The sequence below is a fragment of the Poecilia reticulata genome, linkage group LG11, assembly GCF_000633615.1.
Source record: "Poecilia reticulata strain Guanapo linkage group LG11, Guppy_female_1.0+MT, whole genome shotgun sequence".
Taxonomy (NCBI): Eukaryota; Metazoa; Chordata; class Actinopteri; order Cyprinodontiformes; family Poeciliidae; genus Poecilia; species Poecilia reticulata.
The window spans coordinates 13,519,497-13,588,223 of NC_024341.1; the positions used below are offsets into that span (position 1 = coordinate 13,519,497).

The window sequence follows — 68,727 nt, forward strand, 5'->3', positions numbered from 1 at the left end:
CTGGCTACATTTGTCCCTCTCCTTGCTTTCCCCTCCTTTGCTTGTTCTCTCTAAAGCAGTCTAACAAAAAACACACACACACACACACACAAAAAAGCTCCACTCTGTATTCCCCCCGCTGCGAGAGAACAGCTGTGACATTTGCAGGCTTTTAGCAAAGAATATTACCTTTTAAGTAAACACGAGTGATGTTATTGTTAAAACAGTGCGTCATTACAGGTTTGTATGGGCACTTTGTAACAGAATGATGTCTTAGTCACCAAGCCCACACTAAAATCCCACACCTGTTGTTGGAAGCCCACATATGTTAGAATTTATCATTGCTTTTTTGGGGTCTTTATAAAGCTTTGCTGCTGCAAATCCTTCAGTGACCTATGAGGATATAGTCCCAGTGAGAAAACGCATGCAGGGCACGAAACACAGACCTGTTTGTATGCCGTACGCCACGGTCAAATCTGACACACTCTGCTGAAGTCATATGTTTTAAATGGGCAGCACTGCAGCTTTGTCAAACTCCTCCGTAACCGTAACCTCCTCTGTTTGGGGTCGGAGGCCCGACGATGACAGACACCAAAGTGGTTCTTCTACAGGTAATGCCAAAATGTCACTTTTTAATACACTACAATTTCAGCTTTTATTAGAGGTTTCCCTGCTGGATTTCTTACCCCACATCAATTCAGATTCAGCATTTGCCAGCTCGCAGTCCCAAGTGCAAAACAACATTACAGTGAATAAAATCGCGTGCCATGTAGGCATGAAAACACTGTAGATTTAATGAGCAATAAAAATCTTAAATACATTTCTTGAGTTTTACATGGTCTACATTGGTACAGTGATTGTGTTGCACACTCAAGTCCCAAACTACTGTTGGTCTTGACAGCAACACATATTTTGTGACAAGTGGACAGATTCAATACACTGGAAAATTATTCAATTCATATTTCCACCACTCTTTTATGGAGGAATCTCTGGGAATTGATTGGCATATGTCAGGTGTTTTTTTTGTTTGTTTTCTGGTTAAAAAAAAATGAAAACAATTAAAAATAAAAACAACACATAAATCAGCAACACTATGCAGAATGCTCATGTTTGTTGCGCATATATGTATTCAAAACATGACATTTAGAATTGCCACATGTAGTCGTATTAAATAAATTATAAATGAAATTTTGAATTTGGCTTGTTTGTCAGACTGAGTGTATTAACTAACCTTGCCTGTCATTGGGTAAATGATGATCTGTGCCCAAGAAGTCATTTCTTGCATCACAGCACTAGCAAAAAAAAAAAAAGTACATTTGCTTGTTACTTCACTTTGAATGTTTCTCAAAAGTAAAAAGGGGGAAAAACATGCAAACTCCATGAACCTTCTGGTTGCTCTAACCACATTACACTGGCACACTGCCGACTCAACGTTTAAATGAGCAACAATAAAACGCACTGCTGTAAAACAAAATTTAGCATGGACAGTAAAAAAAAAGAGAATATTTGGGTCACACGTTCCTGTAAAAACAATTTACTTTAAATTTCGGTAGATGACTTTAACCTTTTTAACCTTTACAAAGTGCTCTAGTAGTTTATTTGTTTTTTGGGCTGAGGAATGGTGAGTCATGTATGTGAACAAATTTAACGTCTTACAAAATCTGAGTATAGTGCCTTTTCCTTTATGCAAGAAAAAAAAAACTTTGCTAAATGTCACAGTGGCATTCAGCTGGTACGGACACGCTCTTTGATGCTTGTGCAGTAAACTGAATTATATTAACCTTCACGACCCGCAGGAAAGGAGCAACTTTTTTCTTTGTGCCTTGCCAAAAACAAGTCATGCCATGTTTCACTTTGACTTTTAGATTCAATGACAGCACAGACGATTATGCAATATAAGGTAATGCAAAATTTTGCAGAACATTTACTGAGCTGAAGCTTGAACAGGAGGTAATTAGGTGGCGATGAATTTAGGGTAGGTTTAATGGAGGGATCTGTGTGGGGTGTTGATTTAGGCTGGCTGCTGAAAACAAGAGGGCAGGAATGTGGACTTTTGAACAGAGTGGCAGAAGACAAACTAGGGAAATTAAAATGTGCTTTCATCTAATAATTGACTGTGTAATCTTAGCCTGAACGGGGCCTGAGAGGTTTAGAAAAATCTCAAGGAACAAGACTGAAAATTCTGCCTGTCAATGGGCTCCAAGATTAACACAACTATCTGCCCTATCCACATGCACCACATCACTCTGCACCGCGCTCTACTCTTATCTACAGCAGTCAATTATAAATATTAATTTTGGTGGTGCAAAATGAGCCTGACCCTTGATGGGTCTCAACCCAATTTACATTTTTAAAGATGTTTACATATAATCAGTAATCTTTGAGTTTATTTGGCCCTCAGTTCCTGGTGGTGCATAACTCCTGTGTGGTTTGTTTGTTTCCGGTGTTCAGGCAGGAAAGGTTTGGAAAGGGACTGTATGAGGTACCAAGAGTTATAATTAGATGATTGAGTTGCAGTGTGGTTGTGCACACTTTTCAGATTCAGACAAATAAGGAATGCTAAGTAAAACATGACTACGGAAGCCCATTGCTGTCGCTTAAATGAAAAAACAAAACTGTGAAGTCATAATTATGAGGTTGTTAAATCCGATTAAAACTTTAATTTTGTTTCTACTATTTTAACTATGATGTTGAGGGTCAGAATTATTACTCTAAATATCCTAATCATTTGAATGTCATTATAATTGAGTTTTAACAACTTTCAAAGTTAAAATTATGCCTTTTCATACCATAATTATTGACTTAATTATGTTGATAACTTTAAAAGTCAAGATTCAGCAACTGCTTTAAAATGAATAATTATAACTTAGAATACTGAATTTGGAGGTCAAAATTATACTAAAATATTGAAACCCTGTGTTGGCATTAAAATCTATGACTTTTAAGATTAAACTTATGACTGAATCTCATTATTCTTAGTATGAAAGTCAGAATTTGGAATTAAACCTCAATGTTATTAATTAAAAAGTCAAAATTGTGAATGATTTATTTGCCAGCTCACCTGTCCGGGGTCAATCCCGCCAACTGACCGCTAAATACATCCATCAAAGAATAAAGGAGCATAGAAGCCGAATAGATATGTTCAATTTCCATCGTTGAAATGGTGAAAATTGACTTCCAGACATCACTCGTGGAAAACGATGTGGTTTATTTTCTTTACATCAGCGACATCTAGCGAACAATCCCTTCATTTGAAAGAAGGAAGTTACGTCAAGCCGTACTTCCACCAATCAGCAGTCGCGGTTCTGAATTCGAAAGTCCTCCCTCCGAAGACGACGTTAGAAAAATGGATTCCGTTGATGCTCTGTTTTCTTAATTTTTTTTCACGTATTTCGCAGTAGAGAAAGAAGCGAAGTTAAAATTCATCGTAAAATATATATCCTGGTAGGTTCAACGTGCCTTTCTTTCAGACATAAATATTATCAGGCCGCTGTTGCTAAAACTAGCCGTGTGCTTTAGTAAACGGTAACGACGATTGACTTTGGTTGTTTAGCTAACGGCGCTGTTAGTGTCTTGATTTAGATTTAAGCCCGATATATCGTTGTGGTAAACAACTGAGCACATAAATAAGGACACATATGTTGATTATATCTTCATAACTCACATAGATCTTGAACCATGGTGAGAGAGAGAGTCCAGAAGAAGTCCTTCCAACAAAGTTTGGAGGACATCAAGGAGAGGATGAAGGAGAAGAGGAACAAACAGTTGGCTAATGCTGTAGCTCCAAACAGGGGACGGTCAAGAATGATGAACAAAACCACAGGTAAGTGTTTGTTTACTCGTTAGAGCTTCCGGTCGTTTAAGAGCTCCTGTTTGTGCGCACACAGAGGCGCAGGGGGCGTTTATGACGACCAGATCTGTACAGACTAAATGGGACGAAGACCATGCAAATGCATGTAATAATGTATTAAAATATGTATCTAATGTGAACTATAATCGCACATGTGTACGTTGTAAACTAAGGTTTCAGCATCACAAATACTGTACTACATTAGCTTTAAATGCAGCATTCTCAACCCTTAATGATGAGTTGACTTCTTTGTTGTATTTCTCTGGTCCAGCTGCTACACGTGCAGAATTTAAATCCAAGTGATTCTGATTGTATTGTTTACAACTCATTACTAAATCTTTCCCATTCAAAAAGAGTGTTTCTAAAATGTTATCCCAGAGGGTAAATTTTTTTTAATATACTGGTGATAGGATACTTAGGGTTAGGTATGCATTTCTGGTTTTTCAAAAGATGCCAAATTTCTCTTTGTGGTTTTGATGCCCTGTACTGGAGGAGTGATCATATGATCCATTCTAGCATTTAATTTGAATAAGAATAATAAAACATATTTTATAGAAGCATCTGCTAAACCAAACCACAATTTCCTGTTTGTTTTTATATCTCTTATATGAACCTTCTAACCTAAATACTGCTGGAGACCAAAAGCCATACAGTCCAACATATATATGTATATATATATTTTATTGAATACATTCAATCATTTAAAAAAAATATGATATGGATGTTTGAATAATTTATTGCATGAACTGTTAAATATTTTCAAATGGATTCTTCAAATAAAACTTGGAACATCTCTATTTATTGTCTGCGTTCTATTTTATGTGAGTGTGTTTTAATATCTGTGTCATCCACTTTGAGTAAGCTTGCTGGGATTTTTTTTATGTGCTTCATAAATAAATTTTGAAGGGAAAAAAAAAATATTTTGTGTTTTTATTTTCTCTTAGCATCCAGTTCTACACACACCATCCTTAAAGGTGTGCAGCAGAATAACAAGGCGCTAGCTGTGGCCCTGCAAGCCGAGAAGGAGAAAGTGAGGCAGGCCAACGCGGTGATCCTGCAGCTGAAGCGTGAGCAGCAAGCCCTCTTCCTTCACCTGCTTCTGCTCAAGAGGAAGCGCAAGGAGCAGGAGGCGCTGGCAGCAAGTGCTTCACAGGTACACTCTCAGATAATGATGCCCATTTCCTGTTCAAGTATTTTATTTATTTTTATCCAGAGTGTTATTTAGGTGTCCAGATATCACAGTACACCTTTTATTAATCACATTATGCGTTTTCAATGTTACATTTATTTGTGTTTTTGGTCTAGGCTAAACCAACAGGGATCCAACAGGAAAACCCAAACCATCAGAATTCAGAGAGGTGAGTTGAAAATACAGAAGTGTTTTTTTTTTTCGTTAGACAGCAGCTTCTCGGTCACTGGCCAATGCTTTGGGGTGTCACTGTGCATAATTTATCCTGCATTTATTGTTGGCATTTTGCTTTGTTTTTTTATTCTCAGGAGGAAGCGCAGCAGTCAGCAGCTTGATCAGCTCACGTTGTGTGATGCTTCACCAATTTGTCCTGGTAATTTTGTTGTTGATATAGATTTCAGTTGTTTACATTTTGTACAGTGATTATTGCTTTCTGTATAATTATTTACTGTTGTGTAGATTAGGTATGCACTGATCCTCTTTTTTTTTTTTTTCACTTCTAATATTTATATGGATATCTGACATTTAGCATCAGCCGATATGAGCCGATGCAGAAAAAACAGCTGGATTGACTTAAAACGTTTCTTTTTTTAAACACAATTTAAATCTTACTGAATTATGAATTTATTTGATAACTCTGCACCTGTACAGTAAACTTAAATACACCAATAGTTTCACAAATTTGGTCAAATATGTACAAACGGTACAACTTTAATTTTTTCAGTTAGTTCAATTAGGAATAAAGCAGCCAGTGTAAAATAAACAGGATGTAAAAACAATATGAAAAAAAAAATAAAAAACTGCAGCAAAGCTGGATTCAAATGGTTTAGAAAGAGATATTAGAAATTCTAAATTTAAGTAAAGTAAATAATAAAGCATGACATCACCAGCCTGCAGTCTGCTGTATTAATTAAAGTAACTCGTATTCAACGTAACTTTTGTATTTATTTTGAAACCATTTCTCCGTAGACTCCCCTCCTTCTAAAAAGAACGGACACGTTAACTGTGACAAAGAGGTTGCTCTGCCATCCACGGTGGGTGTGAGGCGTCGGCACGGCGACAGAAGAAGCAGGAGGCGCTCTGAACGTGTGCAAGAACAGCGCCGGTTGAGCAATGCAGACCCAGTTGCTGATCTTAGGGTCGTATTACCGAGCCCTATTCACGGCGAGAGTTCAGGCCTGAATCAGAACCACCAGGGAGCAGAACCAGAGGCAGCGGATGTCAGCGACACAGAGGAGTTGCATCACTCTACACCTGAGCCAGTCCTTCCCAAAAAAACACACCTGCAGCCTGGCAGGAAACAAACCCAGCAGCAGCAGCCTCGCTCCAAACCCGAACCAGCTCCACGGAAACCCGACAGAAGCCGCAAACCCGATCGCGTCCCGCTTAAGAAGCCCTGGGAGAATCCCAAACCCAGAGCCCGCTCCAAGAGCCGGGACCGCGCGGCCACACGGGGGAAAGCAGCTCCTCCACCTCAGACCAACAAGCTCAACACGTCGCTGGGATTCAACGACACGTTTGACTTTGACTGCGAGGAAACCGTCCACATCACGCCGTTCAAGGCGAAAGCCGAGGAGAATCAGCCGGCGACACCCATTAGCGAGGAGACGCAAGCCGAAGACTCGGCGGCTGTTCCCAAACAGAGCGAAACCAGCTCATCGTCGCCGTCCTCAGAGTCGGAAGACAGCCTGTACGTCCCTCAAAAGACAAGACGGAGACAGTCCTCTCCCGCTAAAACCAAAGTCATCGCCACACGCGGAGGCCGACGCTCGCAGATTGTCAGGAAAAAGGAAAACATCCCTCCCACCCCAAAGATCTTTGGTGAGTTTTCACAGTAGAAACTTAGTGGTTTTCTCCTTGCTTCATTGGTACCACTGAAAATGTCCAATTTTCTGTTGATTAGTCTTCAGGGATGAAGAGTCGAAGTTGGAGGTGGCACATTCTGGAAAGGGTGAAGAGAGTCACCAGAGTGAGTGAAAGCTGGATTCATTTATTCATATATTTTGCTGAACGTAGCTAAAGTTTCTTGTAGTGCGGAGAAGTCTGATGAAGTATCTAATTACATCGAAATTGGTAGGTGGAAGCAGAAATGAATTAGTTTGATGACATGTTCCCTATTTAAAAGTTGTAACTTTCTATCCATCCATCTTTTCTTCTTACCTTTTTTGCTCTGTGATTTTTGCAGTTTCTGTATTTAAACCTCGACTGCTAAAAATATCTGTTATAGATTATTTGGGCTGCTTTGCATTTTTAGTGCAAAAATAAAAAAACTGGAAATCTGGAAAAATGAGATTCAAATTTAGGAATGTACTTTTTTTTTCATTTTAACTCACTGCATCATGAAAATAAGCTTTTTTTTTTTAAAAAAAGTTTTTCCTTGTTTTTATAGTTTGTGGGAGCAAACTATGGATTTCTACCAACCTGAAAGTTGTTTCTTTCAGAACTTCAGAGGGACAGAACGGAGGACGGTTTCCCTGCTGTCAGCCCTCTGATCGAGGCCGAGATGATGAGAATAGATACCGTCCTATCCAATTTTGGAGAACCGTCTTCTGAAAATTCTTCTCGTTTATCGAGCCAAACGCCAAGGCTCAAAACATGCCAGAAACGTAAGTTATAATCGACGCTTCCTCTTGGAGAGGGAAAAAAAAACTTTTTTTTTTCCTCTTTGGGTTTATTGAGCTCTGGGCTTTAATTCTTCACTTTTGTTTGCATGTGATTCAATCTGCACCAATTTACTTTTTTTTCCCCCATTTCCTTTCCATCACATCTTTCCTCACATTTCCACAGGTGGGGTTGGTGTAAGGTCAGCAGGGCGGGGCTTGAGTCTGTGTGACGTGACCAATATGTCCCCTGCAGCCTACCGCAATTTCTCCGGTGGCGGCCCACGCCGCTCCGACGCTCCCGCTCGGAAACGCCGCTGCACCATGACCGTCGACTACAAGGAGCCTTCGTTAAATGCGTAAGTCCTTTAAGAAGTTTGCTTATTATCTTACTAAAATATGTTTAAACAATGGCGTTTGTAACTTCCTCACAGAAAACTTCGGCGTGGAGATAAGTTTACAGACCTGCAGTTTCTTCGCTCTCCCATTTTCAAGCAGAAGTCTGGCAGGAGGTCTGTGCAGAAATCCAGGAAGTCTTGCAGCCAGCAGCCGTTTGAGAAGTACAATGAGTCTTTTGTTGGATGTCACTGAAGCCTTTTTTTATATTATATATATATATGTGTTCCCATAGAGGATTTTTTTTTTTTTTTGCGATAGTGTAACCGTAATCAGTTTTTCTTGTTTTAAATTCCTTTTTTCTTTTTTTCTCCATGGAGATGTAGATGATATTCTCCCAAAATGGTTGAATTACAATATTTTTTAATTCTATGATCTTGCAACATTTGTGTATTGTTAATTCTCCATTGTACTGTATGTGACAAACTTTTAAAACCTAATTTTGCCACTCAAATGGTTTGATTGGTGAAACTTTTCACAACAAATGCACAAAACACCAAATTAGCCTCACATCTGTTTTTATTTAGTCTACAAAATAGGCTAATTCTAGGTCAATAAAACCAATGGTACAAAGAGCATGAAATATATTTTTTTTACAGACATATTAAAAAAGGTTATTTTTCCCAAAGTTTGGAAAGTACAAACACCTTTTTACAAAACAGCAAAACTACATCGTATTGCACAATCTTTTCATTTGTCTCCAAAGTATAAAGTTATCAATCTCCGTCTGCAGGACAAAAATAAGATAATAAATTAAGACCTTGTCTTAAACATAATTCTTCTGAATTAAAGCACATAAATAAGAATAAACTCTAGATAATTAAAGTAGTTCTGAGTTGACAGTGTAATCCATAAGTAGAAGAAATGAAAATGGGCGAGAATTCCTGTTAATACTTGGAGGGGGAGGAAAGTGCATTTTGATAGTCGAACTGCCCTTTTGTGGGTTNGGGGGGAAATGTACTTTAGGTATAGATATTTAAAATATACATTGCGCATAAGTGCTTCAAAATGATTAAAATATGTACAAAATTTAAAGGTAATATTCCTCTTTTGGCAGGATGAACTCGTCACTGACAAACTTGAACCTTAGTGCTGTACATGCTCATAGCTGCCATTAGACAGGGAAGCTCCAGCTTGTTTTTGCTCACAGGAAACACTTTTCTTAAAGACTTCGATCCATCAAACATTTGGCTCCTTCACATGACAACCTGAGTCAACTGGGAGGAGAAAGGTAGACACCAAGAGGCTGTGTAAACAGAGAAGATAGTTAGATCCGTTAAAAAAAAAAAAAAACTCAGCTGTCAACGTTTAATCATTTTCAAAAACAAATGACGGAAGCTTTCTCAGTTTTTGGGGATGCACAGAAAAAGAAAAAAAAAAATCAAAGATGCCCTTTTTTTTTTTTTTTTTTACAATCAGAAATAGTCTCTGTTCTTGAGTGTCTACATCCCTCTGGGCAAATCTTTCAAACATAAGGAAGTGATTCAGGATGTAGGCCAGCATGCATTAAACATAAGATATGATCCTGAAACTAACTCCACAATCAATAATCCTTTTCTTGTTATTGTCTTCTGCATTACCCGCTAACCTAACCCGCGCCAGGCTTCTTGAAAGCCTCTCGTCTTTAGTCTACTTCTCGATGAGGCCCGCCTCTTTGATCTTGGTGTAGAAGAATTTCTCCAGTATGTTGGCACACTTGTAGTACTCGCTCTCCGGAGCGTTGTATTCGCGGCAGTTGGTGAAGATGCGCTGCATGTCGGCCATGAAAAGCTTCCGCGTCGTGTAGTACCGGCTCTTCAGGCGCTCGCTCATCGTCTTCAGGTCTGTGGGTTAAAAACAAAGTGAGACAGGCAACATATAACTTTAAAAAGTTAAATAGCAGCACCTTAGATCAAGGAAAAACGTGAAGAGTTTTCTTGTTTTTGTCCAGTTTTTTTTTTTTTTCCTTTGTCGCTGAAATGTGCTATACATATAAACTTGACCAGTCATTAAATCAATCCGATTTAGCAGGTATTTTTTGTAAAGATGGATTAAGATCAACTTACCACACCTGTACACCAAAGTAATTGCTTGAATAGAACCCGTCTGACAACATAAACTAGGCCAAAAATATCTCAAAAGACAATACACCACGCCCCAATCTAAAGCAATTCAAGAATAGACGATTAAGACATTGGCATCTCAGCAGTCTAGACAGAGTCACAAATCCAAATAAGGCGCCGAGACTCCAGCAAACCACAGTGAGAGACATTATCCACATGTTGAGGAAACATTAAACAGTGAACCTTCCTGACAATCAAAATTACACCTAAAGAACCTCTAATGCATCACAAGGTTTATAAGACGGTTGTGGATAGCTGGAATAGGAGTCATCTACATTAGCATTCAACAATCAGAAAATTGTGACTTTGATTGTAGATTCCTCTGTGTTGATACTGCCTTTGGTAAAGTACGTAACCCCAATTTACCAACCGGTCTGCACATTGCGAGTGTTGCTGGACGTTTGCCCAAAGCGGTTTTCTCGTCTACAACTTGAAAAGCTCAACATAAGTCGAGTTAATTTACCATTTGCCTCTGTTTAGGTCGCAGTTTATGGTTTAAATATAAGGGCTTGGGAAAATCTGTTATTTTTGGTAATTCCAAAAGCTAAAAACCACTGCTGACCCAAAAAAAAAATCCTAAAAGGCTCATCTCACATTTCCCAAAAATCTCAATGATGCCCAAAAAGCTTCTGTGGATCAGTGAGACAAAAATGTAACTTTTTGGAAGTTGTTTATCATGTTACAGGAATAGCATTTCAAAAACAAAAATAAAGCACATAAAATCTACATCTAAAACATGGTGCTTCTTCTGAACCTGGACAACTTGCTCCAACTGATGGAACCATACATTCTTCTTTCTAGCAGAAAATCTTGAAGGTGAATGTTTTGACCACCATTTTGTGGCCTTAAATGTACTTCAGTTACACAGCAGAACGATTACCTGAAGAGCACCACCTCTGAATGGCTCAATAAGCAAAGGCTTTGAATTGGCTTAGTCAAAGTCTGGAGTTTAATCTGACAGATGTTTCATTGTTTCCCTATGAGCTGTTGGCTAAAGTTACCAGATATACTGCAGATCTAAAAGACTCATTGCCAGTAGTAGTAGCAGAGCCATTTGTTTTTTTTTCCCCCCACATTGAGCCAGATTGCCTTGGAAAGCTTTCATCCATAATAAATTAAATTAGAAAACCGCTTTTTGTGTTTACAGAGGTTGTTGCTGTCTGAAAAGCAAAAACAGAGGCTTCATGTGACTAATATTTAACCTTAAACAAACCACGGCCATACACACCCATGGGGAAACGAATGACTTGGTAGTAGCCAGGTGCTTCCGTTTTCTTCACAGGCTCCATGAAAGGCCAGGCGTTCTGATGATTCTGAAACACACGCACACAGAGCAATGAGTTTTCTTTTTATATTTTTGGGATTTTATGCTGATCCTTCCTTGCTAAAATTTGAATTTTGCTCTTCCCGAGCATTTTTAGCTCACGCTTCTGGTCATAAGTAATATGTTTTGTGCTTTTGCTAGAGTTGTACACAAGCAGGATCAAATGATTTCGCTCTCCAAAACGCAAAATCCCTAAAGATTTCGATGAAATCTTTAATCGGATGAGCAGGAGGCGATACGGGTGGAGTGGTGGAGCAGAACAAAGATGTGTTCAAGTCATGTCCAGCCTTGATCGTCAAAGGGAAATGGAGAATTTAAGGAATGCAGTCGTTTCACTTACATATTCCTCCTGAGTAAAGGAAAAAGGAGGAGATAAAACGCCGTTCTTCCAATATAAATCACTCCCAACATTCCCTTTGGGGAAGAGATGTTATAGGAATAAATCATTTGTCCAGTTAACCTTATCCCAGGCTTTTTTGGAAAAGTATGGAAACCTACTGAAATTAAGCATTTTCCAGGTCTGCAAAAGTGTGGATAAGAAGCACAGATTATATTTTCTGTCAAAATTGACCACCAACATTTCTTAAAAAAAGAAAGAAAAGGTCCATCCACCGATTCAACTTTTCAATCGATCCATCCATTTTCTTACACTCTTAACCCATTGGGGTCTGGAAGGGTTGCTGGTGCCTGTCAACAGGCGAGAGGTGGGGTTTGCCCTGGACAGGTCGTCAGTCCATCGCAGGCCGAAAACGTTGGAAATTAAAGTGTGAAATGAAAGGAACCATGCTGGAGCCTTACCTTCACATGCTGCAGGATGGTTTTCAGTGTGCTGTAAAGTTGGTCAGGGTCCTTCAATTCCTTCCTACAGCAACAAAATAAAGAGTGAATAAATGATTCCAGATTATGACTTTTTCTTGCATTTCTTGTCCTAGTTTAAATATCTTGCGTTTATCTCTCTAAATTTATTTCTATTATTAAAATCTGTTAAATTATTTGAAGGACTGAAGGGTGAACTCTTGGACTCTTACCCCTTTCCTGCAGGCTTCCAGCCAGTTTCACCTGTTGATATAACCAAAAAACAATTTAAAAAATTCAATATCCTCGAAGCATTCAGAACAGATTAGTATTAGCTTGTTTTTCTATAGTGTGTGCCGTGTAGTTCTCAGTAACGTACGTATGCCGGGAATGCTCTCGATGGGAATCTGCCGGACCCCGTCCTTAAAACAGGACAGTCCCGGGTAGACCTTTCGGATCTGGGCCTGCTTCCTTTCTATCAGCTTTTTGATGATCTGACGGAGACACAGGACAGGCTGAGTTTGAGAACAGAGAGAGAGATGCAAAACTTTGATAAATAAGCACTCAGGTACCTCCTTCTGCTTCTTGATGATGACGGAGAACTCTGTGTAGGGGATGCTGGGGTTGAGTTCGCAGCCCATCAGCGTGGCTCCCTCGTAGTCCTTGATGTAGCCCACGTACTTGGCTTTGGGGACTTTAATGTCCTTTGAAAAACCCTGAGAGGGACAAAAGCAAAACGATCAGTTCTAAAACTAATTTAATGCCATTCACGTCTCTTCATCTAGATGGACCGTTACCTGTTTCTTGAAGTACCCAATTGCGTACTCGTCAGCGTAAGTGAGGAAGTTGAGTATTTCATGTTTTATGTGATATTCCTTTAGGTGGTTCATTAAATGGGTCCCATAACCCTGCAACCAACAGCCAAAGATCAGAAAACAGAGCTTTGAAAAATTATGTTTTAAGATAATTACATTTTTCTGCATATGAAAAAGCTGTGTGATACAAGCACTACACTCAACTATTTGGAATAATTGGTGTTCAACTGTGAAATGCCTCTCCATGCGGTTTACAGGAGTCATTTTTAACCCGTCCAGTTGTCAATCAAGTTCTTTCTCCTCTATTTTATAGTATCATTACATTTCGGCAGGATGTGTTACTCTTTCATATCTTTTAAGCCTACTTCATCTTTATGGACAGGTTACACAAAAGTAACATTTATTTTGCAGGTCAGGCATTGTAAATAAAATAATCTTTTGAAAACTGCATTTTGTATTTACTTAGACTAACTTTGTCTGCTGTTAAAATTTGATGATCGGTGACATTTTAAGTGAGGCCAAAATGCAACAACCAAAAAAAAAACAAAAAAAAAAACTAAACATTTGCGCACACTTTTTCACAGCACTACAGATAAACAACAGGAAATGAAATACCTAAGAGACTGTTCTCACCTTGACTTGCTCATTGGATGTGACGGCACAAAACACAATCTCCGTGAAGCCCTGCGACGGGAACATCCTGAAACAGATCCCTCCAATGACTCGGCCATCTTTTATCAAAGACAGCGTTTTATGTTTCCTGCCAGGAAAGAGCCACAGGCGACCTTCATTACCCCAATGCATTTCTGAACACGGGTAACAATAATAAACAAACACGTCAGAAATACTCACGGGTCGAAGACCAGTCGGGTTATGTACTCTTTGGGCATCCGGGGAAGCTGGTGGGAGAAGACGTTCTGAAGGCCGACGAGCCACATCAGGATCCTCTTGTTGGGCTTCTGATTGAGCGAGTTCCCGATGACGTGGAATTCGATAACTCCTCTCCGCTCTTCGAGGCGGGCGGCTTCATCGCGGGCAGAATGAGCAGACAGCAGACTCGTCTGACCAGGAGAGAGGTGTAAAAGATCCATGATCGTCCTGTTGCCATCATAAAAACATAACTCCTCAAATGTCTGAAATCACTGCTCTCTTTGATTAAAGGACTGAACCCGACTTAACATTGTTATGCGATGCCTTAACGTGGTTGACAAAGTAGGGTTAAATAAGCTGAAAATGTGACGCAAATACAGCAACCTGAGTTATTAGTGTCACAGGGAGAAAAAAATGGATCAAATAAATGTAACAAATTAGAATATAGGTTCTGATTTGGTTTGGTTGGCGGATGATAAACAGGCTACATAATTGATAAGGTTCCTAATCAGACCCACAGGATTACAGATTCTCCATCTGAATGATGGGCATGAGGTGCTTTTCCAAATATCCATCTTATGTTTCACACCAAACCCAGCTGGAATATTTGTTGCTTGAAAACCTCACTTCCTGTGTCATCACATAATGTGCTTCATTATTTTTGTAATGGTAGGACAGGAAAGGTTTTTACTTGACACATCTCACTGGGTCTGATTTCTGTTCAAAATTTAAAAATGCAACTCTTCGCTGCAGCTATACAGCATCAATTCACTCAAATTAAACATATTTTCTCATTTTCAGTGTTGGAGGAAGGATGGCTATGGCAATAATATATAATTGTTAGAAATCTTCAAGAAAACAAGTGAAAGAAAACAAGATTGCAAACAAACAAAACACCAAATAATAAAGCTGTATAAAGAAAGGATCCAAGGTGATTTTTAGTATCAGGTTGTTGTTTTTTTGCCTCCAAATCTGAAATGGCTCAGTTCATGTTTGTAAAAAAGAAAGAAAGAAAGAAAAAAAAACAGATGTGGTAGCACATGAAAGAATCAGAAACAGAAATTAATATTTGTAAAAATAATTTTGAAAGAGCACATTGTTCTACATCACAGCTTTGCCTCGTAAAACGGAAACATCTCGGATCAGTTTGTTCCTCTTTAAGTGTTACTGGGTGCAACAAGAACTGAAGAAGCTGTAAAGGAGGCAGATGCATCACCACATTTTAAGACGACACTGAACTGAAGACCCTTAAAAATTTTAATATATTTAAACGGCAGTATTTTGTCTCATGTTTAGTTTAAACAGCTTCGGAATGTTACATAATCCATGTGTTTTTTTTTTTTTTTTACCCTCTGCCTTCATTTAAAGGTTACCTCTGGAATGGTGGCAGGGTCACTGATGGTTGCCATGACTTCATTGATGAGGTCCATGGGGATGTCCCCCACCACCCTGGGTCTCTTGTTCTCTTCATGGTGAAGCGGCTCTGAGGCTTTTCGCTTTTCTCCTACTGTGAAACCAACACATACGCGGTACAAAGCGCTCTTTGAAATCATCATGTTTCTTCTGTGTCGTTTGCTTCACAGAAACGACAGACATCAACCAGAATTTAAAGATATAGCTCACTGTGAGCTTAGCTTCACCAGCCACGCTAGCATTATTTGTGTCATTTGCCTCATGTTTTGGTCGATTGATACAAGCTTGCGACGACAAACTGAACACGCAAAGTGAGCCAATTTTCAGACGTGGCAATTATTAGCTGGAAAATTGCTGTTTTATTATTTAAGGAGACAACTTGAGTAATTGCAAGTTCGTCTGTGATACCTGGGTTTGACTCCAGAACAGAGGCGGGTTTTCTGGCAGGGCTCACACTTCCACAAGTGGACTGGTCCACTGACATGGGACTGGTGCTGTAGTATATGGGCCTGGCAACTGGGGGAGCACTTATCACTGCACAGACAAAGTAAAAACATTAGCAGATTAAATACGAACAGATATAGTGTGTTGCATCGTGTCACTTTTGTCCATATATTAACATTATATCAGTAACAAATGTGTCGGTGAGGGTTTGCACTACCTGTGTGGACAGGAATCTGGCCTCCTGTTGCTCCCACCAAGAAGTCTTGGCTCCAGATAGGAGAGCTGTGGCTGTAAACTTCCTCTTCCAACATGGAAAGGAATCTGAGAGAGGAAAACACATCTAGAACATTACTATATCCAAACATGTTTCTACATACAGTGCTGAACTGCACTGCTATTTTCAAATCGCATCAGATAAAATAATTGTTTTTTTTTTTTTTTGTTTTTTTTTTGTTCTGGTTACATTTGTGTACACTTTTGGATGAAATCCTTGTCGGACCCATTTCAGGCATTACCGTATTTTTCGGACTATAGCCGCTACTTTTCCCCCACGCTTTGAACCATGCGGCTCAAAGCTCAGTGCGGCTTTTCTGTGGATTTTTCGTCAACCACCAGGGGGCGCTTTAGCAGAAAGTGAATCATTGGAAATCAAAGAAATGCTAATTTTCATTTAGCACATGCTAGCAGCAGGCACGACGGAGAAATTTCTTCAAACTCATATGATGCAGCTTTTAAGTTGAAGGCTATCGATCTGGCAGTACAGATCGTTAGTCGCTGCACATAAGCTCGGCGTGAACGAAACCATGGTTCGGTATTAGAGACGGAGGGCTGCGTCCTTAATAAATCCAGCATATTTATTGCAGCCCTCTTCTGCGTCCTTGTGAAAAAAACCCCCAGAGCGGCGGTGATACCAGCGGCTTATAGTATGGTGCGCTCTATAACTTTACAGTTTTTTTGTTTGTTTGTTTGTTTACATTTACATTCTGTCTTTAGTTGCATCTCTACACAAGACAAACAAGCCGAGTTGCCATCAGTCATTTTGTGTGATCACTTCAGACTTCAGGGCCACAGCAGGCTGAACACCATTGGATGTGCATGAATCTGTGGTCCGTCAGCATGACTGCCATTTTTCTGCGCACCCTTATACACATTTTGGACTTACTTGGGAAAGTGTGTGAGAATGAGAGTGCGTTTCTCAGGAGGAAGCTTGTCCTTCTCCTGTCTGGCCTGCTCCAGCAGCTGCTTCCTCATCACAGTGAACACGGAGCGCAGCAACGTCCGGCCGAAGATCTGCGTGGTCTCGTAGCGCGGCAAGCTGTCGCAGAACTGCGGCACGTTGCAGTAGCAGAGCCATCTGTAGAGAGCGCGCAAACACATTTTTTTTAGAACGTGGAAATCGCATTGCGCTGATGAATGCCTGGTTTAAGTCCGCTTAATATAACCTGGTGTAGTTGACTTTGTATCCAACCACGTCGTCACTGGGCACCCTTTGGCGTCTCTGAGAGGGAGTTTCCAGCTGCCAGTAGTTGATCTGATTCAGGAACATCTTGGCCAGCTCCATGATAGTTTGTCGCTCCTTTGACGGTAGGTGGCTGAATTTGTACTGGACGAAATTATTCACTCCCTTTTTTTTTTTTTTTTTTTTTTTGTGAACAATGAGAGAACAGTGATGTGACGCCATGGTGTTAATAAAAGTGCAGCGTTCTTTTCCAGTTCCAGACTTGATTTTACCTGCTCAATGCTGGGCTTTTCAAACGGCGGACTCTCTTGTGCCTCCAACATCGGCTTACCCATCTGTAGGATGGATTTTCTCAACAGCTGTAGGGAGACGGAACAATGCGTCGGTCGCTTTCTGTGCAATGCAAATGAAATGTCTTCGAAGTAAGGATGAGGTAGGCGGTTGGTTACTTTGAAGAGGGAGAAGTAGACCTGTTTGGTGTCGGCATCCTCCTCTTTGTGAACACAGGTGTAGAGATACTCCACATCCAAAACGATACCTAGTAGCCTGTTCATTTCCTCCTCTGAAACGTTTTCAAGATGAGTCACGTGATCACCTATGAGGACAAAAAAAAAAAAAAGCTATTGGCAAAGAAAACACTGAAATTGACATCATCGCTGAACAATACGGAGCTATAGATTTTTTTTTTTTTTACTACCTAACGTGTGAGAACAGCTCCGACAAGGTTCCTGCAAGTTTACTGTGTTGGATTGCTGGTCAGTCTGAGGAGGTGTCGGAGGCGGGTTCTGACTTTTCCAGCCATTACATTTACAGGCTCCTTCAGCCTGTGGGAAACATGGACTCAAATTAGTACAATCAGGAACAGATGCCAGTGCAGTGATCAGATACATTTTAATAAAAGGAAATCATCCACGTGTTAAAATGTTTTTGGTATTTTAATTCGAGCAGTGAAATTTGTAGATTGAGCGTGTGTTAAATTTTGATGATCGTGGTTTACAACTTGTTAAAATTGAGTTTCTCCCCCCCCCCCACACCCCCCAAAAAATAAAAATAAAAAAGGTATGCTACATAAGAATACCTTAGAAATCTAGGTCTTGTGAAAAGTACATCAACACATTTACATTCACTCAGTACTTGGTAGGGCCTCTTTCTGCATGAATTGGTACCTTTTGGCAATGTGAGCAAAATCCTACTGTAAAATTAAATTCCAGAGCAAGTGAGTAGAAGAAAGCATGAAGTGCTGAATTTTTTTCTTATTTGGTTGCGTTTTGGATTTGACTCCCCAAATCAACATACTGCCTGTTGAAACATCAGACTGGACCTCAGGTAACCAGGGTCCTCTTTCTCCAGACCAGGGTTCTGCAACCTTAGCCTTTACAAAACTTGCCTCAAAAATGTACAGTACTAAGATTTTTTAAAAATGTAAATGTAATTTTTAGTGCTAGGTTTTAGAGTAAGTTTTTTTTTTTTTTTTCCATCTCGACATCACATTTTTATAGCAACACAATTTTGTGTTTTTATTAGCTGTATACTCATCAAGATTACAGGAAGAAAAAAAAAAACCATTTTGAAATGCATCACCGTGTGAGACGAATCTGTGTTTGAACTTCATTACTGGAACAAACAAACTTATTCTGCATGGCTGAGGTGCATCTATTCACCAATGTAAACAGAAACTTGCCATGGCTGTAACGCCGTGTACAGGCGAGGCTTCTCACCACGGTCAGCTGGGCTGGGCTGTTCTGAGCATGCGCTCTGGAACGACAACAAACTCCGCCCACCCCAGCCAGCTGTCACCCTGTCAAAACAAAGACCCCAGTCCCTCTTTTGCGGATCGTAGCTGCATAAGCAACACAAACTCCTGTGTGTGCCTACAGATGTACTCTGTCAGGCGGCCCCCGGCTCGGTGAAGTCGGGGTGAAACCGCGCAGCAACACACGGAGGGACACCGCGTCTCTCTGCTCACAGCCAAGCGACTCCAAAAAAAAAAAAAAAGCAGAGCCAATGTTTACTAAGCTCACCCACCCCCCACCTTGACAGAGCCAGGGTAGCGCTGTAAAAACACGGAGCCTTGCAGCTACAGGGCCGCTGCCGAAGAGCCCGAATGCAACACTTAAACTTCTTTAAATAGCACTACTCGTTTCATCAACTGGTTTGTGCATGTACACATAAAAAAAAGAGAGAAAAAAAGAGGGGGGAAAAAAAAACTGATGCTCGGCAATGGCTTCCTTTGCTGCGCTTGCATTTTAGGAAACTATTGCAACCAACACAAACAAGCTCTTCGTGCGGATTAAGCAGTCAAAACTGCAGCGCTCTAAAAGTCTACCGTCTGTAAACCGTGCATACTTTGCAGGATGAATACACTCCGAGTTTTTCCAGTTTCTTCGGCCGTGGTGAGGAGCGGAGTTGCGCCTTCTTCGCGGCTATACGTGCAGATCCTCCAGCGGCGCCGGAGCCCTCCGTCCCCGCGGCTCCGGGAGCGGCCGGAACCAGGCCCGCGGCTCCGACGGCCGGCGAACCTTGTTGAATCCCCACGCTGTCGGCCATGACTGCTCACCGAAAGCCCGAAGGGACCGCAGGCCCGGGGAACACGATCGCCCTGCCGTCCGCTCTATTCCACAGGCGGAGGATCAGACATGGCGCTCATCCTTATTTTCAATTTCTCGCTGTAGGCCCATTTTCCTCCGCTAGGGGACTCGGATTGGACGGGCCAGACTGCAACTCAGAGGAGAGGACGCAAAAAAAAAAACGCAGCTAATCGTGGGGAATTTTCAAGGTCAAATCTGGTGGAGGGAAAAAAATAAACGTGGAGCCAGATCACAAGTATGTAGAGGGGGGGAGAAAAATGAACTGAATAACCGTCTCAATGCAATTACATGGCCTATTAAATTAATGAGGAAATACTTAATGATACATAGTTTTAAAATGTTGGACAAATGAAAACCTAAAAATCCCTCCCACCCCTGACTCTGCTACACATAAATAAAACCCAATACAACCAATAACCTACCAAAGACATTTAATTAGTCTTTGGTAGACTAATTAAATGTCACACATTCAGACCAATAAACACACAACACAGGTCAGGGATTAAGCTGTGAAGTTGTTTTGAACAGGTTATAAAACAGAACCATTGTAATACTATAACATTGGGATGCTGTTCTTCAGCAGGAACCAAGTTGATGGGAAAGTTGGAAGAAACCCTGTTGCACGGGCTCACCTTCCAACTGGACGACGACAAATGAAATGGTTCAGCTCAAAACACTTGTGACAGAGGTGCCTAGTCAAAGTCCTGACTAAATCACACTGGATTTAGTCAGAACCTGATACTCTCTGTTCAATCGGAATGATCTTGAGTTATTTTGCAAAGGAAATGGGAGCAAGATTTTAAATGTCTACAACTCTAACAAGGTGAAAACCAGACATTGTTTCCTTCATCTGTGCACTAATTTTGCTGTCACATAAAATACAGCAGCCCTTGTGCAGACAGAAAATGCCCGACTACAATGATAAATGATCAAATTTATTTCAGCATGTACTTTATTACATAACAGTACTGTAAAATGCTTGCATTTAAATGTGTTCTGTTGCAAAGAAGTGTTGACAGAAAAAAAAAAAAAAAAGGAAAACATACAATTTACACCCCTATTAGGTTACCTGACATCTGTTCTATCGCTCATGCATTACGGTAACAACGCTTTCTGAGATACTTGTGGATTGTCGGACCAATCTCATTTTTCCCCGATGTTTTGGGGAAATTTTCCAACCAATAGCTCTGAATGTGGAAGTTCAGCTTTACTGGGGATATAAATGAACCATACCAACAAGAAAAAACAAACAAAAGGCAACAGAAAGGTCATTTTTAACAAACAGAATCTAATATGCTTGGGTTAACATTTTAGAAGTGTAAATAAATGCAATTTTATTTTTTTTACTTTTGTTAATAACACTACATACATTAATATAGACCACCACTGATTATAATTTAACCATTTTTGTGAAAAGAAACAGCAAAACTCCAAACCCAAACTGTAGCTGTTTTCCTGCTATCTGTACAGTTTTTTTTAACCCCTAATGATTATCTAGATAACTCCCTAGCAAGCATTAGTCACTAGAAAAAAAAAATCTGGAAAAATGTAGACTACACCGCAACACCATATTTACAGTATATTATTTATATATTTATATTATGTATATATTTATAACACACTGACTGAGATTATGACAACATAAATTCATAAGCATCATTAGTGCAAGGCATGAGTAAGACCAGTAAAAAAGTTATTGACAAGAAATAGTCTAGATAACTAATGTGTGTGTGTGTGTGTGCAAATGTGTGTGTACGTGTGCGCAACAACATGTGGGGACATAGAAAAACACAAATAATGTGCTTAACATTGGTATGAATGAGGTGTAACAGACTGTGTGTCTACGATCTGCAGAGTGAGTGTGTGCTCCATTGTGCAAGTGTGTGTAATGTGCATGTGACTATAAGTCTACAGTTGAAATCAGTCACCAGCCAGCCCAGGCAAAGTTCGAATATACCGACACACCAACGTGTCTAAAGCACTTCTTAATCCACGTGTGAAATAATTAGAATTCCACTTTAAACATGAAGAGACCTCACATATTGCAGCATCCCACTCACAACCACCACCTTTGTTTTTTTTTTTGTTGTTTTGTTTTTGTTTTTTTACCCTGTGCAAACCCTGCAGCGGTCAAGCAACACTGACATAATGAAGGGAAAAAAAAGCTCTTTGCATAAACAAAATCATCCAACCCCAGTTTGATGGCTGACACGGGATTAACGAAAGGATGCGACACGCGAGATGAGCGGTTGCTGATGTGTACCTTAGAGGCCTCTTGCTGAGGGGATGGAGGGGGCTGTCAAGTGTTGCAATGGTTCTTGCAGACACTCGATGCCTTAAGGAATACTGCAAAACATGATACAACGCCACAGCGAGGCAAAAACAAAGCAGGCACAGTCCCTCAGGTAGAAAAATATACAACACAAGCTCTAATTCTAAACTAATGAAGGGAAAGCCAGTGGATTGCTGAGGGAATCAAGAGTTTAAAAGTTTCTTTTAAACTTTGAAGAAAAGGTTCTGGAGACATGAGAGGGACACAGATCTCAGGGTTCCTCTATGACTTTCTACTCAACGTCTTTCATTTTCTCAGAGCCACAAGAAATAGCTCTTTGTCTCCAACTTTTGTCACTTTGTGAAACTATAGACCAAAAGTAAAACACAGTTTGATTTTCTTCTCTTTTTTTTACCCACGTAAATACACACGTATGTGCAGTGACGGCTTAAAGAAAAAATATTCTAAATAACCAACAACAACAAAAAAAGTCTACCAAAAATGACCAAAAGCAAAAGAATGGTGGAAATAAGAGCAGTAGTTTCCAGAAAAGGGAAGTGATCCCCCCCTCCACCCCCACTTTCCTCAAAATTGAACTCCTATCAAAGATGTTGGACGGGCCGAGGTTTCTAATATCTGATCGCCGATCCATCAATCAGCCGGAAGGTGTAAAGTACAACAGAGTGGTTAGGAGGCGTCTTCAGGTACCAGCAGAACCTTAATGGAAGAGGCAGAGCCCCAAAGACATCAGTGAAATGGCTCTGACTTTGCTACCGAGATACAAAGAAATAAAGTGTGAGGGAGGATACAGGGCATCTTTTTCTGTTTCAAACAAAGGGGGACACGTTGCTGTAGTAGCTGCAGTGGCATCTGGGGCGTCGGCCACATTAGTTACTAGTTTACAGGTCAGGGAGGGAAAACCGTGTTCTTCATTTTAGGTAGAGCAGCACGGAGCCTTGGCTGGCTGAGCAGCTTCTGTCAGGTCCACTCCCCGGGTCCGACCGCTGTTAGCTCCTGGAGCTTGAGGCTCATTTTTTGGCAATTTCTTTGCTGAAGATAAGAAAACAAAGAAGAAAAAGAAAAAAAAAACAAATGCCATTTTTTTAGGAACAGAAAGCTCAAGCAATAGATATTTTTATATTTTAACTAACGTAACGTTAGATGTAACATTACAGGTAAATATTTCAAGAAGCACTTACCAATAGCCATAAATATCTCATTCACATTCATAGATGTCTTGGCTGATGTCTCCATGAAAAGTAGGCTGTTGTCGTCTGCGTATGATTGAGCATCCTGTAAAAAAAAGAAAATAGCATGAATATTCAACACAGCTTGACACTTTACCATAAAAGACAAGAAGAGAATAAGAATAAGCTGCTAGACCCGCGGTATCCAAACTTTTTGCCAAAATGATCAAGTTGAAAGTACTGGCAGTCTACAAATATTTCAGCCATATAGTTGGATGTTTGTGGTTCTATTAACTCCAAAATGAAACCTGGTAAATAAATGAGAAACAATTTGTCATGGACCTAATATTTCTTTTATTTTACAAAGATTTTAGTTGTCTGAGCTAAAAGATAAAATGGGTGCCATCTGCATCAAACGCCTATGACTGTCGACCACATTTGAACTGTTCATAAATTGTGGTCCGAATTTCGTGGGCCACACAAAAATCTTTCAGTCGCCTTCAAATGGCCCACAGGCCAGATTTTAGACACCCTGGTGTTAGGAAAATGGAAGGCAGAAAGAAAGTATTTATGCTGCAACCACAAACTTTAAGTTAATTAAGTCATGTGACACATAGCACTCATTATATCGCTAATTTATCATTACTGCAGAATCATTGCACCCAACATACATACTGATGATCATCAAAATACTTTACAAATAAAAATCTAAAACATGTGGAGTGCATTTCTTCCACGACTCAATACCTGGTACAGCTACTGCCCATCGACTCTGACCAGTTTTCCTATCTACTCTAAAGAAACCATTCCTATAGCAGTATGTTGCCACTTTTCCAGCGATTTAAAGTTATGTAACTAATAGTTAGAATGTCCTCCATCTAAAACCATCTGCTTCTACTAGGTTGTCTTCCAGAATTGGCCTGTATTTAACTTCATACACATTCCCATCAACCCTGACCTGGTTAATCTTGTTTTGTTCCATCAGATAAATTCATATTTTAATCCCTAAGTGTGCGGCTGTGAAGTGACAAAAACACAAGAATGATTGCAGTACTTCTTGCAAAGCAATCAGAATATTTGCAATGTTTCTCTTCGGAAGCAAACAAGTATGACATGATAGGTGAGTCTATTAAAAAAGAAACAAAAACCAAGTGACTAATTGCAGGATTGTTAAGCGAGTAACAACGTGACCTGAAAATCCACAGCTCTCTTGGAGGCCAGGTCGGCTTTATTTCCTGACAGAGCGATGACTATATTAGGACTAGCTTGTCTCTGTAGCTCCTTCACCCAGTTCTTTGCCCGCGCAAAGGACTCCTGCAAAACACACACCATGTGCCATGAGTTAATACTCTCGCTTTACATCATCCTGCAATCACATGCAAGCAACCTGGTTTCATCTTGCCCTCCTGAACACATGCAAGTGTCACCAGTGCAACTTTCAAAAACCGAGAGCTTGCACAGACGCACCTCGTTTGTGATGTCGTAGACCACGATGGCGGCTTGTGCTCCTCTGTAATACATGGGCGCCAAACTGTGGTACCGCTCCTGACCTGCGGTGTCCCAGATTTCAAACTTCACCGTCGTGTCATCTAGACACACTGTCTGGGTGAGAAAAGCCGCTGAGGGGACAGAATGAGGTGAGAGGCTGAGTTGGGGGACATCCAAACTTAAAAGAACTGATCGCATGTAAGATAAGTCTCCAGAATGACAAAACCTCAGGATAATTCATCTGCGTGAATTATTCATATATATATCAGCACAGGCCTTGATTACTTACCTCCTATTGTGCTTTCTTGGAATTCGTGGAACTGGCCCTTGACAAAGCGAAGCACTAAGCTGGACTTCCCAACGGCTGATTCCCCCAACAGCACCAGCTTGAACTGACAGATCTTGTTTCCTGCGTTGGGTCCATTAGGTCTTGTAGCTCCTCCTCTGCTGGCCATGGCCTAATCAGATCCTCTGCTATCCTGTGGGCCAAACTTTACGACCTGGGCGTCCGCTGCAGGAAACGGGGAAACTGTTTACCGTTTACCGCACAGTGATGGTCGTGTTAAACTTCAGAACATTAAGTATAAGTACATCCACATTAAGTACATGTCAAACAGAGCTAGATAATAGAAAATCCTTACAAAAGAAGAGAAAAGTGTGCCTCTTCACTGACAGACGACCAACCCCAATTCAGTGATTAAAAAAAAAAGTATATACAAGTAGCAAAAAAAACATGCATTAGTTATTATGCATATTGACAAATCTTAGGTGTCAGGAAGTTAAATATTTAGAGAAAGATTTTTTTTTAAAGTTACAATAAACTGATGCGGTTTTATTGCTTAAATGTAAGAAAAAAAGTCACTAAATTGACAGAAAACCTTGTTCAAAGCTGGACTGGGGTCAAACTTGATGTTAAAGTTTTTCAGCTAAGTTTGAACTGAATGCAAAAAACATTTGTAATAATTACATTCCGGCTAAATTTCACTAATTGGCATCTGCATATCCTCCTCCGTCAAACGTCTTCTGGAACAAAGCAAAATAAAAAAAAATAAAATAAAAAATAAGCACAGATATAGGCGCCTCTCCAGAAAAAAAAACTGACAAGCACAAACAAACATCTGTTTGGACCAAAACAGCAGATTAATATGAATAATTTCCGTGATATGCCTTCAAGCTGTGCGTCTCTTTTTCTCAAACATGTTTTACCAGTTTATGTGTCATTATTGACTCATACACTAATGAACTGAACTGAAAGCTGCAACAAGAAAAAAAAAAGACTTGACGATTGTCACGGGCTGAAATCACTGTCAAAGAAGTAAGGAGGAAACCAACACAAACAGACTAAGAAAGAAACAAAAATCCTGTAATGAAACACAGCCGTGTTTTATTGCAGGACAGACAGAGAAGGAGATCCGTCCCAGCCACAATATTTAAGCCCGTTTTCTCTGTGAGAGCCACTGTTTAGATGCATACCATGCATTACTGACTAACTTATTTAGGAATAAATCCTAACTGTGAAACACATGGCCGTTGTTAAGGAAGTAAATCTTGTCTGAGCGACATGCGGAGCAGTTTATAAACTCCTTTAAATACAAACTTGGACCTTTGGCAGGCCATCCCCTTCACATTGACAGGTACTGTTAAAAAGTCAGCTAAATGCAGACTGACGTTGCTCTTAGAGAAGTGTTTGACCCAGATTGCTTCGACCTTTTGTAAACGCAAACGTAGAAATATTCTTTGTGTCCATCCATTTTTAAAAATATTTATATCCATGTAAGCTTTTCTGACCATTAATAAAATCAACAGAAATGATACAAGATTATTTATCAACTTACGAAACTCTTAAAATTTGTTACACTTAAAAATGGCATTTTTATATTCAACTGACAGCAGAAAAAAATAATAAACTAGGTAAATTAGGACTGCCATTTTACTGACCCTAAATATCAAATACTTTGTTTAAGCGGCCATCATATAAAGTCCGTTTCCAGCCAATAACCTGTGAGTTAGTGAAAGGAGTGAACTACAACGTATTTTTTATTACAATATAGAGGCAATGGCCAATTTTCTATGTCTCGTTTTAGTAAAGCTTTGACCAATTTTTGTAGTTAAGGGCATTAATGTAAGAAAGATCTAAGATCAGTATTTAAAGTGTGTTTTCAAGTATTTCTTAGTGATCGGTCATTATGTATGCGAGGAGCCTGGGATAAAAACAGTTGCTAAACAGATTTTTACTACTATCCTACAAGAAATACAAAAACATTTAGTCGACATCTTAAACTGGCTTTATATTAGCAATTTGTGTAAAACAAGTGACTTTGCATATTCACAAGAAAATGTGACATGTCTGTTCACCCTTCCTGTTATCTGTTTAGTCTAACTTTCTCTTGCTACAATGAACAAACTGCACACATTTCAATGAAATTAGTTTCCTTTTAAATAGCTCCTCAGATCTCTATGCTTCTTCTGACACCTCAGTAATAAAGAATATTGAAAATATTGAGTCTTCTTTCCACAATAACAACTTCCACATGGAGTGTTGTTGTTCTAGTTGATGCAACTAAAAGATATATTGGCATGTTTTGTCAATTTTAAAAGACAACTGGAATGGAGGTCGCACTTAAAAAGTCAAAATTGCCAACGAATAGGCAGGTGATTTTCATAGACAAATTATCGAAAGCAATGTAAGCTTCCTTTTCAAAGGGCAATTTTAAGGAGGAATGTCTAAAAACACAAGCATTAGAAAACATGAACACACATGGAAGAAAAGCAAGAAGACAGTCCCTGTCTGTTTATCCAGACAAGGACTGTCAACAAACGATGCACGACTGCTGTGCTCACACGCTGGGCGCACTTAACAGTCAATCGTTGACTGTAAACAGACTGGCTCATGCCAACTGTGGCCCTGAGTCTGTTTTGATATTGGATAGCGACTCCTTTCCCAAATGTAGCTGGATAGCTTGCACATTGCTAACATACTGCCACTGAATGCTAACTTGACAACAAATTTAACCACTGGCGACTGTAATAATATCCGACAAAAATGTACAAGAGTAAAAAAAAATAAAGCAATAATATAATAAAATCATGTAAAATGGATGCTAATTGCTAAACGGGAGTTGCCAAACCCTTAGCAGTAGCATGCTAGCATTGTTAGCATTCCACCCACCCTTTAAGCTGGTAACTAAACGAGCGGTTTTGTCCTAAAACTACCTAAAGCAGTCGTTTACAAAGCTACCACACCACCACACACTACGGACAACAACACTCAGTTGAACCCGACTAAGACCTATAAGTCTGTATGATCCGTGGCTATCAAACATCACAGACTTTAGCCGGAGTCAGCTAACGGAGACCCAACAGAGCAAACGTTAGCGCTAATCACACTCAACCAGCTGCTAACACCAACATGTCCGCTACCTGAGAGCCAGACGATGGGGGGAACTTTTACTCCCACCACTTTGGTGTGTACCACACACGGAATCCGGGGCACTGCGGTGAGATTGGTATGGGGAGCCGAGAAAACAATTTCAACAATCCCGTCACGTCTCCTCCTTTCTTTCTTCTGGCAACTTCCCCTTAGAACCAAAACACACAACGAGCTCTTCCGCTCTGCGCCACGTCACACAGTACGTCGGCCCGGCGACACCAACGATACAGCTCATACTGTCAGAGACCTACTGAGAAGAAGTTAGATCTTAAAACAATATTACAATAATAGAAATGTAGGCTTGCCACAGTTTTTTGACACTTAAGCTGCTTTTTTTTTTAATTTAGAAGTAATTATTGTTCTCTCACAGTAACGAAATGCAAAGTGTCACAGCAGTGAGTTGAGCGTTCATTCTCACACTAAAGTAAAAAATAAAGAAAAAAGAATAAGCAGAAAATATGCATACATAAATATACATAAAGAACAACAACGGGTCATTAGCTGTTTTTCTGACAGTATAGTATTATTGTCTAAAGAATCAACATTAACATGGTTAAATTAACAAAATTTGCACAACTGAAAGGATGAGCTAGAATTGCGCATTTACATTAAAGACTAAGCTGAACAAAGAACGACATTTTAATAGAAAGAAAAGGAAAGTCATTTTTCTTTTCCAAAATAAAATGTAGTGAGTTTGCAATGTGTTTTAAGGGTCAATTCATCAACCATGTTTAATGGATATATTTTAAAATGTTATAAAAATAAGCTGAAGGCTGAAGTACATGAAATATCCAGCAGGTGGCGGTTTAGCTACACCTTTTGTTTTTGACAAGGAGAAGAAGACACCCATCTTCGCCGTAGCTTCCGTAGGGCCATTATACCACGTTTTATTAGTCACTGGCTTAGCATTTTTTAAAAATCTTTTTGACTGTAATGTGATATTTTTCACAAGACCTTCATCACATTAAGTGCAGCGGCATTCGTACATTTCATGACAGCTTGCTGAACTAGCTGAATAGCAGCGGCGACAGTCATGGAGGAGGAGACACCAGAGGAGCTACTGATTAAGCGGCACCGTAAAGAGAAGAAAGACCTTCAGGGTATCAACACTTGCTGTCATTCTTCTGTGTCAGCGGTGTGACAATGTGCTGTGACTTAGTTTGCATCATCAAAGTTTTTTTTTATGTGACTGCAACTGTATAAGACAAGGCTGTGGTTGTAGTACAGTTTGTTTATAATTTTAGACCAACTTCAAATATCCCAAATAGTAGAAGAAAAAAAAAAAACAGGGCAGAAACCTTTAGTTTGTCCCTTTTTTCCAGTAAAAACTCAATTTGTGTCATAGCAATCGACATGTGGATTCAGTTTTTGTTTAACCACTCCTATAAATAATTGTATTGCTCTAGCTTTTCAGCTTGGTAAAACTTTTATGTTGTAAAGAGTAATATAAAGTTGACATAATTTGTTTTTAAGTGCAAACTCTTTGACAAGAAAGCTGCATTAATGCACTTTATTTTCAGCAAAGATCCAGGGTATGAAAAACTCTGTCCCGAAAAATGACAAGAAGAGGAGGAAGCAGCTGACGGAGGAAATAGCAAAGCTGGAGTCGGATCTCAGTCAGCAGCATGAGGAGGAACTCAAGCAGATGAAGTCTAATGCTGGAACAAAGGTAACTTCTTTACTCACAGCAACTGACTCATCAAAAGCCGTTAATGTGTTCTGAATATTGAAGCATGTTTCAGACAGGACTTTTTATCTCTCCTTATCAAAACAATTAATACATTACCTTTTACAATACATGACATATTATTTAAACATGATGCAAAAGAAACAGTTATTCAGATAATAGTAGCACAGTGACTCATTACCAACCTCGGTAAAATCTCCCCTTCTTCACCTTAACCAGGTGGAGGAAGTGGTGAACCGTGTGGAGGCCATAAAGCTGGAAGGCGGAGAACAAGAAGAGGCAAAACAACCACGAGTAACTAAAGCACAGAAGAGAAGGGTGAGAAGCATTTTAGAATGCTTTCAAGTATTACTGTGTTATAACCGATAACACTGGTATACATGGACGTACACACGTTCTATAAATTGGTCTGCAATGTACTTAACGTGCAGTTATCTTTTAGTTTAAATAAAATTAAGAGTTTAGTTTAAATACTTATCTATTGCTTCCATTTGAGCTATTGCTGGTGTTAAATCGGTTATTTTTGCTTGACCATTTCTCTCCAGGACAAGAAGGCTGCACAGGAGAAGGAGAGAGAGAGCAGGATAGCGGAGGCGGAGGTGCAGAACCTGCAGGGCGTGAGGCACCAGGAGGGTTTAAAGCTAGCTGAGAAACTTGCCCAGCGACAGCTTCAGATCAAGGAGATTTCATCTGACGGACACTGCATGTACCGGGCCATTGAAGACCAGCTAGCACAGCGATTAAAGGTGGCTTATGTAAATGGAATATTGAAATTATTTGACTATCTAATCAGACATGCACTAAGCAAAAAAAAAAAAAAAAAATTGATGATGTTCTTTTTGTAGTTTCCCCATTTGAAATGCCCATTTGGATCATTTTTTTTATAAACCATTCATACTTGTTTCAATGCAAAAGCCCATTGCCATAATTCTTCTGTTTTTCTCTCAGCCTGGGATAAAGATGAGTGTGAAGGAGCTCCGATCCCGCACTGCTGAGCACATGAGGAACCATGCCGACGACTTTCTGCCTTTCCTCACTAACTCCAACACTGGGGACATGTTCACAACAGGTACCTGACGTCCCTCTAACTCTACTACACGAAGACACCGACGGAGGTGCAGATTAAAGCACGAAATAAATGTTTACTTTTTTGTGTTCGTTTCCAGACGAGTTTGAGAAATACTGCAGCGATGCGGAGCACACAGCAGCTTGGGGCGGCCAGCTGGAAGTGAGTTACTCTGCAGCTTTTTTTTTTTAGGAAAACATGGGCATTTAGAGCAGTTAATTTGTTTTTCTGCATTGCAGTCATTTCGTATTACTCTTGTTCACAGCTCCGAGCTTTGACTCAGGTGCTAAATCTGCCAATAGAAGTGATCCAGGCCGACTCCCCGTCAATCAGGATTGGAGAGGAATATGATGGTGAAGTCATCACTCTTGTGTAAGATTATTACTTCGTAATCGCAGTTTACACAGAAGGGGAACAAGTTAAATAGGAGATACCAGTGTGGTTAGAAATGCTTAACATCTGCATCAGTGTGACTAGATTTGCATCCGTTGTAGGAAAGCATTCATTGCAGGTTTTCTGCATTTAAATGTAGCTTTTTTATGCAAATTTTGTGTCTCTCATGACTTTGATGCACAGCAGCTCTGAGACCATTTTCATTCTGTAGTGATATTCCAATAATATCTGCCTTAGCTGTTGTTAATGCATGATTGAACAGCATGTAAATATGAACAACTGAAAGCATAATGGCCATCTCATAGTGTGTAAAGGAGTGCACATAAAGCTACTCGGTCACAGAACATATTTTGTTGTTGTTTACAGATATATGCGTCATGCCTATGGTCTAGGAGAGCACTACAATGGTGTGGAGCGGTTAAAGGAATCAACCGGTGCTGAAGACAACTGAGAGTCCCACATCTGTGACAGAAATAAATGTCTTTATTTAACAGAGAACGAAACAAACGCTTCATGAACTGAAGTCTGTTTTATTACATGTGTAATAAAAACAGACTTTTTTGTCAGAGCGCCACTTCTGAGATGGTTATGAAAACAGACGGCTGCTTTTTTTGTTTCCCTGGATGGAGATTATTTTCTTTCAGAGTTTAAATGGAAGAGAAAGGGTCAAGATATCAAAATTCATAATTTCAGTGATACGGTACTGAATCATTGTCCTCTTATATTAAACACTTTTGAGCCTCATTGATTTTCTGTAAGTTTCCTTGGTTTTATTACAAGCATTTTTTTTGTTTAGACAAATATAGGTGGGCAAAGCGTGAGCAGTCTTTGCAGTAGGCTACTGCTTTATCCAGTCTCAACCAAGTCCGCTAATAATCATAGTTACGATTTATTTGTCAATAGCTGGCATCTGTGAATTTTTTTTTTTTGCAAATCGTATTGCAACACTTGCATTTCACAGAAATTTGATTTATTAAGATTCCTGACATAAGCAGGCTAATACTCCCAAGTAAATCCCATTAATATGCGCATGATTCAGAGAAATCAAACGTTTCCTCTGCCCCACAGAGTTTTTATAAAAGCACAAAGGGGGACAAGAAGATGTACAGCAAAATAAATGTACATGATTATAATAAAAAAAATGTAAGAACATGCAGTTGGTGCATTGGTGTCAGGATTGCACAGAGTCTAATAAACTATGTAAAAACTATGAAAAGGTGTGAATTTGGTTTATAATTAAGACAGAATAAACAAAAAAATAGTGTGTGACATGTTAATAAAAAAAAGCTAAACTTTTCAACATGACTTTTTTTGCGCTCAATCTCACTTTTGGATGTCCTTATGGTTCCCAATACAGAACCGTATTACCACACCACCGTATTACGGTAAAATTACATAATTTTACCGGTAAAAAAAAAAAAAAAAAAAAAAAAAATATATATAAATATATATATTTATATTTTTTTTTTTTTTCATTTTTTTGGCTTGATAGAAACTTTATGCTATAAAACGGTTCTGACACAAATAACATTCACATTACAATACAAGTTCTGTATGAAAATTGAGTTATTTGACTGTTCTGTTTTATAACATTGACAATGGAAGATAAGATTCCAAATTAACAGTTGAAATTTCCATGACTCATATTTGCTGTGGTATATATTCTGACTCTGGACTTCATTGCTCACTCCTTGAGACAGCTCTCTAAATTTAAAAAGTTCTCATTCTTTTTGGCAGAAACCACCTTTACATATAGGTGAGTGAATTTAAATACTATTCATGTAAAATATAAGTAGCTTATTTTTGCGTTTGTGAAAATAATTTATGAATTGTATTCTTTGTTCTTTAGGAGAAAAAAACATGTTGCTCTTTATTTCACTATGTCTTCTCTGCTGGGGGCAATTCAACGGAGTGGTGAGTCTAAAATCTGATGGTCCAAAAAGTTTATCACAAATTTATATTTAAGAATTATAGGAAATATTTAATGTCTTTTGTTTTATTTCACGACCTAAAATATGCTATTCAAGTTACTATGTTTTGGGGCAGAATTATTCTCATTTTTTATTGTGTGCCTGTGTCAATTTCATCTTAATACTTTATTTTTGATGAATCAGAATTATTCTGCATTTAATTTTTCAACCTATGAATATCATATGTAGGAGCTTTGTAAGGAGTTTTATGTGGAATGTGCATGTTCTCTATGTGCACAATCTGCCCAGGGAGTAGAAATTTTATGGTGTATGTTTGCTTACCAGGTGCAAATATAATTTTTGAATCAATATTGGTGATTGTGAAAAAAAGAGCAACATGATGCAATATGTCTCAAAAGTTATTTCCCCTTTTCTTCTTTTGCAGAGGTGTGAAATACAGCTAGAAATGTATGAAAATTCGATTGATGACATGTTCAGCAATTGTAAAGAAAAGATGACGGAAATGTTCTTTGGCAAGTTCTCTGATGAACTGACAAAGGAAGGATATGGAACTCATTGGGACAATGAAGAAAGCAAAATAAAAATGGATGACCATATTCTGAAAAAGGCAGAACTGCAAGCAATCCGTGTCTACACAGAACATGAAAACGGAGTGTATAACGAGTTCAATGTTGCTGTCAGGACAGGTAAAAACATGTATGGTACTTCATTTAAGTTCCACATATTATATTTCCTGCTTGTATCTGCTGTACAAAAATTTAAAAAAGCTGACAAAATGACTTGCTATACTACTTACAGACGATACAAAGGTGAAGTTAAATTTAACTCGGATACAGGCATAATAAGATTTGGTAGCTTTGCATCCAGCTCTCTGTCACCTGACCAGAAAGACTATGGTAATAAGGCCTGCCTTGAAATCATAACTTGCCATGGTGCTGCAATAGAAGAGTATTCAGCTTATCCTAAAGAGAAAGAAGTGCTTATACCACCTTATGAGATGTTTAAGATTATAAAAGGACAAGATGTCGAAAAACTAAAGGATTGTGAAGCTAGGTTTGTCTTGAAGAGTGTTGGCACTAAGAGCAATCTGGATTGCTTATTAGTTAAAAAGTGACTTATGCTCAATGCTTGAGAGTACCAATGTTTTGGTTATATATGTTTTGTAAAACATTACCATTAACATTGGCTTATATGTTTCCATGCTGTTATGACATCATTTAATTTTATCAACAGTTTCAAGTGTTGTATGAATTGGCTTCCATTAACTCAATAAACTACTGAAGCAATGAAAAAGCTTTTTTTTCCTTTTGTGAATTGTTTCTGCAGTACAAACAACACGTCAACCATGAAAATGCAATAATTTATTTTCAAATCTTTGTTAATAAAACCTAAAACTATAACCTCTGAGACTGGTTCAGGGGCTGCCTTTGTCTAGAAAACATTTAGCAGACAACTATTGAGGTTAAAACTTGAGCTTAGCTCTTTGGTTTACATCCAGTGGCAGCTATAAACTGTAATTAAAAGGTTGATGTAGTGCCTGCTTTACTAAACAAGACGTTAATGAAGAAACCAACATTTTACTAGGTTCAGAGAGCAGTAATTGAATAACCCACAAGCGAGTGGTAGTGAGTTAAACAGCTGACACTTTATTGTCAACAGCAATATATCTAAAAACAGCGAAGTCCTTCTCTGAAAAGAGGATTTAGTCTTATAACTCTGTAAAAGGATGAGTAGTGACATGCTAATAGTATGCTAATAGTGACATGCTAATATGAAAAACACTTCAGCACTCAAACTCACGCTTATCCAGAAGTTGTCAATAAATAAAAAACAAAGGTTGAGCAGAGTCAATCAAATGACACACAAGTCATTTGATTGACTTGTGTGGAAGTCAATCAAATGACTTCCACACAATACTTGATGCTTCTTGTACGACCGCTGAAGTGAACAGAGAATGGCCATACGGAGCCACACGGGTTCTAGCCTGGTCCATTTTAATCTCACTTCACTGCTCTGTCTGGGCTTTCTCCCATTGACTTGGATTTCTTTGGTAGAATTTCTACTCAACAAACAGAAGGAGAAGTTGTGGACGATGATGTCAATTTTATGTGCTATTTTATAATCACACAGAAATAGCTGCCATTTTTACCATTTTTAAAACCTTCGACACAATCACCCATTCAGCAAGCAATGGTTTCTCAATAGTGGAGGGTCTAACCCCACTGTGCGAAGTAAAGAGTAGAACAAGATGCAAATTTTTACTAGGCTATGCAGGAGCCGCCCGGGCTGAACTGAGGCACAACCGGTTAATGACACTCTAGCAGAAGTTGCTTCGTTTAAGTGGAAGTCAGAGTATTGACTGGAACATTCTTTTCTTCTTAGTCAGGGCAAAGGACTCCGTTGTTACCTTATAACTCTGTTGCTTTTCCTATCAAGTCACATCCTGATCGTTAACGTACCTGGTTTGACATTAGGTTAACACTCTTTAGGAGGGTAAAGTTCAGTTTATCTTACAACAGAACTGCGCTTCAAACGTATTGCTTCATTTTTGAGAATCCATAAGGTGAGTAAAGGTGAAGCCCATGATTAATTCTCTAATGCTTTTTATGAAATTGCAAATGATGGGTGTGCTGTGGTGGTGCAGGGGCAAAGCACAACCCATGTATTGGGGCCTTAGTCCTCATGCCGGTGGTCGCAGGCTTGATTCCCGGCCTGGCAACATTTGCCGCATGTCTTCCACCTCTCTCATAACCCTCTTTCCTTTCAAATAAAGGCCACTAGAGCCAACAAAACCTTTAAAAAAAAGAAACTGCAAATGATAACTAACATTTCTTGAGTCATCTTTACAAAATTAAAGAACCGGGAGGGCGAGCAATACAGTTTGGTTTCCTCAGAGGTCATTCAGATTAGCAACTAATACTGGTCTCTGCTGATTCTAGCTTTTGGATCCTGGTGGTTCCCAATACAGAACTGGATTACAGAAACATAAAGCAAAACAAAATTACACCAAATTAGGCAAATGTGGTAAAATGTAAACAAAAACGTTTAGTACAACCTTTTTTTTTTTTTTTTTTTTTTTTTTTAGTTTTCTTGACAAGTTGATCAGAACTTCTCACTGATCTGGTTTCATTAAAGCTGGAAAGTCAGGGTCAACCAGCTCAATGCAGGATCTCTGGCAGAGCAGAATGAGCTAAATCTATTTCCTGGCAACTACAGCAGGGATTAACATGCACGATATTTGGCTTGTCACAGTGCCATAGCTTATTGTTGTACATTTGTCATTGCAAGGTTGGTTGCAATGAAACCCCTCTACTGGTAACTGTCTGGGATTTGGTTTGCAGACATTGCTTTTACAAAAACCTTCCCCCACCACAAGATTTCATCTTTAATATTTTACTGGAGGCACGTGGCAGTTTAAAGGTCATGTCTCCCTATTGATGTCTGATGCGCATGTGTGTTTTCTAAAAAGTCTCAGCTATCATTCTGGATTTTACTGTTCTTTGTGATATCCACAGCTGAACAACATTCCCTTCCAGAACAACATTTTTATTCTCTTATTGCAACTTTGAGCTCTGAAAACTGACATACATTACAATATTCAAACAGAATATCTTGCTAAAAATCTACTCCAAGCAGGAGAATTGTATCTTTATTGACTTGAGAAAATACTGTGCTATACAAGTTCAGTATGAAAACTGAGTTATCTGACTGTTCTGTTTGGTAACATTAACGGTAATAAATATGATTCCAAAGGAACAGTTCAATATTCCACGTCTCACATGTTATGTGGTGTGTGTATTCTGACACTTTGAGACAGCTCTCTCAATTTAAAGTCATTCCTTTTCTTTTTTTATTCTTTTTTTTTGCAGATATAATCATCACACAGGTGAGTGAGTTTAAATACTATTCATATAAACTTTATGTTATTTCTGCATTTGTGAAAGTAATTTAGGAACTTTTCAGGTGGAAAATAAGGAAACATGGTGATCTTTGCTTCACTTTGCCTCCTTTGGTGGGTCCAATTCAACGGAGTGGTGAGTCTAAAATCTGCCTGTCTAAAATTGTATCACAAATTCATAATAAAAAATGATCATAGGAAATAGTTTCTGTCTTTTGTCTTATTTGATAACCTAAAATATGTTACACCAGGTAATATGCTTTGGGCAGAATTATTTTTCCTCTTTCAACACATTTATGCCATTTCTGTCTATATATGAAGATGACTGTGCAGTATTTTGTAACCATATCATTGCGAAAGTAACTTTCACATGAAGTGTTGTATCTATTATTGTGCTTCCCCGTGTTTGTCGTAAAGAAGTTATCTCTTTACAGTTTCTTCACCCCTTCTTTTCCTTTCTTTCTTTTGCAGAGGTCTGTTATAATACCATTAGAATTTCATGAGGAATCAATTGATGACATGTACTCTAAGTGCAAAGACGAGATGGCGAAAATGCTCTTTGACAAGTACTCAAAAGAACTGACAAAGGAAGGATATGGAACTCACTGGGACAATGAAAAAAGCAAGATAAAAAAAGATAATATTCTGACCCAACAGGAACTGCAAGCAATCCGTGTCTACACAGAACATGAAAACGGAGTGTATAACGAGTTCAGTGTTGCTGTCAGGACAGGTAAAAACATGTATGGTACTTCATTTAAGTTCCACATTTTGTATTACCTACTTGCGTCAGCTTTGCAGAAATTAAAAATAGCAGACAAAAACAAGTGCCATACTGCTTACAGACGAAACTCGGTTCCATTTAAACAAATGGCATATAAAATGCGATTTGGTAGCTTCGCATCCAGCTCTCTGACACACAACCAGACCACGTATGGTACCGAGACGTGCTTTAAAATCAAAACTTGCTATGGTGCTGTAATAGAAGAATATTCAGCTCATCCTGAAGAGAAAGAAGTGCTTATACCACCTTATGAGATATTCAAGATTATTAAAAGTAAAGATGTTGCAGAACTGCAGGATTGTAAAACTGTATTTGTCTTGACAAGTGATGGCACTAAGAGCAATCTGGATCATAGGTTAATAAGGTAATCTATGGTTGATTTATTTTATTGACTGACTAATTGGTAACTTACCATTTTCTTAAAAATCTGAGTTTTCTCTTTTATCATAACATAAAGGCTTAGATTTTTCGGAAAATGCTGAATTAAAAAAAATAATAATGAAGTTTAACATTAACATTAACTTGTCAAGTGTTTTATTTTTTGAAAAAGAACAGAACTGCATAAAGTTCATTTTGCATCCAACACCAGACTCTCTTTGGATCCTTTCTCTTTCCCATTATAGTATAGCGCCGCCATCTTTATTCCTGTAACAATCAGCTCAGCTCAAGGATGACCAGCAGGCAGCAGCGCCCTCTTCTGGGCAAACTACAACACTAGAAAAAATGTCTAAGAATCAGAAGCATAATTTACTGATGACCAAGGCATCAAATATTAGAAAATATAAATATGACTATTGGTCATGTAAAATTTACAACACAGGTGGAAAATTCAAAGTATTTTTAATGTGACTTAAATATAAATTAAATAAAATTTATTTAATAATTTTTTAAGGCAACACTATTAGGTAATCAGTTGGAACTATATTTAATCTAATAAATCATTAATCAAAAATGTGTTGTAAACCAATTAATTGTTTGTATCCCTAATCTGGATTGCAAATTAGTTAAGTGACTTACCCTATCATCCGGGAGGGACTCAGAGTAGAGCCGCTGCTCCTCCACATCGAGAGGAGCCAGTTGAGGTGGCTCGGGCATCTGGTCAGGATGCCTCCTGGATGCCTCCCTGGTGAGGTGTTCCGGGGACGTCCCACTGGGAGGAGGCCTCGGGGAAGACCCAGAACACACTGGAGGGACTATGTCTCTCGGCTGGCCTGGGTCTTCCCCAAGGCTGGCCTGGGAACGCCTTGGGATTCCCCCGGAGGAGCTGGAAGAAGTGGCTGGGGAGAGGCAAGTCTGGGCCTCCCTTCTGAAGCTGCTGCCCCCGCGACCCGACCYCGGATAAGCGGAAGAAAATGGATGGATGGATGGATGGACTTACCCTAACTGCTTGGGAATACCTTTTTTGACCACATGTATGTGAGATTTATATATTATTTATAGACTCTACGACATAAGGAGCATAGTTGACATATAAAACCTGTAAAAAAGTGACCAGTTTGGTTTATTGAGGTGTGACCAATAGAGGTCGCACTTGCCCAAAGCAAGAACTTGAACAAGCTTGTTGATTTTTGTCGCCATGGGAACTCAACAGAAGGAGGCCAACTAGAGGTGGGATCAGGAAAATGGCCCATGGTGTAGCTCTTAGAGGAACCGTGATCAAAGCTTCGTGTGGCAAAGGATACTTTTTAAATCTGAATTCAAACAGGTTGAAGAGTGTTCCTGAGTATGTTTCCCGATTCCCAAACCTCTCAGTCCTTCTGTTGTCCCACAACTCCATCTCTGACCTCCCAACCCAACTCCAGTCTCTACGTCACGTGAGTCTTCTCTCATTTCCTGTAATCTGCCTAACAAATCACAAAGATTGCTCAGTCTACTATTTTGGCTTCGTCTTCAAGCTAACAGAGCTGAATTTGGGAAATAATGTCCTGAGGGAGTTTCCTGTAGTCCTCAAACACCTGGATTCACTGAGAAAACTCGACTTGTACAGAAACAAAATTGATGTGGTGTCACCTGATGCAATTGGTAGGCAGGTCTGGACTGTTTGGGGTTGGTAACTCAGACCCTGAATCAACTCAATGACTGCATCATCATGTTTTGAAGGTAACTTAGGAAACCTTGTTGTCCTCAATCTCGACCACAACAACATTCAAAGGTTACCACCAGAAATTGGCAGGTAAATGCATGTACCCACTTTGTCTAAAATTGCTCTTTTTATTTTTTTCTTTACTCGCAATGTTCTCCATGATTTTTCTTTTTAGATTTTCAAAACTTTTTGCTTAATTTCTTTTCTTGCAGTAGAATCACCTCACAGTAAAAAAAAATGTGGAAAAATTTAACCTTTGACCTGCATATAGTTAGCACTTTGACTCTCCTGCTGTTATTACATTACATACTCCCACGTTACGTAAAGTGAGTTTGCTCCACTTTTGCCCGTGGAGCAAATCTTATGCTTCTTCTACAATATTTTTAAGAGTTTATCTCACCCAGAGAGACCAATCTCTGTTGGTTGTAGCTCTGGAGAATCACTTCTGGGATGATTTTGGACCAACATTGTTGGTGTGAAAATCTTAGTTTTCTGACTGAAGCCGCCAGGTTTTTTTTTGTTATAAATCTGTAATTTTTACTCCTTTATCATGCTCTTCCTCGTATGCAAAATAAACCTGGGTCATCATCCTTGTTTGTCATACTCCCAGTTGTTTTAGGCTCCCTAAACGAGGGTCATTTAATTATAGGTTACATGGTTAAGACTTAGGTGAGTAGCACATCTTTATTACCTAAATAGCACATTTTCTCTTTTCTTTCATATTTTTGAGAGAGCCTGCGAGGAACGGGGCTTGCGTCGGTACACCATCTATTTTTTAAACGCAAATTGTGCTCATTGTAAAACTTTTGTACCTAATGTACACAATTGAAAATATTTTTGAGATTATTATTTATACTTATTGCATTAAACTAGTTTGAGGCACTAAACACATTTACCAGCATCAGAGTAGGTAGATGTTCAAATGAGAAATATTACATTTCTTTGTCAGAGATTCTGAAAATGTGTTTATTTGCAGGCTGAGAAAGCTTCAGCACTTCAGCATGCTTGACAACAAGCTGGAGGAGCTTCCTGGTGAAGTTGGTTGTCTTAAAGCGCTGTCTGAGCTCAACCTTAACTATAACAATCTCTCAAGCCTACCCGAGCAGCTGTACTTTTGCAGAAGCCTCTTAAAGCTGTACGCAGCCAGAAACAGGCTGACCAACCTGCCAGAGGTGGGTATGTACTAATTGGTTTGTTAAAGCAGGCATAATTCATGGCAGCTTGTGAGATGCAACAGCTGGAACCACCAAATTTAAGTCTGACTGTTTCAAAAAAAAATAAATAAATAAAATACATGGTGACTAAAACCTTATATCCATCTGGCTTTTCCTGCAGGGAATAACAGCTCTTGTTAAACTCCAAGTTCTGGATGTGGCTGGGAACAGGCTGTCCATGTTTCCCATAGAGGTACGCTGGACAGCAAAATCCAAAATATTATGGCTTTCTTTTTGAAAAGGAAATCAGTGACATCGCATAATGCGTATATTGGAAATGTTTAGTTCCACCTGATGCACCTGACGGAGCTGTACTGTGACGGGAACTGGCTGATTAAACATAAACCGGTGCCATTACTGCCGAAGCCTCAGATGCTGTCACTGAAGGTCTTCATAGAATCGTCATGTTTGCAACTCAAACTCTTGTTGTTGTGTAACTGTAACCCAGATGTGTCTCTATAGGAACTGGCCGCCAGGCTTGTTTTGTTAGAAGTCAGAAAGGAGATCTCTCTGATCAAACCGAGTCTTCCTCACTACCCAGAGCTGAACGACCTGTTGTCCAGCAGCAAGTGTTGTACGGAGTGCCATGGGCCCTTCCTCAGTACATGGGTGGAGTGCGTGCATTTTGTCTCTCTGAAGAAGGTCAGAACGCCACTTTCTAAACACGTAGATATCTTCTGTGTTTGTGATGAAAACTGCTACAGTGGTGGGTTATTCTAATTTTTAATCTACGCGCTTCGACACTCAAATGTAAAACTTGACCGGGAGGATGGAGTACTTTAGACAAACAACTGATTTTGAATTCTTTTAATTAGTTATTGATTAAAATGATCAGATTGCACACAACTTGGAGCACAAATGATAAACTTGTGCAAAGGGAGCATCAGTTTGCGAATAAGTCAATGATGACCAGCTTCAGCTCTGAAGTTGTTTGTGGTTTTGTGTTTTCACATTCATCTTCAGTTTTCTGCTAACTTTTCAACACCAAATGATATAATTTAACTTTTTTTTTATGTGAACAATTAATGGATTTGCTTTTACTGTGATTTGTCTTCATCATTCTCTTCCAGTGTGGATAAGAAGATTCCTCGATTTTCTCTTTAATGTGTACAAAATCTATGCTGAGTTGAAAAGAAAAATACTTAGCTTAGTTTGTGACATTTTTTAGCCTAATGAATGTTTCTTTTTTCTCTGAAAGCATTAGAATTCATACCTCATGCAAGATACAATTTGAGAAACATTAAGATTTGAATAAAATTAGAGCTTCACTGATCAGACTTTTCTTAAAAACACACAAAAAAAGTACATGAAGGAACATCCTGTTGGTCGATGCGTTTATGGTAGGAGCTCTATTGAGTTTTATCAGCGGAAAAAAAACAAAATAATTTTTTTTTGTATCATAAGTGCATCAGTGATCAGAGCCTATCAAGAGGAAATTGGATCAATTTAACCTCTGATTGTTTGGTCATCCTTCTTTCTAATCAACATATTTTATTCTTGTATTGTATTTGAATAAACAGGTAATTGCCCGTGTCTTAAAAATGTAACTTTGGATCTTTTTTATTTACATTTACATATTGCAATTAATAATAGCTTTGTAAAATGACTTGCCTTTATCTTTTTAAAATTGTGATACTCACATTAATCTATCATTTCATAAGGGCTTTCAAGGGCTCAAGTACTTTCAGGAACACTGGAAGTGTAAAACTATCCTAACATGTTCAACATTGACTTTCTCTTTTGTGAAAACACTGTGCATATGTACATGTTTAGAAGAAAAAGAGAAAGAAAAAAGTAATTTTTTATTTTCCCCTTTTATATATATATATATATATATATATATTTATCTTTCAAATGTCTTTATTGACAACAAAATTGAAAATGTTCAAGCCGATTCTGAAATGGCGAAAACATTCAGCGGCTAAGGAACCCTTTCTCTGTGTCGTTTGTCTGCTGTAGGAGATGAACCTGAGGAGTCGGCTCACTATTCCAGTCCGGGCTCTCCTGTGTTCATACAACTGCTTCAGAGCAGAAGGACCCTGCTACTATGGCGTTGAGATGAAATAAATGCAGGACTACTGAAGGATGCTCGACTCTGTTGCCACAGAGTCAAGTGGCCACTAGGTGGCAGCAGAATAACGTGGTATTTTTAACTGCTCACTGTAAGATGCGAGTTCAAGCAAAAAAGTTTTTCCTGTCTCATCGATAGTTTTCATACGACTCAGTGAGGGAAACGTCAGGCTCGAAGCTTAAAGGATGCAGGAGGTAATTAGTTTTGAAAAAACATCTTTTAATTATCTTTGATGGATATATGCTGCTAATGTTCTGTACGTAGGTCGACTTTGAGAAGGTGTGCATGCAAATGACCTCTTATCTGTTTACGAAGGTCAAGGAATGTGTGAAGCTGTTTAATATTTTATATAACGACAATATAATATCTTCACCCTTACCTTGTCTGAATGTAGTTATCTAATTTCTACCTCCATCTCCTCCTGGCGGCATCTGTTCCAACAGGAGAAAGCTAGAGAAAGAGAGATAGAGAGAAGGATGGAGAGAACTTCATTGCAAGCAAATTAATTTCTCATCCACGCCTCCAGAGCCTAGCAGCTTGTTCACTTGCTGCCGCGGCGGCCGCTGCTGCTGCTGCTGCCGCTGCTGCTGCTGCTGAGCGTGTGTCTGCTGAGTCGGAGCCTCATACATAATGCATCAGGTTTAATTGCAAACCCAGAAACTAATGACTTTGGACTGGTTAACAGCAGGGGAGCCATACATCTCGAGCAAACTGAATGAAAAATCAGCTCAGAGGAGAGAAAAAAAAGGAGCCTAGCCCTTAATTGATGAATAATTGAAGCGGCGAGCTACAGGGCATAATTGTGACATTTTGTTTCAATCAATTTCCAAGTGGTGTGGGCGAAAGTGCACTTAAAGCGAAAAGGCAGTGACAGTGAATGTGAAAGAAAAGGAGAGATAGATAGAGAAAGAGAATGGATGGTGATGGAAATGAACGCGTCTTCAGTCACTGAAATGACATTTGGTGGAGCAAAAGATGGGAACAAATGACTTCCCTCCTTGTCTACCTCTTAATTCTGCTCCAACTCATTGTATGCTCACTTTTTTTTCTGTCTGCCACTGGATGTATTTTTTTTTATTTTTTTAAAAAAAGAATTAAAGCCACAAAGATACTGAGGTTTTAGTTGGTAATTTCCAACATCTTTCTTATTCTTTAGATGATCCATTAACTCTCTAGCTGATTTCAACAGTGTGTTGATGCAGTCCTTCTCAGCTTCTGCTCCACTTTCTATGAGCTACTTCTTAAAATTTCTGGTATCAAGCTCATACTTGATCTTTACTGCACAAAACATGTAAAAGCTTCACTACTGACAAGAGGCTTAATGCGAAATTGCCATTCAGTATCATTTTTAGCAGTGAGCATGGCTGGTTATTCCATCCTGTTGTCCAGGTGAAGGGCAAACGTTACGTTTCTTCTTGCAGGCAACATATGCTGGGTCCTCCAGCGCCAACATGGTGACCTCAGGAGTAGCCGCTAGTCTGGTGTCAAGCCTTATGCATGCAGTCAAAGACACACTTCATCAAACTGCAGAAGAGTAACGAGTGAGCGTAATGTTACGTTTAGAACGACTCTTATTAGGATTCGACGACAAATTTTCACAATAACCTTGAGGTGGAAGGAAAAAAAGGCTGTATAGTTTTCTTTTTTCTTACAAATGGAAAATCTGGAAAGTGGTGCGCATTTATTTTCAAGTGTCAATACTTTACTAACCACTTAGTCCATTACGCCTCTATGGATTTGTTTCTATTATATTGCTCCAGGACTTGCGTATGGGCCACACCTCTGCGCACATGCACTGACATGCTCTGTTTTTCTCTTCTGTTTTTGTGTGTGCGTGTGTGTGTGTTCATGTTCGTGTGCTTCCTAAAACCACACCGGGTGATTGACGTCTATGTAAATAGGAAGGTTGCACCCTCAAAGGAGACGCCATACGGATGGGAGCTCCACACCGACGAAAGGCCCCTACAAAAACGCCGCTTGTAAATTCCTGACATGCCCAACATATGTTAATGAGCCTCTCTCCAACTCTGATATAATTACTGTGAGGGGCATGTTGCCTTTGGTGAAAATGTCTGTCTCGTGTGCCATGGCTGCCTTGTGGGGAAGAGAAAAAGTAAAGAATGATAAAGCGGTGAATACATAAATTCTCATTTGCCGTGGTTAGAGGTAGAAGAGAGTGAGGTTGGCAAATTCACTCAGCATGATGTATTTATGCGAAGGCAGCTTGGGTTCATTATAATCCTCTTTTGTTCAAGTGCTTTCTGCGGTCTTGTATTGTTTTTGAGGAGATGTTTAGTTTGCCTTGTCAGTTAAAGCACTTATACAACAACAAAGCAAGAGTTACCCGAGGCCTGCTGAGCACAGAGCGTATCCTGCATGGCACTGCAACGATCAGGTTTTATATTTGAACTTTCTAAAAATTGGTTGACTTCTTTAAATTTTATTGCCTGTTTTGTGTTGAATCTTTAGTACCGCGCTTGTCATGTTATCCCTTCATCGTTTTTTTCTTTTTTACTACAGTTTGGTATTTTTGTACCCCTTAAAAATCAGCCGTGGTTTTACATGCAGCGGTGGTTTTTGATATTGGCAACTTGGGCAGTTGTTCAGGGCGGGCTCCAGTGAGGGGATATACAGGTCCTTCTAAAAAAATGTGCATATTGTGATAAAGTTCATTATTTTCCATAATGTAATGATAAAAATTAAACTGTCATATATTTTAGATTCATTGCACACCAACTGAAATATTTCAGGTTTTTTATTGTTTTAATACTGATGATTTTGGCATACAGCTCATGAAAACCCAAAATTCCTGTCTCAAAAAATTTGCCTATTTCAGTCGACCGATAAAAGAAAAGTGTTTTAATACCAAAAAAGTCAACATTCAAATAATTATGTTCAGTTATGCACTCAATACTTGGTCAGGAATCTTTTTCAGCCTTCAATGCGGCATGGCATGGAGACAATCAGCCTGTGGCTCTGCTGAGGTGTTATGGAGCCCAGGATGCTTTGATGGCCTTAAGCTCATCCAGAGTGTTGGGTCTGTCTCTCAACTTTCTCTTCACAATATCCCACAGATTCTCTTTGGGGTTCAGGTCAGGAAAGTTAGCAGGCCAATTGAGCACAGTAACACCATGGTCAGTAAACCAGTGGTTTTGGCTCTGTGAGCAGGTGGCAGGTTGTGCTGAAAAATGAAATCTTCATCTCCATAAAGCTTTTCAGCCGATGGAAGCATGAAGGGCTCCAAAATCTCCTGATAGCTGCTGCATTGACCCTGCCCTTGATAAAACCCAGTGGACCAACACCAGCAGCTGACATGGCTCCCCAGACCATCACTGACTGTGGGTACTTGACACTGGACTTCTGGCATTTTGGCATTTCCTTCTCCTCAGTCTTCCTCCAGATTCTGGCACCTTGATTTCCGAATGACATGCAAAATTTGCTTTCATCTGAAAAAAGTACTTTGGACCACTGAGCAACAGTCCAGTGCTGCTTCTCTGTAGCCCAGGTCAGGCGCTTCTGCTGCTGTTTCTGGTTCAAAAGTGGCTTAACCTCGGGAATGCAGCACCTGTAGCCCATTTCCTGCACACGCCTGTGGATGGTGGTTCTGGATGTTTCTACTCAAGACTCAGTCCACCGCTTCCCCCAAGGTCTGGAATCAGCCCTTCTCCACCATCTTCCTCAGGGTTCTGTCACCTCTTCTCGTTGTGCAGCGTTTTCTGCCACACTTTTTCCTTCCCACAAACTTACCACTGAGGTGCCTTGATACAGCACTCTGGGAACAGCCTATTCGTTCAGAAATTTCTTTCTGTGTCTTACCCTCTTGCTTTAGGGTGTCAGTGATGGCCTTCTGGACAGCAGTCAGGTCAGCAGTCTTACCCATGATTGCGATTTTGAGTAATAAACCAGGCTGGGAGTTTTTTAAAAGCCTCAGGAATCTTTTGCAGGTGTTTAAAGTTACTTTGTTGATTCAGATGATGAGGTTAACTGCTCGTTCAGAGAACGTTTTCATGATATGCTAATTTTTTGAGACAGGGATTTTGGGTTTTCATGAGCTGTATGCCAAAATCATCAGTATTAAAATATTACAAACCTGAAATATTTCAGTTGGTGTGCAATGAATCTAAACTATATGACAGTTTAATTTTTATCATTAAAATAATGAACTTTATCACAATATGCTAATTTTTTGAAAAGGACCTGTAAGCACCAGATTTAAAAATAGAGGCTTTTAGCCCTTAGTTGTACCGTCAACAAGGATTCCTTTCTTGAGGGACTGGGCTGCCTGGAAGTTTCAACCTGGCACAAACCTGGGGAAAATCTTTTGGATAAATTAGTTAATTATTTGTTTGACAATAAACTGATATGCAATTAAGTGCATAAATATACAAATGTTTGCTAACATGGGAAAGAAGGAACTAGGTTGTGTGGAATCTACAACATTTGGACACCAAATGTGAGTGAAAAATCGCCAAAGGGGTCAATTGTTCTGGGGACTCCATTAAAACTGCCTACTAGGTACACAACAAAAACAATAAAACCACAGAAATTTGCAAATTGCAAACAGAAAACGTCCCTGACCTGTGAAGCCGGCTTGCGGTGCGAGTCATTGGTGGACTGACGTCCTTGGTCCTTGTAACACACAATTTGTGTTAGAGCCCCTTTCTGTCTTATGGTGTTTTGTGAAAGGGACCCATCTAACATGTGGACTTACTCTGACCTAAGCCATTCCACTGTAGCACCTGGTGCAGAAGTTCTGCGGATGGCAGAGCAGTCTCAAACTGCTGTGCAGCTTTGGTGCCCATGTCAGATCCTGGTGCGGTGTCATTGGCAGAGTACCAGGATATTGTCTGCCTGACAGCTGCACAATCAATTCTTATTTGTTGTTAATCACGATAGGCACTAGGGGGCAGTGTGATTCTCTGCTGGTTAAGCAGATGAATTGAGATTGAGACTGATAAGTAGCAAACCTGATGAATCTAAAAGATAGAGCTGCTAATAAAAAACGAGAACAATGAGATGGTATTAAGAATCAAAGCTTAACTGAAATCCAAGCATCCGTTCAAAACGTTTGCGTGAACCGTTTGGCTTTTAAATGTAATGAATGAGAGCAAAGACTTCCAGGTTTAGAGAAGGAGAAAGTTTTCTTGCAGTCATTGTTGCATGTCAATTACAAATAAGATGGCAGAGGCACCAGATGTGCGAGACCGTGCGTTGGAATCAAAACAATGCAACAAAAGGGTCTTCTAAATAGAAATTAAAAGATGAAAAGAAAATAATCCAGACAAGCTTGATGTAAAAGGGCACCGAGCTACAGAAGGATGCAGCAAAACAAAGCCGCCCAGATGCAATAATCTAGCTTTCTGCACAAACCTCTTTTTTTTTTTTCTTTTTTTTTTTGTGCTCATATTCGCATCACCAAGTATAAATAAAAAACAGTCAGAGTCCTTTGAGGTTGCAAGGAAGTGATTCCATTACAGAAACATTCCTCATTAGGGGAGTTCTGAGACAAGAGCCCGGTCGTCAGGCCACCCCCCACCCTTCCACCCCTTTCTCTCTCTCTCTCTGGCAGTTCTGGGTCAGCACCAACCACAACGCAAAAAATAAAATATATACCATTACCAGAGCGTATTTGCTGCAGAAATATGACAAGTCACAGCAGTAACTTCAAAAGAACAAATAAATCTTTCATCTTGGGCGTCTTTGAATCTCTTGGAAAGTTTCCTCGGGTTTGGTTATAACAGGGACCTTGGAGAGAGGGACGGAGACAAGAGGAGCTGTTTATGTATCTGAGGAGCAGAAAGAGACGTAGCAGCTAGTTTCTGATCTTACTTCATATGGTTCACTTAGCTTGATATGATACAGGTGCACCTCCATAAATTAGAATATCATAGAAAAGTTCATTTATTTTCATAATTAAACAAAAAAAAGAAACTGATATAAGATGAAGTGCAACAAATTCCATGTGCATATTTCTATTCATTTTAACAATTCTGGCTCATAGCTGAAAAAAATCCCAAATTGTGTTTCTTTTATATATTTTTTTATATTATGAAAGACCAATAAATAAGGATTTAAACACAGAAATCTCCATCTCCTGCAAAGTATGTCCATGTATTGTACAGGATGTACACTTAATGCTTCATCGAGCCTCATGTTTCATTAATTACTGCATCTGCCTCTGGTTTTGCTGAGGTGTCAGGGAAATCTCTTCTGTAGGTTCTCTATGGATTTTAGGTCAGTTACATACGGCGCGGTGCTACCATGATGACTATACCACATACTGATGCTTTTGGCAGTGTAGGCAGTGGCAAGTCTTGCTAAAAATCGATATTAGCATCTCCTTAAATCTCGTCAGCAGACGGAAAGCATGAAGTGCACTTACATTTCCTACTTTGGACTTGATTAAACACAAGGGACCAACTCCAGCAGAAGACATGACTGCCCAAATCGTCAATGGCTGGAAGCTTCACTCTGAACTTCAAGCAGCTTGAATTGCACAATGACCTGGATGCTTCGGTGTGTGTGTGTATGTGCAGGTGCGTTTGTTTGTAATGCCTTGTGGGGACAATTTTCCTGACACATACTATGTTATGGGGGCCACTGCTCCTTGTGGGGACCGAAGCCTGGTCTCCACAAGGGGAAATGCTGTTATTGGGTCAGGGGTTAGGTTTAGGACTAAGGTTTGAGAATTTTCACTCTCGAGGTATGAATTGAGTTTTGGTTAGGGTTAGGTTTAGGTATGTAAGGGTTAGGGTTAGGATAAGGGTAAGGTTAAGGTTTAGGCTGTAGATGTTAATAGAAGTCAATGAAAAGTTCCCACAAAGACAGCCACGCAAACATGTGTGAATGCGTGTGTGTGCGCGCGCGCGCGTGTGTGTGTGTGTGTGCGCGTGTGTGTGTGTGTGTGTTGGCTCTTCAACCAGTGACTCCAAGTCCAGTTGATGCCTTGTGAATCTCCACCAAAACTCCTGAATAGGCTTTGCTTCCCAATCCTCTCAGGGCTCTCAGTTATCCATATTGGCTGTGCAACTTTCCATTATCATATCTAGATACTTTTCTCTGTGAACAGCCAGCTTCCTTAGCACTTACTTTTTGTAGGCATAGCATAACTTTTGTGTTGATTTGATGTAATATTCCTAATTTTCTGAGAGCTATAAGATCAAGTCGTCATAATTGACAGTGATAAATAAATCACTCTGTGTGTGCTCAATCTTTATGTGAGTTTCACATTCCAAATTGAATTACTAGACTATATTATCGTTTTGATGATGTATGTAATTAAATGAGCTGCACCTGATATATTTTCCTCATTAGATTAATAAACTGAGGAATAATCAGATTTGCAGCGAACACCGAGGATCTGACTCTATAAAGCCTTCCTGGTTTCGGCTCCATAATACTCTGTCACTCATGACTGACAGCAGCGCACCATCCTGTAACCCTGTTTTGAGGTCATGCGATGGCCACCGGTGCATGTCAGCTGTAGCTGCGCGGCAGGCGGGTGGGACACCAGGTAGCGGCATCTGGCCTGGGTTTTTCTAGAACACACGCTGCCCGTGGCGCTGCAGAACATCTGTCTGCAGCATGCAGGCCGGCTGGATGAGCAGACCTGCAACCCAGCCAGACAGCCAGCCGAGTGAACGTCCTGCACACACGGATGTCCTTCAGGAATATGTGGGTTAATGTCTCTGTTATCGCGGTCGGACATTGGAGTTCTCCTCCAAAGCTGCTGTCAGAGTTAATCCCTTTAAGACGAAGAGAGCATTCCTCAAACTTCTCTGTTCCTGCACGCTTCGGTTCATGTGAGGAAATATTACTCCTTCAACAGGAAGTAAATAAAGTACGAGTCTCGTTTAGCCATCTGTTTTCTCATGTTTGAGGCAATGTTTCATTTTCACAATGAGATGCCGCGCATTTTTTATTTATTAAAATTTTTTTAAGAGGTCCTGGAAACCAGACGTTAGCAGTTAAGTTTTGTACTTGCCTCCTTGGCGCGTGTTTCTGTTCCAGCCAACATGGTGGAGCAAGATGTTGATATTTACCCTACTGTGTATTCAAGTAACCTCTTGACTTGTGTAATTGTCGCAAGTTCATGTCCATGGATGACATGAACTTGCGACATAAGCAGGTCATGCTAATGAACATGCTAATGTCGCAGTTCATGCGACATAAGCATGACCTGATTATGTCGCATGAACTGCGACATTGGCATGTTCATGCGACATATTTATGTCATGCGACATAAACATGTCGCATGACATGTTGTTGCAAATCAACAATAAAAAGGGAGAAAGTTGGTTTAAATAAATGTGGTTATGATAAATCTCACCCGCCATATAAAAGATATTGAGCAGATTAGTCTGAATTAGGCAGACAAACTGCATCCTGCGTAGTTTGATCTGTTAACTGAGAAGCACCTTGATAGTGAATAAATTAAAGAAACACACAGACAATGATCTCCATTAACTTTCTTCATAAGCAGAACATAATTTTACTCCTTCTTGCACAGATATCAGTTTTTGTAAAAATCTAGGCGCATCTTTGCAATCGTTACGTTCTGAACTGATCAGACTTGAAACTGTTTTCAGATTTACTGAGTGAAGCACACATTTACCTTATTTGAGTTATTTTGTCTTTCCCATGGAGTGAAGCCCAAGAGAAATTAGCTTCTTTCACACTGTATTTATATCATGAGCAAATAGGATTTTCCACCCAGTGAAAAAAGTGCTGTTTTTTCCCCTCATGAGATTGTGTTGCTGCAATAAAAGCTCACATTATTTAAAGGACTTTTAAAAATCTTCAACAGGGAACCTGATAGCTGTGAAGGGCATTGTCTCTTTGGAAAACCTGGATAGTCTTGATTTGCTCTTTCCCCTTCTTTTATTTAAGACTCATTTCCAAAGTAACATTACGTTGAATACAATTTACATTTGTCTAAACTGAAACTGATACCAGTGTGAACTGGATTAAATTAAGTAAAATGACCTTTACTATTTAATCCAAACGCAACTCCTCTGAACTTGATGTTTTTCAACACCAAAAAGCAGGCGACTGCTTTTTAAAGGTTCAAAAGAGTCAATAAGTAACCTTTATCAACCTGGCAATTTTTGCGGGATTTTCTTAAGGCATAAAAAAAGGTAGAAAAAAAATGTGTACATTTTTTTTTTTTTAGGTGACCAATTGTAATTTTCTCCATATACAAAGTTGTTATTTGAAAAATACATCAGTAGTATTGTTCTTTAGGGGTTATCTGATGTCACAATATTTGTTTTTACCTGCAAGAGTCGTCTGCGGTAGAAGGAGGGACCGGGATGGTTGGCGAGCTTTTTTGTCTGTTTGCCATATTGGATTTAACAAAAATAATTTCTTGCATTTGCAGCTGATGGCCAGTAGTTGATAGTGTATTTTATGATGCATTAGTGTCCACTTCAGTGGTCTGTGTGCATTTATGACATAAAAATCCACAAGAAACACAAGAAAATGTCTTTTAGATAGCTGTCCACTGTAGTGACCACTATGCATGAAAGGGTTAATGAATGCTAAACTCTATTTTTCTTATGTTTAATGGTCTTGCTTGTTAGGTTTAGTAATATAATAAAAAAAAAACTATTTATTTTTGCATTGCAAAGTTTATTCGATCATTTTCACTACAACTTGTGCACACTTTGTTTATATTTGCAATTTAATGCTGACGGAGACAGCCAGGATAATACTAGTTGAACAACCCAACACCTCACACATCTCAGACCAACAGAAAAGAGCAGCGTGATGCATCGCGCCCACTTGCCCCCTTCTAATCCAGCCTCGCCAGTACCAGATGGCTGCCTCTCCCACAATGCAGTGCCGCCACAGATGTCAACAGAAGAGGTGACAAACACTCCGCAGGTGTCTGTCCCCTCCGCGTCCGTCGTGTGTGCCCGTGTTCGTGTGTATGTGTGTGTGTGTGCGACGTGGGGACAAAGAGCATCTTTCTTGCAGGGAGAGGAGTGTGTAATTGATAGCAGAGGACAACCTGCAGGAAGGAAGTGCCATCATATGGTAAATTGATGGGCTGGCGCAGTCTGGCACAAACTGTAGGAACAGATGCAGGAAGAGACAAACTTTGCTCATTATGGATCATGTCGAGAGTCAGACTCTCAGAGCTATTAAAAAGGGAGAATCTGCGACCTGTGCTGAAATTCACGTCGTCGCAAATTTATCTAGAATAAAAAACAAAAACAATAGGAAACTCCTGCTTCTCTATTCCAAGCAGGGTTGCTTTTCAGTCTGCTGCACAATCCATTTCCTTTCCATGTGTGCCAGCTTGGCCAGGTGTGCTTGTTGGCAGGGGTTTCCACAGCCAGGTGAGCAAGCTGCTGGCCAGGTGCCCTCCAGAGCTCACTCCACTGACCACATACCATATGGCTTTGGAGCCGGGCGCGCAGGCGAGCGTCCACACATGGTGAGAACAGCCACATTTAGTCATGGGGCTGCTAAAACTTCCTACGCGCACACACACACTCACGCAAACAAGAGCTGTGCGCAATAAAACGAGAACATTAGGAAACATTGCAGCACCCCAGTGAGTTCCAGAGTGAACCGCTTAATGCGCTTTTACTGTATTTCTCTCCCAGCGGCCAAAGCGGAAAACATCCACAGTGCAAACAGACGACATCCTGCTCATCAGAGTAGCTCACATGAATGTCGGTTGGTGAAGCTGGATGTGTATGAGTGAATTTCAGAATTTGCGGATTTCCCTTCCTCGATCTTCTCCACATTTTGTCGAAGTGCAAAATCTTCTTTTTGTATCAGATTGGAACTTCATGTGAGAGACCAACGCAAATTAGCATACGATAACGTCATGGCATTACGTTTAGCTGAATACAAGACAAAGGAACATGGTAGTGGCAGCAAAAGACAGTTGAGATGTTTGATTTCGGCAGAGACAGGGAAGATGGTAAAACCCGATAAGAACAGGGGGGCAGCTAAACTTGTTTATTTGTCTTATTTCTCCATTTTCACATCTTCTAGCTATTGGTGATGTTTAACGCTACTTTGCGTACTTCTCTAAGTTTACACCACTGAAAAAACTGAAATAAATTCAGAATGAATCCCGTTCACCAACTCGCATCTGATCGGGTCCAGCGAGGCCTGAGGAGCTGTACCACATGAGGAGTATAATATCAAGCCTCCGTGAGGGAACAATGTCGGCGGTATGTTCTGCATTAACTGGCGGCCCATAAATCCCTCTCACAGGCTCGGCACGGACAAGACGGATCGGCCATCTGTAAATATTTATTCGGCATCTCTATAATTAAACGGAGCCGATGCCTCGTGCAGGCCGAGCATCTCTTGTGGTGATATTGCCTCGCTCACACGGCTGAGCTATACGGTGAGGAAAAGCTTAATCAAACATTTGCTGCACGGCGATGCGATGAACAGCTAGAGAAATCCAGCATTGTGTGCTGGACTGATAATGCAAGATCTCAACCAAGCAGCTGAGATCATAAATACTTACAGAGCAGAAAAATAAGGGAAAAAAGTTGGAAGAAAAAGTTTCACGGAAGCCTGTTAAAAACTGTTTGACCTAACATTGTCTGTTCTGATGGGGCTCTATCGCTTTGCAAGTGAGATGTAGTGGAGCCAGGATCAAATATTACATCATTATTAGGATTTGGATCACAGCTAAAGTGGACTGATCCCTGAGAACTGTTCACTTTGAAGAGCAAATGTGCTTGTGTTTGCTCTTCAGGAAGATTTTTTTTAGTTCTCTCTAATGTTCTGAGTTGTTCTTTAAGTTATTTTAAACACAGGTTTATTCAACTCAGAAAATATCTGATATTTTACCCATTAAATAAATATCTTGTAAAGGGCATTGAGACATTTGTTGTGAAACGGTGCTACATAAACCAACTGAATTTAATTTTAAACTGTGAAATTTGATTAAAAAAAATAAAAATAAAATAATTCCAGTTCCAAAACTTCTGAATTTGCAAAGCCAGATTTGACTAAAATGTAAAGTTTATATAAAAAAAGCACGAGTGGTTCTGCATGGTGAACATCCAAATCCCTCAGAAATGTTAGTAGTAGGGGTCAATGAGGACAGACAGTAGACGGCATTCATTCATTCATTCATTCATTCATTCATTCATTCATTCATTCATTCATTCATTCATTCATTCATTCATTCATTCTGCAGTAATAGAAATACACTGCTACATACATCAAACCCTCTAAAAAGTGCAAATAGATTGGAGGAATATATGTTTTTGAAGCGCTGCTTAACTTTTGCAGTATTTGGTGCTCTTCTCCCCTCCTGCTGTTCCTTCTTTTCTGTTTGAATCCTGTGAATAAAGGAGATTATCAGATATACATGAATAAACATTTACAACTCATTTGCGAAGCTAACAGAAGAAAATGCAGTATTTTATTTATGTGATGCAGCAGCTTCATCCAAAGCACAGCTATTACACCAAGCGATGGATTTTTTTTCCTATTTTATTGCGTCAACAGTGCTGCTGCTTTCCAGAGTGTATTCCTCCTATAGGTCTCTGTCTGTGTGCCGTTTGTTTATTAGTATTCTGCTGCTTGTGTCTGGATTCAAATCCACCAGAGAGCTGCCATTTCTGTTCTGAGACGTTTCATGCAGATATAGGAGAATGTTGCAACCTTTCCTGGTCCCTTGACAGCTAGCCCCAGACAATCTTTCTCCATCTTGCTTCACTCTTGAAATAATCCAACTCGTGCGCCCTGGGAGATAACATGTATATTTCACAGTTTTCACTCTGCCAATCAGTTTTTCAATGCTTTGAGTAGCATTACATTTCAAAGTAAAAAAAAAAAAAAAGTTTTTTTTCTGATCAGAAACAAATAACATTTAGTGAGGTTGTTAACTTGATCTGCATACATAATTATTTACATTTTATTAATAAATCACATTTTTCACACTTATCTATATTCTGCTTGCTGAGAGAATTTTATTTCGAGTCTCTCTGAGCAACAAATCATCTAGCATACAAATTCAAACTGTTCTGCCCTTACAACTTTATACTTTTTTTTTTACAACTTATTGGTGATTTTTGACAGCCGACACAAACATGAGTAAAGTGACTCACTTGAGACTCATTAAGATGCAAGCAATCACTGTCAGGGACTCTTTGAAGATAAACTTTTAGGAACAAACGAATTAACGTTTTTGAAAGTAAGTTGAGTAGCCAACGGTTTTAAAGTGAAAACAAATCAAACATTTAATAAATATTCTCAGGGTGAGTGCAACTCATTCTTAGCAAGAACTAATTCCTAATTCAGTTCATCAACGTTGAAATGAATAATTCCTGTTTGTCGTTTATTACGTGAAAGTTCACATCTCCAACTTGAACTAGGATTTAGGCAGAAGAAAAATGTTTGTAAAAAAAAAAAAGCAAAAAGGTCATGTCAACTAAGAAGTAGAATCTGTTTAGTTTATTCCACTGCCTTCCATCTGTTTTATTCTTTTCTTTTATTCCTCACATAAACGGCACCCTAAAATATCTGCTCTAATTCACATTTTAATGCATTTATAAATGGAGAAGAAACTAATTTTTGTATGGGAAGCATTCCATTTAGACTCCATTTCATAAACATCACTTTTAACCTTCTTATTACTCAGAATATTACTCAGAAGAGATTGGATTTTGCCCTTTAAATTGTCTTACACCCTAGAAAACCTAGTGTAAAACTACCAAATAAGTTAAAGCTATCCAGGACAAAGCACTCTCTCATTGCACTTTTTCTCAATTATTCTTTAGTCATAGACAGATAAAAATGTTACGTTTACTAAAAATAGTTTTGCCAATTATGGAGTTAAACTATCATAATGTTCCTCTTCAGTAAAATCTTGTTTCTGTTTAAGCACATTAGCTGACAAAATTTTCTGTTTATTAAATTGAACACATCTCTGTTGTTTTCTCAGTTATTTAACCAATCGTAGAGTAGTTTGTAGCTGCTTCTCTGTCTTTGTGCCATCACTCCTCCATGAACACGCACACACACACACACACACACACACAAAAGCATTTTACATTTTAAATCTGGGTTGCAGAACAATCCTGAGTGACCTGGTAGTTTTAAGACTCCAGAGCTTGAGGTGCATGTTTAAAGTGAAAGGTGAGATGTGAAGATCTAAATTACCAACATAGATGCAAAAAAATAAATACATTTTTGTGAAATGTCATTCAAAACACCCTCAAATGATGTCAAAATTAGTAAAGTTGTCTTTATCTGCCTTAACTAAAAGACAGCCTTTTCAGTTCAAAGTCATCAAAAATGTGACCTCCTGTGTTCATGCCATTAACGGTATGAAACATATTTATGGTTTTATTTTATCAGTTTCACAAAATAATGGCGAACTAAATCATTCCATCATAGCTCTGTCTGTACACGTAAAAAGGTAAACCTCTGCCTCCGTCTTCTTCTGCAGCCTCTAAACGGTTTTCTTCCAGGACTTTCATACAATCAGTTCTGTCCATGATTCCATCAACTCTGACCACCTTCCCTGTTCCTGCTGAAGAGAAGAATCCCCGCAGCACGATGACATCTTCAGTTTGCATGAGTAAAACAATTTCACATGCATTAGCATGTGGGCTAAAACACGGAGTTTTGATTTCAGCTGACCAGAGCACCTGCATCCGTGTTTGCCGTGTCCCCTCCATGGCTTGTGGCTGAGTGTAAAAAGGATTTCTTACGGCTTTCTTTTAACGAGGGCCTTCTTTTTTTTTTTTACTTTCTTCTATAAAAGCCAGATTTGTGAGGTGCTGTGCTAATAGCTCTGGAGTTTACTGCAGTAGTTTGCTCCTTCAGTCTAATAAAAGAGAGGTGATGCAAACATGTTCAAATACTCTGTTGGTGTCAGGTTAAGAGAGAGAGAGCACAAATATAGGCTTGTGCCTATATTGTGTCACATTTTGTGTTTTTGAACAGTAAGTGGGTTTGAAAGCTATTGCATTTCACATTTATACAGCTCCTAAACTCTGTTTTTCTTTTTAATGTTGGCTTGCATTTGTCTGTGAAACAGTCCTTGGGGGATAACTATATTTGGGTGTCAAAACCTGCTAGTAAAAATGTCAACATCAAGTTTGTTAGGGCAACTGTGTCAGAGTTGTTGGATTTTTAAGAGACACATCGTTTGATTTTAAGCCCGAAATTAGCCAAGGTGAGCAAGGATTCATCCGTCATCATACAGATTCTGCAATGCTTAGTTAATACTCGAGTCATGTAGGTTGGGGACCACCAGTACATGTAATATGACCATTAAAACAATGCCAAGCTAAAGCCCTGTCAATTAGCTTAGCCCACATCCCTTTTCCTGCCATGTCTTTGGTTAGGATTTCAGGAACCCCCAGCACACCTTTAGTCCACATGTGCTCGCTCAAAAAGATGGATGGCCTGTGTCTCTGTCTCCTTCCCAGGCCAACATCCAGGTGCAAAGCAGCTGGGGAGGCAAATGGTGCTGGTGAAGAAGAGGGAGGGGGAGACGGAGGACCAGAGATGACCGAATGGAAGTGGAGCCAGGTGATGTAAAGGATGGTCGAAAACAAGCCATAAATTTCCTCCGGTGCTCTCTGGGTGCTTATGGCTTCACCTGGTCTGTTCAGGTGACAAACCTAATGCATGTCGTTGCACCACATATAAGTTGCAATGAGCACTGCTCTGTGAGGCTCATATTGTCCCTACTGATGTTTAAAAGTTAAAAAGTTTTAAAAAAGGAAACAGTTTGAAAGAGAAACTTTAAAAGGGCCACATGCAAAAGCATTCATGCCTCCTTTTCAACATGTCACCATATTATAACCGCATTGAGTGAATTTTATTGGTATTTTTATTCCAGCAACACAAAGTAGTGCATAAATGTGAAGTTGAAAGAAAAATGATGAACAGTCCAGTTTATTAGAAAACACCAGGGAAGAAAAAACATCATGAAAACCAAGTCATGGGTCAGACAGGTTAAGGGTAAAGTACTAATTTTAAAACAGGGTTAGGTTACAAAACCACACCTTTGACATCTCTCACACAAATCACTCTTCAATCCATAAATTGAGAACGGAAAGAGGATTGGCATGTGTGCAAATCTACCAAGTTGTTCCCCTTAAACTCATGCTGCAGAGATCCACAGCTCAGGCGGGAGAATTATTTAGTAGAAGTGGGGAAGTTGGTAAAAGCTGATAGGAAGATGGATGAAGCTAAAAACTGTTCAGTCTTGGAAGGAAACTTGTCAGAGGATGCCAAGATCTTCAGACTGGGATGGAGGATAAACCATCCAACAGGACGAAGACCTTAAATACACACATGCAAATACACAAGTATGTGTATGCGCATGTTTAATATTTCTTTTGACTGTTTGGGAGAATTGTTCCTCTTATGTAAAGAGAAGGATCAGTTATTAATGCACACTTGAGTATTATTTGATTTACAAATATATCATTTTGTTCCTTCAACCAATATCTCGCTCACATAAATCTGTTTCCTTGGATACCTCTACCAATTTTTCAAGGTTATCATGTTCCATTAAGGCCAAGTCATCACCGATCAAACGATCAACCTGGAGGGTAAAGCACCGTTTCCCAGCCATCCATATGTTGCGGAGTTTAAACGAGGCTTCACGCTGCGGCTATAGGAAAAGTTAGCGGGATATTTGAACGGTGTGGGAGTCAACCAACGAGCAGGAAGACAGTGGGGTTCAAGGTGACTGATGGACTGTGATGTCCCACTGCGTCTTATACTACAGTTTTCTTTGGAAATGATTTGGCTCGATAACAGTATAAATGTCTTACAGTGATGATTTAAAAATACACAAGGAAGGACATTCCACACACGTACACACACATACACACACACACCCACACACGCAGACGTTAAAAAATATGGTATGTATGTGTGTGGGCAGTGTTTCTCAGCGCGTCATCCATCATGTTGTAAAGCCACAGTAGGCAGAGCGCTGCGTGTTTGGCCTCGGCTCCTCGCTCAGCCCTCATTAGCCATCAATCACTTCCTCCTTCCTGGCCGCCTGCTTGGGAAGAGACCTACTGACTTCGGATCCGAGCAAGATGTTCACTTTGGCACTTCAAACACCCCCACCTGCAACACAAATGCACTTCCTCAGACGGAAAGACGCAGTAAGAAGTACCTGCTCACCCCACGACGTCAATGTCAAACGCAGAGCTTCAGAGAAACGGATGCGCTCTGACGGGTTCGTCGCTGCGCAGAACAGGAAGCTGCCGAACGGAGAGGTCAGTCCGCCGGCGCATAAAAATAAACCCCCCTCTCCACCCCCGACTCATTTCTCATGAACAACTCAATAAGGATTTGGGAAATGTCAAAGAGTTTTTAGTCAAAGCTCAAAGCATTGCTAAAGGGCAGCAGTTTCCATTTTAAAATGATTTTTGAGCTACTTTAGATAAAGAGAGCTGTGGCGTTATCTGATCCGGGCCACAAAAGCAATTCTTTGCAGTGTAAGATTTGCGAAGGAGCATGCACATCCGTCTGCACTTGAAAGTTTCTATATTTCAGCTCGTATTCGAGTGGATGTGCTAAAAGATACCGCCACTGTTAAATGAGAGAGAGAGAGAGATGAACTTTAGTGTATAGGGGAAATGACTCCTCTCCTCTGAATTCATTTACGGAGTTTCAGCTCACTTTTTGAGGCTTAGAGCAACTTTATTTGTCTTTGTGTTTATCATTTTCGTCGTTACCTTGCCGGGCAGTGAATGGAGTCCGTTGCTTGACACCGACAGCAATGGTCAGTGTCACTGCAGTCCGGGGTACGCTTCAATTAGAGCTGCAGGAAATAAAAGACTCGCTTCCTTGAGTCTCCTTGGAGGTTTTCCGGGAACCTTTCACTGGGAGAAGACCCAGGATTCGTTGCTTGGGGGGATGAGGGGAACTACATATAATTTTTTTTATCCTGTAATGTTCCAAACAAGCTGATGAGCGTTGCATGTTTATGTATGGACAGAGACGGATAGCTAAAAGGAGTCGTTCAGCTTTATTTCCTTGCACACTTCCTTCTTTTCGCACCGTTTCTTTCAGCAGTTCCTTCCCTCCCGCCTCCCCCTTGAAGTTTGTCAGCTTCTGTCCTGTTTTCCTACACATCTCTTGCTCATCCCTGTTTTGCTCAAGAGAGAAAGAGGGAAAGCCCTGACACATCGGCCCAGTTCCTTAATAATGTCATCCGTTGTGAACGCTATTAGAAGATTACCCTCGGCCCAGGGCAGCCTAACCATGTGCAGGAACCAGATAACCTTGTGTTCTTTAATTTAATATCAACACTTACCCTCTTTTCTTGTCATGCTTTACCACACACAAATACCCTTCTTGTCCCCTCTGGTCCTATACGTCTTAAAGAGGGAAGTAAGGAGAGAGGCACATGGAGGAATCGCAACTGAACAATTTCTTGAAGATTTCTTTCCTCTACCAGGAATTGTAGTAAATAAGAAACACATAAGCGAGCTTCGTCTTGGTAAGATTTCAGTGAATCTAAAGCACAAATGTTCCCTTCTTGCAACGTCACATAAACAACCTGTTTTGATTTGAGGCGGGCTCCTTGGTCAAGTTTTTCCCCTTGCAAGCCATCACTGATTTAGCAAAAGGCAAATGTCCTCTCACAGTTTGATTGTGAGCGGATGAGTGAGGCAGAGGATTGAGAGAGAGAGAGAAAGAGAAAGAGAGAGTTTTCTACTCAGAAGGAGAAAGCAGCTACAAAATCAAATCCTACTCCACTCTTCTCCTCACGAGATGAATCACGATCCTGAATTAGCTGCCGTATCGCGCTCCGTCCTGCCGCTGAAGCCCCCCCCCCGCCTCCGCTCAACCTCCACCCTGAACGCCGTGAGCCAGGCGGCGGGGTGACGCGAAGGCCAGTGGCGCAGCCCCTATCACTCACCAGCACCCACTCACGCCGCCATTACCACGCCTTTATCTCATCTCCTGCAGCCTGCCACGGACAGCCGCCTTTAGGTCCTCCAGGCTACTTTACTAATAACCTGGTCCTTATCAGCCACCGTGCACCTCTGCCTGTGATCAAAGAGCCAATTAATGGAGCGGGGAAAGGTGAAGCATTCAAATAATGGAGACAGCTGTTTTTCTCTGTTTGAGAAAATCCATTTTGTATTGTTATCAGCTTCATACAGCTCGCCCACCCTCTCTTCAAACTAGCGCTTAATTCAAGTCGGCGTCTGCTTCTGCCTCGCTTGATAAGAGAAAGAGAGAGAGAAAAGAAGGTAGAGCAAAAAGAAGATGAGGATGAGAAAGGGGGGGTGGGGTGGGGGGGGAGAAGAGCCTTGGTCACAATGAACTTTATGTAGAAGAATGTGGCAGGAATATCACAGCAGTCCAGCTCATCCCGGAGCTTTATCAGCTCCAAAGTGGCTCAACACAGAGATAAGGATAGGGAGGGAGGTCACAGACGGGGCTGCGCTTCCAGAGCCGACGAGCCGCTTTGTTGCCTCGAAAAGCCAGCTGCTGATTCCAGCTCCATTACAATCTGGTCAGGCAAAAAAAAAAAAAAAAGGGTTATAGTCAGGAGGTTAATTGTTCTGGTCTCAGAGCAACACATAACTAGCTCCACCAAAGGCTCATATCTGTACTGTTTTGTTGCCATGTGTCACGTTTTAATTTTAACTGTTGTTTTGGTCAATTTATTTAAGAAACTGAACTTGTTTTTCAGAAAGCACAAAAGATTTCAGTTCATTTTCATACCGTACAGTCAATGTGCTGTACAATTACAAGGTCAGGGCTCCTTTTGCAAGACCCTGTGGATTCAGATGGTTAGGCGACTACACAGGTGTGTACGACAGAAGACGCACTACAAAGGTTAAGAACATCAAATCTTTGAGGGTTGTTTAATTCACCCTTTTTAAAAAATCTTTTATCTCGTTTTGTTGATTTAAAGGGATAATTTAGATATATTGGAATTACAACTACATAAAAAAGTCAGTATCTTATCTGTATTAAACAGTTCGGTTCAGTTAAACTGATTATTTTGTATTGCAGAGTTAAGCTAACGGCTAAGAAAGAGATAGAGCGAATGCTACTGCACGTTAAGATACCGAAAGCTGATAATCTATCCGTAGAACAAGGCTTATAAAAATATTAGTATGTATTTTTAACGCTAAACATTTAGATGTTTTAATGCTTTTTGATCGTGTTAATATCATCACAGCAAAACGCAATCAAAGAACACAAAGAAGTCTCAAGTCTATGGGCAAGAATTAACATATTTATTACACTGTAAAGAGAACAACAATACCAGAATTATACTGCAAAGTTTCACAGACTGACAGACCATAGTTTACAGCCCAAAAAAATGAAAAGAATCAGAATTGATAAATCAAAAGAATGAAATCAACAAGAAACCACAGTTCTGACATAGTAGACTGGAAAGCTCTCTAGAAGACTCTGACTCTAAGTGGTTCAGAAACCACCGTGTGTCAGCCTACCACTAACCTGTGGTTTTTATATCTTAATAAAGTATTGCACAACGACTTCAAATTATTTGAACTTTTTTTTTTTTTTTTTTTTGTCCTTTTTACATTTTGCCAACAGACCAGGAAAACCCTCCCCCTCCCCTTGAAGTTCAACTCATTGCCTCTGGTTAATGCTACGCAGCCCCTGCATCGTCCCCGTATTTCCTAACGTCTGGGAAGTTTAAATAATAGGCAAGTCCAAATCAATGGTGTTCATTTTTATATTTTAGTTTTGATTTGTTAAGTTTTCCTGTTTTTTTCCACAAGATTTGCCTTTTCGAACCCCGGCTGACAGGTTCGACCAGCACATCTGCATGTCTTCACAACAGACAAAAGGAGAAAAGAGGGACGAAAAGAAGAACAAGAGAGACATTTCTCCTCTGTGATCTTACTTTATATATCATAAACATAAGAAACAACAATTTTCTTTAAAATTTGCACACACTTTTAGATTTGTTCAAACATTTCAAACTCTTGGTGTACTCAAAGGCTTAAAGGAACATAACAAAAGCTTTTTTTTTTTTCCTTTTTTTTCTTATTTCTATTCATTTATGTTTCATTTATTTATGAGGTCTGCATTGTTACCAAGTAGTGATATGGTTTTGCAGCTGTATGAGCTTCGACTTTGGATTTTTATTTTTCCTGTTCTCTTGTGTCCATTTGGTTTAGACTAGACCAGTATCAGCGCCACAACTGATGCTCTTATCGTGCTCTAAGAGGTAGAGTGAGACAAACTTGTTTGCCACATAGAAATTTGTAGCAAAGCACAGCTAGAGAAGGGAATACAGGTAAAATAGAGCTTCTCAAAGAATCGTTGAGTACTAGTTTATTTTATTTTTATTTCTTTGTCTTTTAACTCAGATTTTGCCCTGATAGAAGAATGAAGATATTCGTCATTTGTTGTAATGTTTTCCAACAGCTTGGCTGTCTTGTCGCAGCTTCTGAGAAGTCGGGACTTGGACACCTTTTTGAACTACGTGACCCTTCAAATTCAAGAGTGCAGGTGTTAAATTTTGACATGAGGAAAGAAACAAGAAACTCTGGAGGGAGCAAAGTGCCCCAAAACATTTGTGTGGGCCTCCACTTTTTTCTTGAGGTCAGAATTTTTTTTTTTTTTTTTTTTTGTAACACGCTTCTGTATAGCACCAAGGTGTTTTGGGGTGAGGAACCTTTGAGTATGTCAGGGTAAGTGCTCTTCTAATGCAAATGGGAGGTTTGTTTTACTTATATTGAACATTTACAACAAAGTGTCATCGTTTTAATCTTGTATATGAAATAAACTACTTGGGGAGGAAAATGCAAATTATAGTGGTCTAAAAGTCCAGCTTTACGTTCACATTGTGAAAACTGAAAACAAATTAAAAGCTGACAAGGACACTAGATCTAGAGATGCACCGAGAAACTGTCAGGCCATCAACTCAGTAGGTCCTGATGGGTAAATTTCAAAATTATGATATCTTTCCTGATCCCTGAATGCACCAAATATAAGTACCGTATTTTTGGGACTATAAGCTGCTACTTTTTCCCACGCTTTGAACCATGCGGCTTATAACCCGGTGCGGCTTTTCTATAGATTTTTCTTCAACCACCAGGGGGCTCTTTAGCAGGAAGTGAATCATTGGAAGTCAAAATTAGAAATCAAAGAAGAAAGTGCTGATTTTCATTTAGAACAAACACATGCTAGCAGCAGGCACGGCGAAGAAATGTTTTCAAACTCATATGATGCATCGTTTAAGTTGAGGGCCATCGATCTGGCAGTACAGGATGGAAATAGCGCAGCTGCACATGAACTCGGCGTGAACGAAACCATGTTTCGGGGTTGGAGACGGAGGGCTACGTCCTTAATAAATCCAGCAGATTTATTAAGATTCATACTTCTGCTGCCCTCTGCTGGGTCCTTATGGAAAACCGAGTGCGGCGGAGATACCAGAGGCTTCTAGCCCGGTGCAGCTTATATATGTACGTTTCCAGTTTTTTAAAAATAATTTTGTAGGTGCGGCTTATAGTATGGTGTGCTCTATAGTCCGGAAAATACAATGCTATCAGGTTGTGCAGACAGAAAAAAACTTCTCTCTAGTGGAGATGTTGTTACTGAGAAAAAGAAGACTCAAAAATACTTATTTTCTACAACTGGTAAGGTTTATATGCAAGTCATTCAGGCTTCAGGAGAGTAGAATGTTCAGCAGATAACAGGAAGGCTCAGAAATAATCTTTTTCAGCTTTCAACCTCTGTCTGTATTGGAACATGCTGGATTTGGAAAGACATTTCAAAAAGTTAGTTCAGATTTAGCACTATTTAAGTTGCGGAATATAGCGTATATATAGTGTATACATATATCTATGTGAAATGTGTAACCACTTAATTTTTGCTTTACTATTGAGAGACAACATTGATATCGCCTTAAATAAATTATTAATGGCTTGAGAAAGTAAGTCTAGACAAAATTTTAAATGTTGCCTATACTGTAGTTATTAAAGAGAGGCTGGAATTGGCTAAAATTAATATTTGTACAACAAAGCTGGGAAAGACTGGGGAAATTGGCCATTCTGGTCGGTGCATCTCTAACATGACATGAAAAATTAACCTTGATTCTTCAACAAAATGTTTACCATGTCACATTCTGTATTATTGCTCCTGGTAAAATGCAATAGTTTTTGTTGTATTTCCTCCTTTTTTTCTCCCATTATGGGTACAGTTGAGATCCACAAAGGCTTAAAAAAATTTAATTTGTGATATTGAAATAACACATAAGTGGACAAACCTCCTTTTAAAACATGTTTACATCAGGATTTTGGTCCTTGGTGTCAGTCTTTGGCTGTTTTTGGTGTTTCATGTTGAACTTGTGTAGTAATACTGTATGTGTGTGTGTGTGTGTGTCTGAGAGACCTGGTGCTTTGCAGTGTTAAAGCTGTCAATCGAAGTCTACACCTCTGCATTTGGAAAATCACTTTGTTAGAGTACTTTTTTTTGTATTTTGTCTTTTTTTTGGTTGTTTTGCATTTTTTCTAAAAAACAAATATTTAACAAATCTTCAGTAATGTACATGCACAGCGTGTAGCTATTTAAATAAAAAACATTTTGGGTGCTATTCTTAGAATGTTAAATAGGGCAAAAAAATGAATTTGATGTGTTTATGTGTTAAAACTGCATCAATTCAACATAATATAAAAAGAGTGACGATGCTGATACAGATTACAAAATTTCTGATGAATTATGGCTCCAACATGTTGAAAAGAAGCATGCCAAAATAATTTCCATGACAGTGCAAATACATATATGTACAGTGCTGTGAAAAGGTGCTTGTCCTACGACAGATTTCTCCTGTTTTTGCTTTTTTGTTTCCTAAATGTTTTAGATCACGATCAGACAATGATATCCTGAGTAAATACAAAAATTCCATTTTTTAAAAATCTGAATTCAATCTCTTTAGCCAGGGATGATTTCTGCCAGACAGACTTAAATAGCACCTGTCTGACAACATGAAGTAGGCTAAAAAATCTCAAAAAGCAATCCATTTTGATCTTAACATTTAGGTGTAACAAAAAAAAAAAACAAAAACAAAAAGTTGAAGAAATCTGAAAGGGTCAAATACATTTTCCCAGCATTGTATGTCCCTTGTACAAAACATTTAGCTTAGCATTCCACGCAACATGCTAGTTCTCAGACAAAATCTGGATCAAAATTAAGTAGCAGCTCTGAGATTATAATATTGTGTCTTTTCTTGGGGTGAGGGGGAAAAAAATTCATGAAGCTACAACGAATCTACCATCTACACACAGAATAGAAAAGCAGCTTAAAAAAGGTAACACTTCTCTTTTTTTTATCTCTTTTTGCTCTAGCTAGAGATGGAATTATGACGAGTTTGAACTGTGACTTTTTTTCCCCCCAGGTGCTATGCATTGTCACAAGTGTCCAACACATATTCAATAAATAACCATTAGTGACGCCACAGGACGGGAAGCTTAACAGCGTGACATCTACAGAAAATGAATAAAAAGCATGGAGAAAAGTTGAGAGAGGAGGAGCGTGTCTGCGCACTGTTGGGTTTCCAGGTCTGAGCCGCCCAGCGGCTGCCATCGAAGATGTCTGACAGTCTCGCAGGCGAGATGATAACCTCATTTTCTGGTTGTTAAAGAGCTTTTGTAACCGGGCGAGCGTGCACGCGCGACGTTTCGCCGTGCGTCCTTGTGTGAGTGTGTGCGCGCGCTGTGGGCAAAGTCTTTGCATTCTGTCCAAGAAGTCTTCCTTTTGCGTCCTTCGGGGGGACTCGGATTCGGATTTCACAGCCCACTGACCTGGATATTACGACAAGCGAGAGGGAAATAATGCCGCCCGAACAGCTGGCTTGACTTGCAATCTGCTGCACATCTGCCCATTTCTTGGCGGCTGGGTCTGCGAGCCAGAGGTTCAGTCCATCCCTTATTTATTCATCAGCCTGTATTAAAATCTAATCTCTTCATTTGCTGTGAGCATTGACCACTTCGGTCATTCTGCTCTGTATGTAAAGTTAACTTAGGTGTAAGGTCTGGAACCAAGAGGAAATAAAGCTTAACTGAAGCATTAAAAATAAAACCTTTGTGAAGGGGAGGCCTTGAGTTCCTCCTACCAGTCTTTTCATATTTACAAGGGAAAGTAAGATAAGCTACAATGACGACATTGACAACGACAGGTACAACGACAAACGACAAGAGTAAAGAAGTGTAGCGATAAAAGGATGTCAATTTTAAATTCATTCATTCAAAACAAAGAATATCTTTGTGTTTCCTTAAAGTCATGGCAAGTCAATATGACCTGATTTTGGACCTCGTCTTCCTCCTCCTTCAACCACGTTGCAAGTCAGACAGAAGCACCGCAGTCCGTGTCCGCGAGCCGCGTTTCCTCGGAATCTTTGCAAGGCAATGTCAAGATGAGGACAAGTCATGCT

The 68,727-nt window shown here is 39.6% G+C and overlaps 8 protein-coding genes across 11 annotated transcripts in view; 5 read left to right on the forward strand and 3 right to left on the reverse strand.

Annotated features, from left to right (window-relative positions):
- The first annotated feature begins 3,278 nt into the window (after window positions 1-3,278).
- On the forward strand, window positions 3,279-9,387 carry sgo1 (shugoshin 1). The gene is made up of 10 exons (XM_008421953.2): window positions 3,279-3,423; window positions 3,648-3,802; window positions 4,774-4,982; window positions 5,135-5,187; window positions 5,327-5,391; window positions 5,988-6,839; window positions 6,922-6,987; window positions 7,460-7,624; window positions 7,806-7,977; window positions 8,053-9,387. Exons 2-10 carry the CDS (start codon window positions 3,658-3,660, stop codon window positions 8,207-8,209), a joined length of 1,884 nt encoding a protein of 627 aa, XP_008420175.1. The 5' UTR covers window positions 3,279-3,423; window positions 3,648-3,657; the 3' UTR covers window positions 8,210-9,387.
- Window positions 8,516-19,957, reverse strand: kat2b (K(lysine) acetyltransferase 2B). Of its 2 annotated transcripts, none has more exons than XM_008421952.2 (18): window positions 19,583-19,957; window positions 17,934-18,060; window positions 17,686-17,831; window positions 17,509-17,595; window positions 17,220-17,401; window positions 16,940-17,131; window positions 15,995-16,098; window positions 15,742-15,867; window positions 15,294-15,427; window positions 13,903-14,111; window positions 13,684-13,810; window positions 13,033-13,143; window positions 12,808-12,951; window positions 12,615-12,729; window positions 12,469-12,499; window positions 12,239-12,302; window positions 11,345-11,429; window positions 8,516-9,837 (listed from the first exon to the last, which is right to left on the reverse strand). In XM_008421952.2, the coding sequence occupies exons 1-18, from the start codon at window positions 19,781-19,783 to the stop codon at window positions 9,644-9,646; spliced, it is 2,379 nt and encodes a 792-aa protein (XP_008420174.1). In that variant the 5' UTR covers window positions 19,784-19,957; the 3' UTR covers window positions 8,516-9,643. The 2 variants fall into 2 exon arrangements, with proteins under 2 accessions (XP_008420174.1, XP_008420173.1); XM_008421951.2 differs by having other exon boundaries at window positions 15,294-15,436.
- A 784-nt stretch (window positions 19,958-20,741) lies between these two features.
- rab5aa (RAB5A, member RAS oncogene family, a) lies at window positions 20,742-28,387 on the reverse strand. Its single transcript, XM_008421954.2, has 6 exons — window positions 28,192-28,387; window positions 25,061-25,282; window positions 24,751-24,902; window positions 24,475-24,597; window positions 23,296-23,389; window positions 20,742-23,146 (listed from the first exon to the last, which is right to left on the reverse strand). Exons 2-6 carry the CDS (start codon window positions 25,224-25,226, stop codon window positions 23,031-23,033), a joined length of 651 nt encoding a protein of 216 aa, XP_008420176.1. The 5' UTR covers window positions 25,227-25,282; window positions 28,192-28,387; the 3' UTR covers window positions 20,742-23,030.
- A 654-nt stretch (window positions 28,388-29,041) lies between these two features.
- Window positions 29,042-32,557, forward strand: otud6b (OTU deubiquitinase 6B). The gene is made up of 8 exons (XM_008421955.2): window positions 29,042-29,301; window positions 29,722-29,870; window positions 30,108-30,206; window positions 30,434-30,634; window positions 30,837-30,957; window positions 31,055-31,116; window positions 31,220-31,326; window positions 31,714-32,557. The coding sequence occupies exons 1-8, from the start codon at window positions 29,235-29,237 to the stop codon at window positions 31,796-31,798; spliced, it is 891 nt and encodes a 296-aa protein (XP_008420177.1). The 5' UTR covers window positions 29,042-29,234; the 3' UTR covers window positions 31,799-32,557.
- Window positions 32,558-32,868: 311 nt separating this feature from the next.
- Window positions 32,869-34,484, forward strand: LOC103472521 (erythroblast NAD(P)(+)--arginine ADP-ribosyltransferase-like). The gene has a single exon (XM_017307458.1). It carries the CDS (start codon window positions 33,655-33,657, stop codon window positions 34,390-34,392), a length of 738 nt encoding a protein of 245 aa, XP_017162947.1. The 5' UTR covers window positions 32,869-33,654; the 3' UTR covers window positions 34,393-34,484.
- A 2,774-nt stretch (window positions 34,485-37,258) lies between these two features.
- Window positions 37,259-38,328, forward strand: LOC108166691 (erythroblast NAD(P)(+)--arginine ADP-ribosyltransferase-like). Its single transcript, XM_017307352.1, has 2 exons — window positions 37,259-37,312; window positions 37,648-38,328. Exons 1-2 carry the CDS (start codon window positions 37,259-37,261, stop codon window positions 38,326-38,328), a joined length of 735 nt encoding a protein of 244 aa, XP_017162841.1.
- Window positions 38,329-39,543: 1,215 nt separating this feature from the next.
- lrrc69 (leucine rich repeat containing 69) lies at window positions 39,544-43,340 on the forward strand. Of its 2 annotated transcripts, XM_008421957.2 has the most exons (8): window positions 39,544-39,774; window positions 39,856-39,982; window positions 40,061-40,133; window positions 41,020-41,215; window positions 41,379-41,450; window positions 41,543-41,644; window positions 41,720-41,899; window positions 43,217-43,340. In XM_008421957.2, the coding sequence occupies exons 1-8, from the start codon at window positions 39,583-39,585 to the stop codon at window positions 43,322-43,324; spliced, it is 1,050 nt and encodes a 349-aa protein (XP_008420179.1). In that variant the 5' UTR covers window positions 39,544-39,582; the 3' UTR covers window positions 43,325-43,340. The 2 variants fall into 2 exon arrangements, with proteins under 2 accessions (XP_008420179.1, XP_008420180.1); XM_008421958.1 differs by lacking the exons at window positions 41,379-41,450; window positions 41,543-41,644.
- A 24,337-nt stretch (window positions 43,341-67,677) lies between these two features.
- Window positions 67,678-68,727, reverse strand: part of runx1t1 (RUNX1 partner transcriptional co-repressor 1) — a 68,185-nt gene continuing 67,135 nt past the window's right edge. For both annotated transcript variants that reach the window (XM_008421961.2, XM_008421960.2), the window contains exon 11: window positions 67,678-68,727. This exon is cut by the window's right edge and continues 374 nt beyond it. The gene's annotated coding sequence lies outside the window, so the exon portion shown is untranslated.

What these genes read in the sequence shown, in the direction of transcription:
- kat2b (XM_008421951.2), bottom strand. Translation starts at nt 19,783, where the DNA reads ATGGCCGACAGCGTGGGGATTCAACAAGGTTCGCCGGCCGTCGGAGCC. An exon ending in GAGCTGTTCTCACACGTTAG is followed by an intron (nt 17,832 to 17,933) that starts GTAGTAAAAAAA and finishes TTGTCCTCATAG; the next exon opens with GTGATCACGTGACTCATCTT. An exon ending in TGGAAGCCTGCAGGAAAGGG is followed by an intron (nt 12,303 to 12,468) that starts GTAAGAGTCCAA and finishes TTGTTGCTGTAG; the next exon opens with GAAGGAATTGAAGGACCCTG.
- LOC108166691 (XM_017307352.1), top strand. Translation starts at nt 37,259, where the DNA reads ATGGTGATCTTTGCTTCACTTTGCCTCCTTTGGTGGGTCCAATTCAAC. An exon ending in GGGTCCAATTCAACGGAGTG is followed by an intron (nt 37,313 to 37,647) that starts GTGAGTCTAAAA and finishes TTTCTTTTGCAG; the next exon opens with AGGTCTGTTATAATACCATT.
- otud6b (XM_008421955.2), top strand. Translation starts at nt 29,235, where the DNA reads ATGGAGGAGGAGACACCAGAGGAGCTACTGATTAAGCGGCACCGTAAA. An exon ending in TGGGGACATGTTCACAACAG is followed by an intron (nt 30,958 to 31,054) that starts GTACCTGACGTC and finishes GTTCGTTTCCAG; the next exon opens with ACGAGTTTGAGAAATACTGC. An exon ending in CTTGGGGCGGCCAGCTGGAA is followed by an intron (nt 31,117 to 31,219) that starts GTGAGTTACTCT and finishes TCTTGTTCACAG; the next exon opens with CTCCGAGCTTTGACTCAGGT.
- LOC103472521 (XM_017307458.1), top strand. Translation starts at nt 33,655, where the DNA reads ATGATGCAATATGTCTCAAAAGTTATTTCCCCTTTTCTTCTTTTGCAG.
- lrrc69 (XM_008421957.2), top strand. Translation starts at nt 39,583, where the DNA reads ATGGCCCATGGTGTAGCTCTTAGAGGAACCGTGATCAAAGCTTCGTGT. An exon ending in CTCAGATGCTGTCACTGAAG is followed by an intron (nt 41,645 to 41,719) that starts GTCTTCATAGAA and finishes GTGTCTCTATAG; the next exon opens with GAACTGGCCGCCAGGCTTGT. An exon ending in ATTTTGTCTCTCTGAAGAAG is followed by an intron (nt 41,900 to 43,216) that starts GTCAGAACGCCA and finishes TGTCTGCTGTAG; the next exon opens with GAGATGAACCTGAGGAGTCG.
- sgo1 (XM_008421953.2), top strand. Translation starts at nt 3,658, where the DNA reads ATGGTGAGAGAGAGAGTCCAGAAGAAGTCCTTCCAACAAAGTTTGGAG. An exon ending in TGGCAGCAAGTGCTTCACAG is followed by an intron (nt 4,983 to 5,134) that starts GTACACTCTCAG and finishes TTTTTGGTCTAG; the next exon opens with GCTAAACCAACAGGGATCCA. An exon ending in AAGGAGCCTTCGTTAAATGC is followed by an intron (nt 7,978 to 8,052) that starts GTAAGTCCTTTA and finishes ACTTCCTCACAG; the next exon opens with AAAACTTCGGCGTGGAGATA.
- rab5aa (XM_008421954.2), bottom strand. Translation starts at nt 25,226, where the DNA reads ATGGCCAGCAGAGGAGGAGCTACAAGACCTAATGGACCCAACGCAGGA. An exon ending in TCTACGACATCACAAACGAG is followed by an intron (nt 24,598 to 24,750) that starts GTGCGTCTGTGC and finishes TGTGTTTTGCAG; the next exon opens with GAGTCCTTTGCGCGGGCAAA. An exon ending in AGAGAGCTGTGGATTTTCAG is followed by an intron (nt 23,390 to 24,474) that starts GTCACGTTGTTA and finishes TTTTTTTTACAG; the next exon opens with GATGCTCAATCATACGCAGA.